This window comes from Enhydra lutris, unplaced genomic scaffold (genome assembly GCF_002288905.1).
Source record: "Enhydra lutris kenyoni isolate GAN:26980312 unplaced genomic scaffold, ASM228890v2 scaffoldscaffold2, whole genome shotgun sequence".
NCBI lineage: Eukaryota > Metazoa > Chordata > Mammalia > Carnivora > Mustelidae > Enhydra > Enhydra lutris.
In genome coordinates this window covers 96,428,899-96,500,987 of record NW_019154086.1, presented here as the reverse complement: position 1 = coordinate 96,500,987, position 72,089 = coordinate 96,428,899, and the positions used below count along the sequence as shown (strand labels likewise).

Sequence of the window (72,089 nt, the reverse complement as noted above, 5' to 3'; positions counted from 1 at the left end):
AACTCCTCGTACTGAGAAGATCGAAGTTAAACACGTTGGGAAAACCGACCCTGGCACAATTTTTGTGATGAATAAAAACATTTCTACTCCTTACAATTGTGCTATGCGTAAGTAGCGAACCAGTATCCAGTTTTGACTGTTTTATGTGAACTCTGCGGAAGAATTGGTTCCGAGGAGGCGAGACTCGGTGGTTGCTCCCTGAACTTGGAGACGTTCTCCGTTATCGAGCATCTTACTCTCTGTTCGCTGTCTTTAGCTCTTGAGAGAACCGTGGGTCTAGAAAGGCCAACCCTGTCACGCACCGGTGGTCCCCGGACGCGCTTGAGTCCGGCGGGGTTTGGGGTGCTGTTAACTGTTTCAGGCGTGAGGAGGCAGAGGTGTTACTAGCGTGCTTGCCCTTTTTAGACAGCACCCTGGGGTGATGGGAGCGGTTACTATGGGGAGCTCATCAAAGAAATTTGGGGTAGAGGGACAGCCCTGGCCTCGGATGACCAGCTTTTTGGGCCGCCTTTTCCTTTCTAGCTCTTTATGGCCGGCTTTCAGTCTTACCTGCTTACCGCTTGCCTCCTTGTGTGTTACGTTTTTGTTCATACTATGTTTCCACAGTCATGTGTCTACGGAGTAAATGTGTCAGTGGAAAATATGCATGGGGTGCATGTGATGAGGGTCAAATTATGTGTTGTGTTCATATTTTAAAGGAGATAACTGTGTCCTCTGTGTGATTCAGTGTGTACAGGAAGGGTACAGGGCCTCTTTATAGATTATTTGTGATCAAAATGCTTTTATTTTACATTTTTAAAGGTTTCACTTATTTATTAGCGGAGAGAGACACAGCAAGAGAGGGAACACGAACAGGGGAGTAGGAGAGGGAGAAGCAGGCTTCCTGCTGAGCAGGGCATCCAGTGCCCAGGGAGCCCGATGTGGGGCTTTATCCTAGGACCCTGGGATCATGACCTGAGCTGGAGGCAGGCACTTAACGACTGAGCCACCCAGGCGCCCCCATCAAAATGCTTTTAAAGTACCTTTGATAGAACTGGTAATATTGAAATTTAGAAAGCTTTCAAAATAGATCTGTACACCAGCATGCTTGTTCATATATACGACTAGCTGCATTGTTTAAACTTTTGGAAAACTCAGTAATGATTTCATTTAAGTAATAAATAATTTTAGTTAAAAGCTTAAGCTAGCATATTACTCTGGATCTTCTTTTGCTTGGGCACTTGAATTAGTACTTATGATCATTGTTCACTTGTTTTGTGAACATTTCCTGGACCGTTGCTGTGTGATAGACATTAGGATTACAGAGGAGGTTAAGACAAAGTACAGGTCCTTAAGGAGCTTTGTACGTTTCACACGTCGAGACGAAGCCTGTGAGCGACTCCTGCACTGATGCTGGCTCGTCGTGCGTACCTTCTCACATCACCCAGTACGCTTTCGAGTCCTTACCATGCTACAGGCATGGCGCTAGGTTCTGCATATACAAATGAGTAAACGAAACCAGACCTGATCCCCTCTGTATGGAACTTAGACCCTGTACCCAGGAGCTTGACCCCTTCTGTGAGTAGCTGTGTACTTGAAAAACATCTAACCAGGGTTGGAGTTGCACTTGCCTTCTGGTCAAAGAACAGGCCAGAGATGATGGGCTTATATGTGAATTCGTACTGATAATTAAAAACTGTTACTGGTATTTAACTTGAACAGGCCATGTTAGGGAAGTAAGAGGTGGTTTGGAAGCAAGACCCCAAACCCATTTAGACCACATTTACTCTGGATATATATTTAGATATTTTCTCTTTTAAGTTATGTGGGTACATATCCAAATATATCCGTGATGCCGCTTTCTTAATATTTAAGTGTAGTTCTTGGAAAATTGTTTCACTACTTAATAATTGACAGATTAATTTGAAATTAGACTTAGCCTTAATGATTTTTGTAAATAGTTTGGACAGTTTTGTTAGTAAGAATATATTGGATGTGTTGAATATTTTTTTATTAGTTACAGACGTAAGTTGTAAGACTTTTTTTCCCCTGAAGGAAGTCATTGCAGAATTTTGCTTTTCTGTTGTTTTATTTCTTAATGGAGCACGTAAACATGTAACTTTTCACTTTGGGTTTTGTTAGATTTAGACCTTCAATCTGTTTTAAATCCCTAGATTTAAGTGAGTGGTACTGCAGGAAGTCCATTCTGGCTCTTGTGGACGGACAGCCTTGGGACATGTATAAACCTTTGACCAAATCCTGTGAAATTGAATTTCTTACTTTCAAAGATCGTGATCCAGGAGAAGTGAATAAGGTATTTCTGCCTCTGTGTTCTTTTTTCCCCCCTAGTTTTCTTCTTCTTCTTCTTCTTTTTTTTTTTTAATTAAAATACTTTTGCTACAGACCATTAAATGTGCAAATGTGGCCAAGGTCAACTGTAATGTACTAGATAACCAGTGTTTTGCTTGTTAGATTAGGCATTTCCACAGTTCAAAAAATCCTTGAACTTGGCATCCTTTCTTTGTATTTTGATGTGAGAAAAACTATTTAACTTGTCTTTACATTCATATCTTTGGTGCACTGACATTTATTGATCACTCTCTATATTACATTCCCAATACTGCTTGAATTCAGCCTTTGATCATTGTTGGATTATTTCAGTAACTTTTTAACTCTGCCTCCTGCCCCCATTTTTAATTCTAAAGTCTTCCTGAGTAGCCATGTAAGAGTTTCACTAAGTGACATGACTAAGGATTGTGTCACTGTTTTCCTACCTGGTAACTTTCAGGAATGACATGAAAGTTATTCCCCTTCCTTTCCAAGCCCTGTGCGTGATCTGATACCAGCCTGGCTTACTTTCATGGCAGCTTTCCACTTCCTCTTTGCTCTGGTCATGCTAAGGGCCTTGGTCGCTAATGGTTTAGCCCCCTGGCTTTTGCTCATGTTCTTTAACTCTGGGTATTTTCTTTCCTCCCTGTTAAAATCCTATTTCTCTTTTATAGTTCAATTAAAATGCTACCTGCTCTTTGGGATGTTGTCAGTTTCTTCTTGTCAGAACGAATCCCTGTTTAGGGCTTCACAGCACTTGGATAAATGTCTCTAGATATAATATTTTAATAACTTGCAATATGAACCGTTGAACGCGTTGGATTCTTGGCTCTGTGAAAACAGGGATTATGTCCCCTGTTGGACCTAGTTCTTGACTTATATACAGTAGGTATTCAATAAGTATATGTTGAAATGAAACACTTAAGAAAATGATAGACATGATAATAGCTCACATCACGTATTAATTATGTTATCAGGCACTATCTTAGTTGATTTATAGGTATTAACTCATTTACTCTTCATAAAAATCCCATAAAAATGGGTACTATTATTCCCGGTTTCCAGATAAGTAAACTGAAGCAAAGAGAGGTTCAGTAGCTTGACCAAGCTTACCAGTTTAGGAGATTGTGGCGCTTGGATTTTAATCTAGGTGTTCTGACTCCGGAGTTCAACAGACATTAAAAACATTTAAGTAGGATAGATGAGGTGCATTTTACTACTTGCCTTCAAAGCCTGGATTTGTCGTTTTTAATGTATGGTATGTGGTTCTGTAGAATAAATCCTGGAGCAGTTTCTGCTGCACACAACCAAGTGAGCCCATTTTTTTAGTCCTCAGGCAAGGAGTGCTTATGAAGGTCAGTTGCCCAATTATAGTGGTGCCAGTATGGGACATAGTATGGGCACGTCTGGTGTGGGACTTGTGTTTCTGTTTATGACTCTGATCAGGTCATTGCATGGATACCCACATTAAGCATGTCCATGGGTCAAGTGTGCTGGTAAAATGAAAGCCCAGTTAATAGGTTGCTTTGCTGTAAATACAAATAACTTGAGTGGATGTGCCGTGTGATGTTAGAGCGTAGGAGTCATAAATTCTTAAAAGTTGAGTTTTTCCTCTCTATTATATATGGTATAAACAGGTTTATATTAATACATTTTTTTTTTTTAACTTTAGCACAAGTTTGTTAACAAGTTACCTTTATCTTGGGTTAAACATAAACTTGCTACCAGATAGTAAAACTATGTATTGTTTGATAACATAGTGCATAGTATCTGGCACAGAAACATTGCTAACAGCACAAGTTGGTGCTTCATTCTTTTGTGCCTGTTGCTTGGGAGAGGTAATGTCATGGCCTGATGTTCCCTATTGCTACATGCTGAGGATGGACAAAGAGCTCCTAAGTCAAAAGTTAACCTAAATTTGAATACTGAAGAAATGTTAGTGAATCTTAGTATGTATTATGTTTGCATGTATTTTATTTTCCTAGGCTTATTGGCGTTCTTGTGCCATGATGATGGGCTGTGTGATAGAGAGGGCATTCAAAGATGAATATGTGGTCAGTTTGGTCAGAGCTCCAGAAGTTCCTGGTAATGTACACACACACATACATATTTTTGTAATCCTTCAGTGGTTTGATACCTATTTTTGATATTTTATAGAGATGCTTTCTTTTTTTTTTTTTTTAGCTTATGTCTAATTTTATATAATATATACTACTATCATACATATATTCCATTTATAATGGGTAACAAAACGTCTTATTAATTAATGGAGTCTGTTATTACATAATGGAATTCGAGGAGCATGTTTCTTTTGAATATGAATTTCATGTAGTTACATTGTCTTGGTGTTTGTTTCCCACCTTTAAGTATGTATTTCTAAATCAAATGTGTGGAGGAAGAGGAAATGAGAATAAATAGAATTTTGGAGTAAGCTATGTTTAGGTGGCACTGTTTCACCAGAAACGTCTATTACTCTGGAGAGGAACCATTTTGGGAAGAATGAAGAGTTCACACTCTTTGTAATTTTGGTGAAACTAGGGTTTTGCATCAGTATGTGCAGTAGGATCACATTTGTAATTTAAAAAAAAATATAGAAGTATATATACCAAGAATATTTAAAAAGCTCAATGAATGATTCTAAGAAGGGCAAAACAACAAAAATAAGGAAGTTTAGAACACAAAAAATTCAACATGTTATGTCCATTTAGTCATTCACCTACATATTAAATATCTTATTCTTTTGGAATTTTTATGTTTAGTAACTATTTGAAATCTCTGTATTGATACTCTTCTGGAAGAAAACATGAATGTTTAAAAACATACTAGTGATTTTGGGTTAACAAAAGGTGAATTAGTTTTTTGGGTGGGGCAAAGTTGGTAGAACTTTGGCAAGAGCTGGGATAATGGTTACAGTTTTATAGTTTGTAGAGTTCAGAGAGAGATTGTTGGCCCTTCATTTTATGGTCTAAATACTCATTTGTTCCCAATAAGTCACTCTACTGTAACAGATTTGACTTTGCCTTTCATTTTGGTTGGATTTACAGTAATCTGTGGAGCCTTCTGCTATGATGTAGTTCTGGATAAGAGACTTGATGAGTGGATGCCAACAAAAGTAAGTATAGTGTTTGGAATATTAATTTTAGGATCTGTGCCTTTTGTTGTTAGAATGAGTCCTAAATTGTTGAATGCTACTGCGTGTTGAGAATATTTAATTTAAAAGACCCTACTTACCTACCTCCCTACCTGTGTTGTTGGCTTTTTCAGTGAATTTAAGATAGAGGCAGATGAATGGGGGTATTCACAATGTGGTCAGTTGTGTGGAAGCTTTGTGTCCTACTTGAAGTACTTTCTTCCTGGTACTGTTCATTCTGTTTCTTAAGATAGTCGTTTTCAAGATGCCCAGAATATAAAATAGAGAAGGTTAACCATCTTGGTTGATGTGGTGGTGGGAGGCTTGGAGCCTTACTTTCTTGAATCACCTGAGCACAATTTGAAAACCACTGCCCTAAACGATTTTAGCCTGTTGCATGCTGTGAGATCTCCCCATACACAAAGGTTACCCTGAAAGGAGGGATAGAGGGTAGAGGATAGAGTGAATTAAGAATCAGGCTTTGACAAAGCTAACTCAGATGGCAGCAAACTAGACAATTGGTGAATGATCTGATTGTGTAATGAGTGTAGTCCTTGTTGGTCTGGCAACTGGGTAGCACATGGCTAACAAGGATGATTTAGATCAGATGCCCTGTAAGGAGAGTATACTGATGACTTTAAATTGTCAAGCCTAGATTCAGTTATCACTGGGGAGAAGAGGCAAATACTTGATTCTTAAGCAAAACTGTATGTCCTACACATGGAAGTCTGGAGATCAGGAAAGGAAAGGTGATGTACCATACCATTTTATCAATGCTACTGTGTACATTTTTTTCACATTTTAACATCTCTGAAAAAAAAAAATATATCTTACAGTAGATAGCATCTTATAATTGGTAGTGTTTTTTCCTTAGTGGTATATTTTAGATTTAGTGAAATATTGTAGTTTCTTATTGCAAAATTTTGGAGTTTTTTATGTCTAGTAATTAGTAATTCTGGCTTTGGAAGTTATTTCTTGTATAATCATGCTCAAATTGGTTAATATCAAGAAGGACAGCAGAGGGAAACAGGAAGGAACAAAGAGAAAAACGGAGAGAGGGGAGAGGGGAGAGATGTAGAAAGAAAGGTGGGGGGCGTGTAGGGGAATACAGGGAAGGGATTGGAACTCTTTGTGATCTCTGAACTTGCGTCAGTATAATTTCTCTTTCAGATATGCCCTCAAATTTAAGAAAGGATTCTCACTTGTTGGGGGGTTAAGTAAAAACTAATGAGATTAAGAGTTCTCATTATGTATGAAACTTGCTGCCTTCTTTTCCTTTTTTTAAATGTAAAACTTTAAATAAAAAAGAAATGTACTATTTACAGGCACCACGGGGTTGGGTGGATCAGTTAGAAAAAGTGGTGGAGACTTACATTCAAGTAACAGTTGTATAAAATCATGAATGTTGATTTGTTATAAATTGTCTCTTTATGAATGGAGAAGAGTCATTTCATGCAAAAAAATCTAATAGGAAGTTTATGGAAAGAATTTTATTACAAAAATTACTTGCGTAACAGTGCTTGGTCTTTTCTGTATTAGTAATGATTTATAATATGAAAACTCAATTACAGCTTTTATTAAAAGTGTCATAAATATTGTTAATGTGTATTAATCAATCATTTTAATTGCATAAAAGTGACTTTTTATTCAACATGAATTTTTATATTAAATGTATGCTATATTTTGGGCAGGGCCAATGATGACATTATATTTCCTGGTAAAATGTTCTGAATGACAAAGAATAATTTCCCTGTTCATTTAAAAAAGCTTAGTTTTACTTAAAATGTAAGCACATTTTTGTATCTTTTCATTAGCATTTTTAATTGCATCATGTTTTAATAAACTGTAAGGGTTGTATAATTTGAATGAAATGCTTATTAAGATTTCTTTGTAGGATTATCTTTAATAATTAATATAGGCTAATATCTCAATTACAAGTAAATTACAAGTTTCATAGTTAAATTTATGGTCTGAATACTTAATTGTTATAAATTAATAACTCCTAACAAACTTGCTTTTGCTTTTTCTTTTAGTTGGATTTATAATATTTAGCATACAGTTTTATCTGCCTTATGGAGAAATGCTTTTAAGTCAATTGTTACAAAAAGTTAATACTTTCATTTTGAAGGAGAACCTACGTTCCTTCACGAAAGATGCTCACGCTTTAATTTATAAAGATCTTCCATTTGAAGTTCTGGAAGTGGAAGCAAAAGTGGCATTAGAAATATTTCAGCACAACAAGTAAGTGTTGGCTCCCTTGGAAGTGAGATTCAATCTCCTGAAGTTCTAAGTAATGAAGAAAATTTAGCTCTTAAGAATCTCTATATCTGATGTGTATGGGACACTTATTTTTAGCTCTCAGATCTCTTTTTCTGTACCTAATTACTTTGATTCATCTCATTACTTATTTCACAGAGAAAAGACCTCCCCACACTTCGATAATTCTGTTTGTCTTACTTCTCTGTTTCTTTGACCAGAGAAGTCCTTCACTTCATAGCAGCATTGCAGTGTGTTTCCCCTTTTTCCTTTCATCATGAAGTGATAGCATACATGGAACTGTATCATTTTGTTCATTTGGCAGCCTTTCCTTCTCACCCTCCTACTCTTTAAATGACAGGGGTGAGATAGAGAATGCCAGTGCTCTGGAGGGAGCTAACACCAAACTAAAATATTCACATAGCCAGGTCTTAGTCTTCTGCACCAGAATTATTCACTGGTGGATTTTCTTTGCCAACATTTTAAATCTTCCCTGGGTCCTCAGTCCCCTTTCTCACTCAGAAAACTTAAACTTTACCTTCTTCTACGAATTGTAACAACATAAACTATATTTTAATATTAATCTAATTGAAATTAGAATTAATTAGGGAAATCTTCATTGCAAAAAAATAACATAGATACTAGATTCTTAAGACAGAATATATCCCTGCAAATCGTTCAAGGTTATGGGTTGGAATTTCTTTAGGTATTTATAAAATGAGATGTAAGTTTGCATAGGGATGGTTTATAATATTTCACATATCTTGGAACCAGTGTACTAAGAAAGCAGTAGGAACATACTAGTTTAACTGAACTAGAATGCAGGTAGTTCTGTAGACCCAAAGCACCATTGATTCTATAAGAAAATTCCTTGTATTATTAGAACATATCAAGACACTTCCTGTGCTACAGTTCTAGGGTCGTTCTGTCCAATAGAGATATAATGTAAGCCATCTATATAACTAAATTTCCTAGTAGCTACATTAAACAAGTCAAAAGGTGAAGTTAATTTTAGTAATACATTTTATTTAAACAATATATCTAAAATGTTAATTCAGCATGTGATCAATATTACAAAATTGATGATGCTTTACAGTTTTATATGCTAGATCTTCAGAATCTCATGTAGTTTACTTTTTTTTTTTTTTTTTTAAAGATTTTGTTTATTTATTTGACAGAGGGATCACAAGTAGGCAGAGAGGCAGGCAGAGAGAGAGGGGGGGAAGCAGGCTCCCCGCTGAGCAGAGAGCCCGATGGAGGGCTCGATCCCAGGACCCCGAGATTGCGACCCAAGCTGAAGGCAGAGGCCTAATCCACTGAGCCACCAGGCGCCCCACTCTACTCTTAAGGCACATTTCAGTTCGGGCTAATTACATTAAGTGCTCCATAGCCACCATAGTGTACTTTAGATGTTCGTTCCATGAGATTTCCCATTCCCTCCGCTCCACTTTACAAGTCTAGGAGGGCTTGTAGGAAAGTTAGTTGAATGTGTGGAAGGAGGTTTAGGGATGGTTTGGAGGCAAGTTTGAGGGGACAGAGAATTTTGGATGGTTAAGGTAGGTCAGTGATTAGGCCTTCTGCTGTAGGGGGAGCCTTACATAGCTTTGACTCCCAGGGGACAGGTGCATCTCTTAGAGGTGGGTCAAGAGGGACAAATATTAAGGGAACTAGCTCCCTTAATAATGTATGGGGGGCTTTGGCAGAAGGGGTATGGCAGTAAGTGGATGTTTTCACATCAACTCATGCTTCCCAACTTTGCCATACACCCACCTAATACTCGTTTAGCTCTGGGGTAAAGAGGGCTCTTAATAGTGGTAAAATTATGATTTGATCCTGGGTTGTGCAGTTCCATCTCTGCTATTAGCTCTAGTAACAGGATTGGGTAGATTTGAGAAATATTTAGGCAGTAGAATTGACATGACTTGGCAATGAATTAGATGGAGGGGGTGTGGCAGGAGAAGCAGGAATCAAGAAAATCTCTGAATTTTTTCACTTAGACGTGTGGGTAGTTGGCCGTGTCATTTACTAAGCTAGGAAACTCAGGAGTAAGAATACATTTGGCAGGAAAAGAAGGAGTAAATTTTTGCTCTGTTTGAGAATTGCAGAGTGTAAGGTACTTGTGAAACAGTCTAATAGATGTTCAGGAGGGTCTTAGATATGTAGTTCAGGGCTCATAAGAGGGATGTGGATTAAAAGCTGAACTGTGGAAGGAGGAAAACAGAAGTGCGATTAAAGCTGTGCATGTTAAGGAGCTAGCCCAAGGAGGATACTTAGTGAAAAGGGGCTGTAGGACAGGTCCACTGGAGAGTGGACAGGGGGAAGATTGGCCAGAGAGTTAAAGTATTAAGCAGTAGGGAGCGTCATGGAAGCCAGAGGAAAAGAGCACTCGGAGAGATGGAGTTTGGTGGAGTTGTGACACTGTGGCCAGACTGAAGGACGTGAGGTGTGAAGGGGAGGCTCCAAGTGTAAACCCCTCTTTCAAAAGCTATGGCTAAAGAGGAAGAGAAAGGGAGGGGTCCCTTAAAAATTTTGTATATTTAGAAGTAAAATTTTTTTTTCTTTGCCACTTTTTAGGTACAAAATGGATTTCATAGAAGAGAAGGCATCTCAGAACCCTGAAAGAATAGTTAAGCTACACAGGTAAGTAAAAATAAATTGGCTGTCATGCTAATTTATAGGAAGATGTAGCTTTATTGTTGTTACCCAATGTGGTGTATGACTGCAAAAGATGCATTTGTACTCAAATTTGTTATTCTCATTATCTTATTTTCTCTTGCTTTGTTCATTGTTTTTGTAGGGTGGTAACTGGATGATTTAAATTATCTTCAGGAGCAGTTCTGGTTTCTGTTCCTCATTCTATTGTTATTTTTATTTCAGCATTTCAAGAGTTGAAAACCATTGTTTAAAAATGTGATTTTCAAAAGTTAATTTTGAAATTGGGCAAAATATTTATTGCTACGAATTGAACATAATTCATGTGTATTCACAAATGTCAATACTGACTAATTACTACTTACATTACATATAAGTAAGTAAAATAGGAATGTGCTTTCTGATACAGGGATGAGGGAGGTAAGACAATGCATAATGCGTATGCAGAAGTGACTTCGTGACCTATACCTTTTTTTCTCAGCCTCATGTTTTCTTGGCTCAGAGTTAATTTTTTTCTACAAAGCTGCTCTTCGGACAATCTGTTGTATACATTGAGTTCCTAACTCTATTACAATGAGTTATTACAAGGTTATAGATGATCAGTTTTAGAAATTGGATTAACTCAATAGCATGATGCGTTCAATGGTCTTAAAAATCTCTGTAAAATTTTATCAGTGCTAATGAAGAACAGGGTTCACTTGACTTTAATTTTCATAGTTTTAGCCTCCTCACTTGAGATTATTGTGTCAGGAGCAGTAGAGACTGAATTGACCCACATGAAATGTTTTTGACTTGGGGACATTGTCCCAAAGAGAATAAATAGATTTTTTCTAAACTACTGTAAATGGTTTCATTTTGAGGTTTAATGTGTTTGTTTTTAAAATCAAATCAGGTTTGGTGACTTCATTGATGTGAGTGAGGGTCCTCTTATCCCAAGAACAAGTATTTGTTTCCAGTATGAAGTGTCGGCAGTTCATAATCTTCAAGCCACCCCATTGAGTCTTGTACGAAGATTCCAGGGTCTGTCTTTACCCGTACACTTAAGAGTAAGTAAAGCTTAAAGTTTCAGATCGTCCAGTTTGAGGGTGGGTGTGATTCTGGTCTTGATTTTATACCAATTTGAAGGACATACATTTTAATTTTCATTAAGTTGTGTGACAATAGTACTTTGTAAATTCAGGTTTATGATAAAAACAATTTTCCCTGGAATGTAAACTGATCATTCACAAAAGAAATACTAGTTGAAAAAGTTGAATCAAACTGGGATAGTAATTTTAATTTTTCGAGTTAGTATAGGGAAAGAGGGTGCTCTGAAGATTACTGGAGTGCATATTGGTAAGGCCTTCTGGAATGTCTTTCGGGTTTAGGTTTGGCAGACTTTTCTCCTTAAATTTCCTATTCTATTTATGACCCAGAGTCTGTTATTTTCCATATTGTTCCCACTCCCTTGTTAATGCTTTTTTTTTTTTAATTCAACTTTGGATTTTGAGATAATTCAAAATCTGTGTAGGTTCACGTGTAGTTATAAGAAATAATACAGAGATTCCAAGTTACCTTTGCCTAGTTTTCTCAATGATAACGTCTTGCAAAACTGTAGTACAGTTTCACAACCAGAGTATGGACATTGACATAATGAGGATATAGTACAATTTCTTTACGAGGCTCTCTCCTGTTGCCCCTTATAGGCATACCCACTCTTCTCTGCCCCACCTCCACCTCCTCACCTCTGGCCACTATTAGTCTGCTCTCTCCTCCTACAAATTTTCGTTTCAGGAATATCGTGAATGGAATAATAACATTATGTAATCTTTGGGGATTGGCTTTTTTCTCTCAGCATAATTCTCTGAGGATTCATTGAGGTTGTTGTGTAGTTGGTTCTTTTTTATAGCTGTATAGTATTCTGTGGTATAGACCTTCTGTGTATTGTTTAACCATTCACCTGTTAAAGGATTTTTTTTTTTATAGTTTTTTGGCTATTATGGCTAAAGCTGCTATGAACATTTGTGTATAGGTTTTTGTGAATATGTGTTTTCGTTTCTCTGGGATAAATGCCCATGAGTGCAATTGCTGGGTCATATGGTAGGCATATACTTAGTTTTTTAAGAAACTATCAAACTGATTTCCAGAGTGACTGTACCATTTTACTATTACGATCAACAATGTGTGAGTAATCAGTTTTTTGATTATTGCCAGCATTTGACATTGTCACTGTTTTTAGCCATTATGATAGGCTCGTAGTGATTGCATACTGTAGCTTTAATTTGCATTTTCCTCTTGGCTAATTGTGTTGAACATCTTTTCATGTGTTTATTTACCATCTGTATATTTTTTTGGGTGAAAAATCTGTTTATATTTTTTGTTTATGTTCTAATTAGTTTTTTTTTTTTTTTTACTGCTGTTGAATTTTAAGAGTTTTTTTCCTAGTATATTCTGGCTATTAGTCTTTCATTGTGTATATATAACAAGTTTGCATATATTTTCTGTCAGTAATTACGTCTTTTCATCCTTATAACAGAAGATTAGAAGTTTGGCAGATCAGAAGTTTTTAGTTTTGATGAAGTTTAGTTTATCAGTTTTTCTGTTTATGGATCATGTTTTTGGTGTTAATTCAAAGAATTCTTTGCCTGGACCTAGAGCCCAATGATTTTCTTCCTTTTTTCCCCCCTAACAGTTTTATAGTTTTATATTTAGTTCTGTGTTCCATTTCGTGTTAAATTTTATATAATGTCTGAGATTTAGGTTGCGATTCATTTTTCTTGCCTGTACATGTCAAATTGCTCCAGCATCATTTGTTAAAAAGGCTCTCCTTCCTCCATTAAATTGCTTTTGCACCTTGTTAAAATCATCTGGGCATATCCCTATGGTCCTATTTCTGGGTTCTCTATTCTGTTCCATTGATTTGTGTGTCTGTCCTTCTACCAGTATCATGGTCTTGATTACTGTAGCAGTAAACAGTTCTTGAATCAGGTAGAATAATTCATCCTGTGTTGTTATTATTTATAAAAATTGCTTAAATTATTTTAGGTTCTTTGCCTTTTCATTTAATTTTAGGATAATCTTTCTGTATTGACAGTCTTATTGGGACTTTGATAGGAATTGTATTTAACCTGTGTATCAATTTGGGGAGAATTGATGTCTTTACTAAATTGTATCTTCTAGTCTATGAACATAGTATATCTTTCATTTAAATCCTTCATCTCATTCATCAACATTTTGTACTTTTTAGCATTTGTCCTTGACACGTTCGATTTTTCTCCACGTACCCGTTTCCTTTGCTAGCTTTCTGCATTTCAGTAAATGACACCATCTACTTAGCTGTGAGGTAATCCTTGATTCTCCATTTCCCTCCCATCTATGCTCTATCCCATTCATCAGCAAGGCCTTTAAATTCTTAACACTGAAACAGGCCCTGAGTCTCACTGTCGCATAGCATCACATTTGCTACCACCACCTTTTCCAACCCGTCTTACTCTTTATGCCTTCCTTGTTTTCACTCTGGCCCCTGAAGCACATTCCTTACTTAGTATCCAGAATGACCTTTTTCATATACAAATCAGATCATGTAATCCCTTTGCCCTATACATTCCAGGGGCTTCTTATAAAAATCCCAACCCTGGGGGCGCCTGGGTGACTCAGATGGTTAAACATCTGCCTTCCACTCAGGTCATGATCTCCAGGTCCTGGGATTGAGCCCTGCATCGGGCTTCCAGCTCAGCAGGGAGCCTGCTTCTCCCTCACCCTCTCCCCCTGCTTGTGTTCTCTCCTTCTCTGTCTGAAATGAATAAAATCTTAAAAAAAAAAAAAATCCTAGCCCTGTATGTTGTCTCACAAAGCCCTACATTATCTGGCCTTTGTCTGCCTATCTGACTTCTCATACCACTTTCTCCATCATCCACTGTCTTCCAGCCACACCGGAGGGTCTGCACCCATTGTCCATTCTGCTGGAGTCAGGTGTGGTTTTCTCTTTAAACATATGATGCTGCTGTTTTCTCCAGAAGGGCTTACATGTACATACAGTAATTTTATCTTTTATCATAGATTTTACCAGGTCATTCAGTGCGACATAGTCACTGGCCCACGCGTATCCCTCAGTATCACCTTTAAATGACTTAATAAAATTGATGCAGTCCTTAATGCATTTTACACAGTTTTCATCTGTGCATTCTGAGAATCCCCAACTATATACAATTTTTAAGGATTAAGTAATTGGTTCTATAACTGTATTGTTTCCATTAGTTTTTACTTGTTCTTTAAGGTAATTTGCTAAATCCTCTAAAACTGCCATTTCAGTGTGAAGGTGTCACCGTCGGTCAACACTGGTCACCATCAGTTCTTGATGAACCTCTCCTTGTGATTGCTAGTGATTTGAAGAATGACCTCTAGTTTGTTGAAAATGGCTATTTAGGGAAAGAACTACAGCCCATGGGAAAATGAGGCAGAGTTTTGCTTCCCATTAGAAGGAACGCTGTCTGTGATGGTGATGATTAGGAAGGATAAAAGAAGACGAGTGGCATTTTCAGTGCTATGTCTGTTTTTCTTACATGCCAGACACAGCAGCTGTCCTGTAAAGTACCTTTTCCCCTCCTTGAATCTACTTTTGTAACTGCTTAGGCTCGTTAGTACCGCCTGACTTCTTATGTATTTGTTTTATTTAAAACCTACTTAAACTTTTTTTTTTTTTTAAAGATTTTATTTATTTATTTGACAGATTGAGATCACAAGTAGGCAGAGAGGCAGGCAGAGAGAGAGGAGGAAGCAGGCTCCCTGCTGAGCAGAGAGCCCGATGTGGAGCTCGATCCCAGGACTCTGGGATCATGACCTGAGCCGAAGGCAGAGGCTTAACCCACTGAGCCACCCAGGCAGCCCCTTAAAACCTACTTAAGACTCATTTCCTTTTATTTTAACTTTATTGCTTTATTTAATTCATAGTGAATCTTTTCTTTTCAAGGCACATTTTACGATATGGAATAAGCTGTTGAAAAGATCTCAGAAAATGGTAAGTGTTTTTGACAGCTAATGAGTACTGTTCCATGAAGAAATTTTTACTGGAATCAAGCAACAACACAACAAATAAAAAAGAGAAGAAAAGAAAACAAAAGAAAAAAGTCATTAGTTGTCTCAATAGCTAAGCAGTGTTATAGTTGGTGACCCCAGTAGTATCTTGGCAAGAGAATAGTTGTAATTCAGCATTTCTCCTGTTTGTGTTTGTTAATATCATGGAGATGATACTGTAGAGCTTGAAGAATAAGAATGCTGCTCTATAGTAGTAATAGTTCTTAGTGGGTCCAGTGGTGTTAATTAGGTCTTTGATAATTTTTTTGTAAACTTAATGAGCATTGGAAGATTAAAGTTTGTCAGATATATTTTGAAACTGCCTTGACATTGGTTGACATATTAAATGTGCAAATGTCCTGAAGAACAGTATTTGAGTACTTGTGTTTTGTAGTTCATTCTGTGTCGGGCCTTTAAACTGACACAGTAGGGATGATTGCGATTTCACCAGTAGGAGTGATTGTATTTCTTGACCTATTCTATCCCTGTTTACTCTTTCATAGGCTAAATGCTTGTCCTTTACGTACATCATTGAATAGCTGGTCCATGTAATCTGGCCTCATGAACCCTTCCTAGTTACCCTAATTTTCCACTCTAGTCAAGCTTGCAAGCATATATCAAACTTTTTCTTTCTTCTTCTTCTTTTTTTTAGTTTGCAGTCTTATATCACTTTATTTTTTTCCCAGCTCTGCTGAGATTTAATTGATATATATATAGCACTGTGTAAGTTTAAGATGTACATTGTAATGATTCGATATATGTATGTATTGCAAAATAATTACCACAATAAGGTTAGCATTGCCATCACCTCACAGAGTTACATATTCTGTGTGTGTGTGGTTAAGAACTTTTAAAATCTACTCTCAGTAACTTACAAATATATGGTATTAACATTGTTAACTCAGACTTATTTTCAAGTTTGTTTGTTCATGGCACTTTTTCTGTGTGAACTCTCTGTCCTTTTCTCCTCCTCTCTGTGAATGAGTACATCCTACTCATTCTTCAGTACCTCATCCAAGTCTTACTGTCTTCATGAACCGTTTGCAAAGTGACCTCCGAACAAATATCCATTCTTACAATTTCCACTTGATTATATATCTCTTCATACGGTTTTTCAGTTGTTTTTGCTAGTGCATTTACACTCAGTCTGTTAACCCATTCAGGGTTTATTATAAATGTGTCATGGCAAATTTTGAGCCCAACCTTTGATGTATGGGTTACCTGGTAAGTATTGATTATTTTTTATGATGATGTACAAACCTAGTCTCTATTAATGAATTTACAGATAGAATTTATTGTTGAGGCACTTAGTCATAATATTCTTGTGTAAAGAGTATATATAATTTCCTCATGAAAAGAAAGTACTTTTGAATGGATAGAAAAATTTTGTTTCTTTGGTAACAATTACCATTTTATTATTTATTTTTAATTTTATATATACATATATATTATTCAAGTGTAATTAACACACAGTGTTATATTAGTTTCAGGTGTACAATGCAATGATTCATCAATTCTTTTTTTTTTTTTTTTAATGATTCATCAATTCTATACATTACTCAGTGCTCATCACGATAAGTGTGCTCTTAATCCCCTTCTCACCATAATCATCATTTTAGGTTAGGAAACTAGAGGAGAAATTAGTTTATAATAAATGTAGAAAAATAGTAGGGGTAGTAACCTAGAATATGTAATAGAAATCAGGGAATAGCTGTTTTTGCAACATTTATTCTGGTTCAGTTTCCTTCTGTCCATTTTGTTTAAAGGGAGTAGGTTAAACATATGGTACATTGATTCAACTAGCATAGACATGGTGAATGTGTGTTATGTGCCAGGAGCTGTAGGTAAAGAAATGAACAAAACCTACTTACTGGCCTCAGGGAGGCTACTTTAATGGAAACAGACTTGCAAACTGACAGTTGGGTGTACAAGTGGAATTCTGGCATACAGCAAAGGACCTGGACTAAGCTGGAGGATTGGTTAAGGAGGGTTCCCAGGGATTGGTGTTGCTTAAGTTGACTTAGAGGATGACTGAAAGTGGGCCTGGCAGATAATTTGCTTGGGGATGGGTTGGTGGTTATCTCAGAGGAGATAATGCCTAGAGAGAGGGAGGAATGGAGAGAATGATGAATATAAGATGGATCTGAATGTCCAGTCTTCTGTAGGGTGGGTGACGAATCCAGCAAAGTCTGTTGGAAATAGCATATGAAGAGGGGCTTGTCTTCCATGGTAAAGAATTTGCATTCCCCTCCCGGAAGTGATTGGGGGTCACTGGAGAATGTGAAAAAGGAAGTAACCTACAAGTCAGCTATTTGTGTTTAAAGCTTACTCTGGGGCGGCATGGAAGAAAGCTGTGGCTTAAACTAGCAGTCCTGCTCGAGGGATAGAAGGTGGTGAGGTCCTGAAGTTCAGGTGTGGCAGTGAGAGTCACTCAGGTAGAATTAGTAGGACTGTTGGTTGAATATGCACGTACGAGAACAGTGGATTCTCGAATGGCAGGTGTGGGCAGCTGGGTAGAGACCTTCACAGGGATAAATAATGCTGGAGGTGGGGTGAGTGTCGGGGTAATGAGGAGTAAGTTTAGCTGTTTGATGTGTTTGAGTGACACAGAATAGAAATGTGGATGTACAGATACCTACTTCTACTAAGCCTGTAATATACCATATTTAAGAATATAATTATACCTCCCAAGAAAATCCGTTGATTTAAAATACTGTGTTACAGCATTGCTGGTATTTTTCTTACGTGAGTGATTTCATTTTGTAATTGAAAAATAAAATGACAGACTGGAGAAGCCTAGCTATATGCTTCAGATTATATTTTTAATGAAATTGTTGTACTTTACATGATAATTTATATTGGGAACCTGGCCTTGTGCATTTTCTTCTTTTTCTGCTTAACTTTCTATAATAATTACTAATGAAGGAGAAAGACCAAGGGTTATTATAGAAAAAGGACTGTGGAATGACTTAAAATGGTGGGGGAAGGGTAAAACTAAAAGTGGTTATTTATTAGAAAAGTAAAGTATTCATGTATTTACAGGTAACTGAAGATCAAACTAAACCTACAGAGGAAAGTGCATTGACCTAATAACTTCTTAAAATTTAAATATGTATAATAAAATAAAAGTTTTATATGAAATATTTGTGTGTGCTTATAAAGATTAACTATTGGGACACCAGGGTGGCTCGGTTGGGTGTCCCACTCTTGGTTTTGGCTCAGGTCATGATCTTGGGGTCATGGGATAGAGCCCTGTCAGGCTCAGTGCTCAGCATATGGGCACCGTGCTCAGGGTGAAGTCTGCTTGGGATTCTTTATCTCACTCTGGCTCTGCCCCTCCTCCTTCTTGAGTACTCCCTCTAAAATAAATAAATAAATCTTAAAAAAAAAAGAAAATTAACTATCTTTTTTCTCCCTAAGACATACTGATGTTTATTTTCCCTTTATTATTATTATTATTATTTACTTTTTACTTTCTTTAAAGGTGAAAACAACTTATGCTGTTCACAGTAAAAATTTTGTGCAGAAACAACCCTGTCCTCTCTGACTCCCCAAATAGAACACTTTGACATGTTTTCTCTGTTCAGTCCTTTTTCTACATGTATAAACATATATGTATAAATACAAATGGGATCTTTTAAAAGCATAAAAGATAATACTAGTTTCCATTTTTGCTATTTTAAACAATGGCACAATAAATATTCTTGTACAAAAGTGCAAGTGTTTTGTGGATAGGTTAACTGAGAATTTACTAATTAACTGAATATTCACTATATACTGGCCATGATGCTAAGCCTTTCACATGGAATCTGTTATTTAATCCTCACAATGTTTGAGAAAGTGTTTCAGTTTTGTAAATGAGGAAACAGACCATAGAACTGGCCAATAGCAAAGCCAGAATTTAGACCCAGGTAACTTCACTCGTCCTCTGCACTGCCTCACATATAAATATTTTGTAGGAGTAGATTTCTGATAGAGTTACTGGCAGATGCTACCAGATCTTAGCCTCCCAAAGGTTTTGCCAAATTACAGTCCCAATAACAGAGTTCCTGCTTTCCTGTGACTGGGGCAAGTCTTGATTGTCAGTCTGTTAAAACTGTTTTGCCAAAAAATTTCTTCCTGGGTGTAGTGCACGGGTTTCTTCTGAATTTCTTTCTTTCCTGGGTGCGATCTACTTCTTCCTAGAGACTGTATCTTCCTTTTGCTTTATTAACTTTTTCATTGTGCTGGAGTCCATAGTAAGTTACATCTTGAGAAAAAGCATCTAAGAGGTTAAGCCCTTGCATGTCTAAAGTACCTTTGTTTTGCAAACTTAAGTTTGATCAGCTGTTTGGCTGGTAGAGAATTGTAGATTGAAAAATAATTTTCTGTCAAGACTTTGAAAGCTACTCAAGTATCTTCTGGCAATGTTGCTAATGAAAATCTGATACTTATCTGATTTTGTTCCTTTTTATATAAGCTTTTCTCTGGAACCCTGCATTCCTCCATACCATTCACCCTGCCATATACCCACATGCATACGCACACTGGATCTTAATGTTCTTGGTGTTATAAAGTGGTAAAATTTATGTCTGTATCTAGATTTTTAAAAAAATTTTATTTATTTATTTCACAGACAGAGATCACAAGTATGTATCTAGATTTTTAATTTTTTTTTTTTTGACATCTCTTGAGCTCTAGGAAGTTTTTATTTCTAAATATTTTTCTTTTGTTTCTCTAATACCTTTTATTAGATTTTGGATCTTCTGTATTGGTCTCCTGTATTTCCCCTCCCCCCTCTTTTTTTTTCCATTTATATCCTAATCTTTTTAATTAAACTTCTTATACCACTGACAGTTATGATAAGGGTTTTCTCAATGCTAGAATGAAGAGCTCTTCAGTCTTGGTCATAGATGTCTTTACTGACTGCTCTCATTCTTCCCAGATAGTGCTCCCACTTATTTCATGAGATCCTTCCATTAGTTTACCTGGGGGGAAATACTGGGGTTCATGCCCTTCTGTATTTGTTGATAGGGGATGTGGGGTCAAGGTCAGCTGGTTTGTATATAAACTTTTAATTCCTTTCTTTTTAGCCCTTCTTCTGTTTTCTGTCTTCTACCACCAGAGCTTCTCTAGGCTCATCTGGGCAGGTTGTCTGTCTCTTCTGACAGGCTCTCCACATTCTAAGTGGTGACATCCTCTGCTGTTCTATTAGTCCCATCTTTTGGAAATTTCTCATCTGCTGCAGCTTTCCTCTCCCATCCCCTTGGTGAATTTATACTTCGATTTTTAAAAAATTATGAACTATTTTGACCATACAGAAAAATAACAAAATAATTTAACCCCTGTTTGAGTAGATATTTATTCTACTTTTTTGGATACGTAGCACTGCTTGAACATCCATTCTGACAACTTCCCACTCTATGGATCTTATCTCCATAGAGTAGAAGAAGTAGTAGAAGGAGAAGAGTAAAACAAATTTCCAAAATTTCCTTGTATCTGGGGGCTCAGGCAGGCATCTGAGGTCCCTAGTTAGATATACTTGTATATATCCCACACCGTGAAGACAGTGTGGCTGATGGGATCCATTTTGTTAGGGGAGCAGTGACTTGTGGCTTTCAAGGCAGCAGGGGTTCAGTGAGCTACGCTCAGTAGTTCTCCCCCTACAGCTGCTCTGCTGTAATGACATGTTTCGGAGTTATATAACCAGATTGCCAAGCCCGAGGCCATTTGTGAGCCATTTGTTTTTTGCTTAAACTGGCAAGAGCAGATCCTGTTTGCAGCCAAGAATGTTGACATATAGTCACTACCCAAATTTAACCATTGTTAACCTTTTCCTTATTTATTTCAGATCCTTCTTTTAAAATAAAAAGCTACCTATCCGTTGAAAATCTCCCTTTTGTCATTTCCTTCCAAGAACTATCATCTTTTTCATGCATATCTTTAACCCTTCATGATTTGCAATGTATAGTATCCTCTGTGTTTTAAACTAAACATAATTCGTTTCATGATATGTATTCTTTTAAAGTTTATCACTCAGCATTTTAGTTTTCACATTTAACATGTAGATATGTGTAGAGCTAGTTTATGTGCAGACCTGGTTGATAACGTTTACTATTCTGTTGTGTGATTAATCCCACAGTTAATTCATTTCTCTTGTTTTTGGCCATTGAGGATGGTCTTGATTTTTTATTTTATTTTATTTATTTTTTTAAGATTTTATTTCCAAGTAATCTCTGTACCCAACATGGGGGCAAACTCACAACCCTGAGATCAAGAGTTGCATGCTCCACAAACTGAGCTAACTAGGTGCCCCTTTTTAGTATTACAAAAAACATTCTTGTTTATGTTTCTTTGTGTACACATTTGACAGTATCTCTAGGGTATATACCTAGAAGTGGAACATCTTCAGCTTTACTAAATGTTATTAATTACCACAATAGTTGTAGCAGTTTACTCCCTATCAACAATGGTGGGTCTGTTTCCCCTCTCCTTCACAAACAGTTACCATTATCAAACATTCAGGTTGGTTAGATATGCCTGATCCTAACATTTAATCAGTTTGTTTAATACTGAACATATAGCGACAATGAGCATCTTTTCATTTGTTTTTTATCCAAGAAGGTTTCCTCTTCTGTGAGTTACCAGTTTATCCCCCCCCACCCTTTTTAAGTGGATCTTTCGTCCTTTCATCAGGAGTTCTTCATATATTCAGAAAGTTAAACTTTTGTTACTGTAAATACCTTCTCTAGTCTGGCTTACCTTTTAACTTTGTGTTGTCTATTTTTAATGTGGTCAAAATTATCCATTTTTTCCTTTATGATTTATATGTGCCTAAGAAATTCAAGAAAGCCTTTTCTAACTTGAAGTAACACTGGGTGTTGAAGTAACACTGGGTGGTGAAATCACGAAATTCTACCCCTGAAACTAGTATTACATTGGATGTTAACTGACTGGAATTTAAATAATTCAGGGGTCTGGTAGGATCAGTCCTTTCTTAGTCTTCTTTTTCAACATTATAGTAGGTATTATGGGATCATCTTGTCAACTTCTGAGCCATTTGTCTTAAAATCTGCTTTTCGGATACTGAAATTTCTCCATGAGGTTTCTTTAGGATATAGTAAATATTTTTTCATTTCTTTCAGCTTTTCATGTCATTATGTTAGGTTTTCTCTAAAAAAGCATAGAGGAATCTTTTTTTCTCCCTTAAATCCATGCTCCTGCAATGATTGTGGCTTTGAAGGTTTCTGCTGTAATTAAATCAGTATTTGCTTGTATTTTAAGACTCTTTTGTTAAAACCATGTATTCTGGTTTGGGTTTTTGTAGCTTGCCAGCACATTTAATCACTAAATAAGGATCCTCTGTATCCCTCATAATGATTTCACCCCCTTTAATCTGGTTTCCTTAATTTATTTTTTCTTTAATCTTGTTCTGTTATTACCTTGGGTTTTTGTTACTATATTCCTGGTATTTGGTTTTCTGTCCTGTTACTTTCAACTTTTTTTTTTTTTTTTTGGTCATTATGTTTCAAGTCTCTTTTGCAAATAGCATGAAATTGTCATTTTCTTTTAAAACCGAGTCTTGGAATTACCATCTTTTTTTTTTTTTTTTTTTAAGATTTTATTTATCTATTTAACAGACAGAGTTCACAAGTAGGCAGGGAGGCAGGCAGAGAGAGAGGAAGGGAAGCAGTTTCCCTGCTGAGCAGAGAGCCTGATGTGGAGCTCCATCCTAGGACCCTGGGATCATGACTGAGCTGAAGGCAGAGGCTTTAACCCACTGAGCCATGCAGGCGCCCGGAATTACCATCTTTTAATAAGTTTTAGTGTGTGTATATTTTACAGTGAGTATCATTTCTTTACATTATTGTTTGTCAAGTATTTGATCTGATTTTTCTTATTTTCTCTTTTTCCTTTCTTAGACTATCTCTTTCTATTTTCTTTCTTCTTCTTCTTCTTCTTTTTTTTTTTTTTTTTTTGAGAGAGTGTGAGCAGGTTGAGGGTAGAGGCAAAGAGAGGAAGAGAGAATCCTAAGCAGGCTCCACACTAAGTGCTGAGCCCGACATTGGGCTGAATCTCACCGCCCTGAGATCATGACTTGAACCCAAACCAGCAGTCAGATTCTTAACTACCTGAGTCACCCAGGCGCCCCCTCCTTTCTATTTTAGAAGTTACACATTTTATTTTTGTTCTTTCAATATACAGTATTCCACCTGCAGGTCTACCATTATCTAATCACTCCATCAATTATCTAATCAATGGTTGATTTTTAAATTTGCTATTAAAGTAATGCTTCAATTGGTAACGTGTGTATGATTGTACACATGTGCTTGTAGATCTATAACTTTTTAATATTTATTTATCTTAAAGATGTATTTATTAATTTCAGAGAGAGAGAGAGGAGCATGAGTGGGAGAGGCAGAGGGAGAGAGAGAATCTCAAGCAGACTCTGTGCTGAGTGCTGAGCTAGATACCAGGCTCGATCTCATGACGACGAGATCATGATTCGAGCCTCAACCAATAGTTGGGTGCTTAACCGACTGCTCCACGAAGGCACCCCTATTTTATTTATTGTTTTTAAAAGTTCTATTTATTTATTTGAGAGAGAGAACAAGCAGGGGGAGGAGCAGAGGGAGAGGGACAAGCAGACCCCTGCTGAGCCTGGAGCCTATTGTAGGGCTCTATCGTACAACCCTGCGATCATGATTTGAGCTGAAATCAAGAGTCTGACATTTAACTGACTGAGCCACTCAGGTGCCCTTATAATATAAATTCTTATAAGTGATCCTGTTGATCAAAGACTGTGTACATTTTAAGTTTTGATAGTATAGATAACATGTACTTAAAGATAAATTTATCCAATGAACAGATTTAAGGCTTCATATATGGTTACATATGTGAAAGAAAGTGAAAGTAGGGAAGTTTCAGGAGAGGTTGCTACTGCAGTGTTATTTCTAAGGAATCTCCAAGTTGGGTGTTATTGTCAAGGCTGCCTGTAGAGAGTGAAAGGACAAATTTTCATATATAGTCTTTCAATAATGGAATTTCTTTTTCTTTCTTTCTTTTTTCTTTTTAAGATTTTATTTGTTTATTTGACAAGTAGAGATCACAAGCAGGCAGAGAGGCAGGCAGAGAGAGAGAGAGGAGGAAGCAGGCTCCCCGCTGAGCAGAGAGCCCGATGCGGGGCTCGATCCCAGGACCCTGAGATCTTGACCCGAGCCGAAGGCAGAGGCTTTAACCCACTGAGCCACCCAGGCGCCCCAATAATGGAATTTCTTAAAATGAATATGGAGATGGCCTTCTTTATCTGCAGAACTTAGGAGAAGCCAAACATGCTTGAGCTGTAACGAGTCCATACAGGTCAACTTAAAAAAAACGGTCCCTATAATCAAGACATATACATATGCCAGGCACAGATAGTCTCAACATCAGAACAGGCTGTATTTCCAAAGGCGGTGAAAACCTGGATACATTTTCCCATTCCACTCAAGCAACTGTGAGCAAGGCTCTAAGCTCAGTGGGATACAGAGAAGTATAAAATGATATTTCTTTCCTACGGGAGCTCATGATCTAGTAGAGAGGGCAACATGTATACAGATAAGTGTGGGGCACAGCATGAAGCACTTTTATTATTTATTTATTTATTTATTTTTTAAAGATTTTTATTTATTTATTTGACAGAAAGAGAGAGATCACAAGTAGGCAGAGAGGCAGGCAGAGAGAGAGGGGGAAGCAGGCTCCCTGCTGAGCAGAGAGCCTGATGTGGGGCTCGATCCCAGGACCCTGAGATCATGACCTGAGCTGAAGGCAGAAGTTTAACCCATTGAGCCACCCAGGCACCCCCACAAAGCACTTTTATAGGAGAGCTACAAACTATACTTTGGGAGAACTGATGAGAAAAGTCACTCTGGGTGCAGCGCTTTCTAGCATTCTTTTCCTATGTGCTAGGCACAAGCTAAAGGATCCAAAATTGTTGAGCTGTCAGCATTTGGGAAAGGGTAGGATTTTCCGAAGTGGAGACTCTTCAGTCTCCTGACTGGTGAAGCTTTGGCAGTACAGAGCGAGTTAAGATGGTGGTGATATTTTGTGATTGTTTTGTTAGTCAAGCCACTCTTGAGGCAGGAACTGGCACCCGATCCCTTCACTGACCTTCCTTAATGACTGCTCTAAGCTGCAGTTGATGGTTTGGGTATGGCTAGTCCAAGGTCGTTAATATTTTTGGTTGGGATGGATACTGGGACCTGCATTTTAATGGCTGCTTATCCCCCAAAATGATCGGGTACCTCATCGCTCCATCCGTGTGGCAGAACCTCTCATTACACAGAATAAACCGTGTGTGAACAGTAAACGGAATTACATCTGTGTGTTGCAGGGTTTCTGCTGGGCGCCGTTCCTGGTTGCCATATCAGCAGTAGCACTGGGTATAAACCACTGTTTCTCAGAGTTGATTTAGGAACCGTTTGCATCTGGATCACTTGGTTAGCCTGGTAAAAAGATCCCTTCCTGAGCTCCATTACAGAATCACAGCGCTGCAGTGGGAGCCTGGGAGCCTGTACCTTGACATGTTTCCAAAGTAAGAATCACTGCCCCAGCTCTTCACCTATATGTAGAACTTTTCAGTCATTTGTTTGCTGTAACAACCTTTTATTTACTAAAAATCACCTCTTTGAGCCTGTGGATATAGAGTAAAATGTTCAGTATATTTAAACTTAAGTTGTTTGGACAGTTGGACTTGGAATAACGGTGTGATTAAGTCAGTAAGTATTTGCATAAGATATAAACTACAAGACAGTGGATTGGACTCCAGGATATGCCTGTTCTAGTGCAGTCATTTATACATTATAACAAATTGTGATGGAGTGTTTTAGAGCCGGTGACCTGGGAAATCCCTGAATACTGCAAAGAAGCGTAGAAGAGTGGTATTTGAGAAATCTATCTAAAACAAATCCGTATTCCAGTGGTTAGGAGTATATGGATTAAGCAGGTGAAGGCTCCTCCTGAACACTTAGATCTGTTGTAATAGTACCAGAAAAACCCAAACCCTCTATGTGTACATTATTTCCTTACCCTTACTGCCATGAAAGAATTTGAAGTCCAGAGTGGAAAGCTGAACAGTTATGTGCAAGTTTTACTCTTGATTTCACTGTTTCCTAGTCATTATTATCTAAAAAACCACCTAGTGGGCCAACTTCTTTTGAGTGCTTCCCATTTACAGACTTCTTATTTTCTTTCTTGTTTTTTTTTTAATTTAATTTTATATTTTCAGTGTACCAAGATTCATTGTTTTTGCACCACACCCAGTGCTCCATGCAATACGTGCCCTCCTTAATACCCACCACCAGGCCCACCCAATCCCCCACCCCTCTCCCCTCCAAAACTCTCAGTTGTTTCTCAGAGTCCATAGTCTCTCATGGTTTGTCTCCCCCCCCAGTTCCCCTCAACCCACTTTTCCTTTCCTTCTCCTAATGTCCTCCATGCTGTTCCTTATCAGACTTCTTACTTTCTTCAAGCTCTTTTTCTTCTTCAGTTTTCCCTTCTTTCTTTGATCAAAGTACTGGTCATCTCTTTATTTTTGGAAAAATTCTCATACTCCATGTTTTCTGTATATTCTTGAATTCCCTGACTTCATTTCTTTCCCCGTCCTTATTCTTTTTTTTTTCTTTTTCTTTCTTTCTTTTTTTTTTAGTTAGTCTTATTGCTAAGAGTGAATAGTCTCTAATTCAGGAAGTTTCTAGGGAAGTGGGTCAGATCCTAGGCAACCGTCTTGATATTCAAGGTTTTTTTTTTTTTTTTAAAGAAACCATGTCCTGCATGATGTCATGCTTCACTCTGTTCAGATTCTGCGTACAAAATCCGGTTCCTTTTACCTTTTCCATCTGCCACGGCACCTGCTTTCACTTCAGCCACCGAGTTTGTCACTTCAAAATACACACACTTCCTTGCTACTTACCCCTTTCTCCAGCGTAAAGACACACCCAGTCTTATGCACGTTCCAAGAATTTTTGGCACAGCTGAGCCTGTCGGTCAAGAGGACCAATAGACGGGGAAATCAGGAAGAGCTGGGCATCAGAGAGAACCCGGTACCCCTGGCAGATCTCACTTCCCTGGGTTGTCACCCGGATTATGGTTAGGTTGGAGCTAGTGTGCCCTCAGGGAGAGCCCACTGGATTTAATAACCAAAATCTAGAAGCGTCAAAGCCAGTGTTCTTTTAACACGTAATGTACAGTAGACACGGTGCTCTTCACATGCCCTCTTTCACTTGAGCTCACCGTCCTCCTGAAATAGACTCATCATGTCACCCGTGAGAAAACTGAGGCTTACGGAGATGAAGGAACTCACCCAAGTTTCATGTACTCAAGCGCTCTTTAAATAATGCCTTTCACAGCATGGTTTTTCTCTTCTTTTTTTAAGATTTTATTTACTTAGTGCGAGCAGGGGGAGGGGCAGAGGGAGAGAGAGAGAATGTCCAGCGGACTCTGTGCTGAGCATGAGCCTGACGTGGGGCTGGATCCCAGGACACTGAGATCATGACCAGAGCCGAAACCAAGAGTCGGATGCTTTACTGACTGAGCCACCCAGGTGCCCCTCATGGCAGAGTTTTTCTTAAGCTGACTTTTTGATATTCATGGCTTTTCCTTATAACAGCAGGAACGTAATACTTGATGAGTCTCTTCCAGGCCTAACATTCTGGCTAGGTAGCAAGCGGGGGTGTGGAGAATTGGGACTCCAAACAAGGACTCCTCTTAGAGATGAGCAGTGCAGATAAATGCATAGTCTGAAGGAACTCCCTTCAATGTGCTGTGCCTACTTTGGGGCTCCTTGGAGCCAAATGTTCATCTCAAGGGTTAAGAGGAGAAATTCAGGGCACCTGCGTGGCTCAGTTGGTTAAGCAACTGCTTTCGGCTCAGGTCATGATCCCAGGATCCTGGGATTGAGTCCCACAGTCAGGCTCCCTGCTCAGTGGAGAGCCTGTTTTCTCCCTATCTCTTTGCCTGCCACTCCCCCTTTTTGTGCTCTCTCTCTCTCCCCCTCTTTCTGTTAAATAAATAAATAAAATCTTAAAAAAAAAAAAAAAGGAGAAATTTATCTTGGCAGCACACACAACTCAAACACAAATGTGGGCCAGGTGGAGGGGATGCCCTGAGATGAGAATACCATGTCCTGGGGATCAGGACTGTTCTCCCTGGTATTCTCATAATTTCTTCCCATTGTCTTTTTTTGGGTTTGTGTTTTGTGTAAATGACTTCTGAAATTACAGTTTATACTTTGCGAAAGAAAAAAGGCCATAACAAATTATTTTAAATCAACTAAGTGACTAAAAGAGGTTTATTTGGTTACAGTGCATAACTGACAAAATGTTGAGAAGAGTTGCTAATACAAGTATCGCTAAATATGCTAACAATTATGATTAACTGTTTATTTGTAAATGATATAGTCAATTATGGGGGAAAAAAAACTGCAGAGAAATCCAAACCTGAACAGTTCTGTAAATCAAATCATTAGCTTTTCTCTAACAAAGTGGGGGGGGGGGCAGTTAACTAGTTCTTGGATGAATTTTGCTAAAACATTAATGTAACACATTCTATTTTACAAACTAGTTCTATTTCACATAAGCCTCACACCGACTTTGTAAAGTGTTAGCCCCATTCTGTGGATGAACACACAGACTTTGAGAGTAAATATGTATTCTCTGACCCCACAACATGATTATGTGGCCAAGCTATTAAACTCAAGAACCTAGATTTGGGACTTCTTTTCAAATATGAATTTTTTTTTATTAAGCCTTTGTACCTTGTAGGGAAAAGAGAGAGATTTATCTCAGACATCATTTACCATGCTAATTGGTAAAATATTTCATTTGTAAAAAAACTCATTGTCATAGCCTTACAGTTCCCCTTAAGATTCAAATAAAAGTGTTAACTGTCTGAATAGGAAATTGTTAAATGAGGGGGGGAAAATGCCAACTTGTGAATCTGTTTAAAAATGTTGCTGGGCCATCCATGATGCAACTGTAGGGTCCTTTTAATTTTCAACTACAGAGATATTCTAGAAATTTGTTTCAGAATGTGTTTAGTTCATATTTCTTTCAGCTGAGTTACGAAGAGTGCTGCTGAACAGTTACAGTAAACACACCATAACTTTGAGTTGAAAACTACGCGGATACATTTTTCACTAAAGATAAAAACAAAGATGTGGGCTTGAAGATTCATGTAAAAGTGTTTGCATTCAAAATGCTGCTGGTGAATCTTTTGAATGATCTTACTCTCTTAAAAACTGAAGGTGGAACTTCTCGGTGACCAGATTATGATTAACAAAAGCAATAAAGCCTGAAGTCTTAAGTTTATCCAGCAGGGTGACTCATGCTTCTTTGTCATCCTCCCACAGCAGCAATTTGTTCCAGTGAACGCTAGTAACAGGCATTATACCCTGTTAATGCTAACATGTAGGAGTCAGTTGGAGGTAAAAACCCCTATCACGATTAGCATTAACAGCATACAGCCTCCAGCAAGCCTCCAGCATTCAGAGGATGAGGCATAAAGAATTTAAAACCACAGATTGCCCCTTCCTGGTCTGCGCCACCTGCAAGAGAGAGAGAAATGGTTGTGTGTGCACACGTAGTCATAAAGTTGGAGTGAGGGAATAGAAATCTGAAAGCAAAAACAGTCTTTATTTTCCTTTTAAGAGAGAGAGTGCGCTCACTGAATCCCAGGAAGTAATTTATTGAAAAGGGTAGAGAAACTGGCGATGAAAAGGCATTTTGACCTTTAAGTGTATTTGAGGACTATTTTCAAATCTATATTTTAAATTCTGAGTTATTTATGCATACGTGTCATGTTCTTTTAAAACAAAACCAAAACAACTCTTCAGAGTCGCCACATGCTAAAATGTAAAGAGGCGATCCGTGAGTTCTGAGAGTACTGTCGTTTTTGATTTAAGTTTTACCTGGGAACTAGAGCATTTAAATAAAAGGCCAAAACATTCAAAATAGTGTTTTATGATTTGTGAAAATTAAGCCTGAATTCACCTGGTTTATAAAGGTCAGATTCGGGCTAGATTTTTATTCTGTAGTAAACAGTTGAGGCTTTAGCTTTATTTTTTTTTTCAAGAGGTGTGGTATACGCAATGGGTCCCTCCTTTAATGAATCCATGATTAAATGGCCCCATTTGCTCTTTAGAGATTCCTGTGGGGAAAGCACCACTCAGTGGCTTTGGTTTTGATCTACGTAAAGGAAGTATGACTTAAAAAGTACTGTTTCTCAAACTTCTTGTCTTCAGCAATGAGTGGAGTAAGAAAAAAGAAAAAGATGAATTTGCTACTTCCTGTTAGAGTCTGATTTTACTCTCTCAGATAAAGTGACATTTCTCCCACAAGCTTCTGGTTTCAGTGTTACTATAGCAGAACCTAGAAGTTAGAGTACCATTCAAGTATGTGGTCTCCTCCATACAAGAGGGGAATCACCTTCTCTTTTATTTAATCATGAAACCACCTAGATGTAAAACTGTGATTAAGTTCAAAAGAAATTCTAAAGCAAAAAAATTCCCCAATGAATGTATTTTGACAGGGCAGAATATCGTGGTTTGGAAATTTCCAAACCAAGGAAATATATAATTCTTACTGATAGTAATTTTTTTCTTACCTTTGCTTTTTTTGAGATGAATTAACTTAAAGATGAAGAGCTTTGAATTAAATGATGTCAGTTGAGGATTTTAATGCCTTTTACAGATTTTTTTAGTCAATAAAGACTGTAAAAATAACCTTCTCCCCCTAGCCATAGTGCCTTAGATATAGTAAATACTCCATAAATATTAATATCCTTATGCTGGTTCCTCTCCGACCAATATAATTCAAACCTTTTTTAAAGAGCTGTATCTAATTCGTATTGAAGGTGAATTGTTTGCATACTTATTCCACCCATACATTTTCTTCCTGTTCTTTCAAGATGACATCTGAACACAGGTATTAAAAAAATGCAATTAGTAAAATAATTGGATTCTTTTTTGTCTTTCATCTTTTTTCACAAATTGATTAGAGTGCTCAGAAAAGTGACAAGTGTTTTTCACAATGTGCTATATACTGTGTTAAACATTGTAACACCTTTCTTTTTATTGGCTCAGACTCTGAAGGTATGCTGAAATGAAAAGCGTCACGGTGTCTTCTGATCTCAGTGCTCAAGCAGAAACTGTGGTACCATGTATCTAGACAGACTTCTCAGGCACGATGGATTCCTAAAACTGCAGAGAATGAGCAGTTTGACTCTACTACAAAATCGTAAATCCCATTAAAAACAATGAGAGATGAAAAACATTAACCCCAATAAACAGAAGAAAGGAGAAAATATCCGAGAACAGCTTTTTAAAAAGTATGTTCAGTAGACTTGTAGACAATCCGATTGGCCAGAAGGCCCATGAGTATTGACGTTGAGCTCACTTTCAGTGTTTTTGACGAGGCTTGTTAACTAAGTTAAGCAATGGCAGAATTGCTCTGTGTCTGAACGAAAACTAGTGAACACAGACAACAAAGGCTGGGCTAATAGCCAAGACACTGGGCAGAAGATGCTGTCACAAGGCAGTAAGGAAAGAATATAGCCACCCCACTGGTAGAGTGGTAGGAGACGAACTGGATGTAATTCTAGACCCAGCAGTCAATAGCCACAGTTACTAAGTGTTTGCTAAGACTGTGACAAGCATAATTTCCAATGTTTGGCAATACATGAGAAATTTGTCTGGATCACACAATAGAAATTAGAGCAGGAGTTTTCACGAGAGTGGTTCTGAAGAACTGCTTCAAAATCCCTCACTCCACAGTACTTGTAGGCCCACATCCATTGTCAAGATAAGCTTTACTATTGCACAAATCTAGTATTTCAAAGTAATTGAGTGTCAAAACCGTCCCTTCTCACCTTGGATAAAAATCTACCAAGGTGAAGCCCTAGGTATATGCTAGATAAATAATAGTACCAGATACCTTTCATCATATGGCAAGCCTACTTTTCCTCTGGTAGTAAGAACTGAAGGGAGCACTCTGGGAAAATTTTCCTCAAATTAAGCTTTCCTAAAGGATGATTTTTTTTTTTTTTTTGAGGAGGGCCACATGATTTCAATGTATCTTTTTAAAAAATTATTTATTTTTTTTTTATTTTATTTATTTATTTGACAGAGAGAGATACAGCGAGAAAGGGAACACAAGCAGAGGGAGAGGGAGTAGGAGAAGCAGGCTTCCCGCTAAGCAAGGAGCCCGATGCAGAGCTCGATCCCAGGACACTGGCATCATGACCTGAGCTGAAGGCAGACGCTTAACCGGCTGAGCCACCCAGGTGCACCCCCCCCCTTTTTTTAAGTAAGCTCTGCACCCAATGTGGGGCTCGAAGTCACAATGCCAAGATCAAGAGTTGAGTTGCGTGCTCTACCAACTGAGCCAGCCAAGTACCCCAATCCTTTAATTCTTACCTTACTGATTTGCCAGGAAAGATGGTATCAGCTATATATTCAGAACAGAGTATGTCCTAAATTTGTCACTAAGGATCTCTTTTCATGATGAATTATAAGTTATAGCCTTCCACAATTGTATACGTCTGTATATTTTCCCATTTTTCTTATTCCTAGCACGAGCTACTTAATATTTGCCTACCAAAAGAACTGCATGCCATAACATTTTCTTTTAAAAAAGAGTCACAGTGGTTGAATTTCATAACTCAGCCATCATGAGTTTATTGATCCTGAAATGTGCAAATACCTGGAAACTATTTATTTGATGTTATGAAGGGAATGTACACCAATTTCTGCTAAAAGGCATGATCCTATATTGATGGAGGATTCTCATCCAAAGCCATTTTAATGGGTGAAAAGTAATTATGCTTTTGAAAATTAAAATGGTTAAATTCAGATAATTTCTTTGAAGTATTTCCCACATTTATTTAATTTTCTTATATACCAGTAAAAAACACAAGCATTAAAATGGAATTCAGTGTTGATCCCTATTTGGATCCAATCACTACAAGTGACTAGTGACTAATTGCCTAAGAAAGCATATCTGGTGTTCCCCAGAAGTTACTCTGATTTCCTATATTCGGAAGTTGCTCTTTTGGCTTAGGTCATGATAATAAGCAGTGAAGATTAATGCAGGTATGTGAAGATCCAGATCCTAAGAAAATCTGGAACTGTCATGGTTAATCTTTGGAATGACAATTTCGTGATTACCATTTTGACCTAAGGTCAAAAGGTGAAGGTGGCTGCAAACATGATCTCCCAAAAACCTGCCCCTCTAAAAATTCTACATCTGTCATAGTGCTTCCCTTCCCTTCCACTTAGTCTGAATTTCTTACCACTAGAACCATCTCCTTGGGGTGGGAGAAGGAAGCTGGCTCGTAAGGTTTCTGGTAAGCTGTTGTTGAAATGGAAAGAAGTTGTCTGGAGAGGAAGGAAAAGGTTGAGTTGAAGCCCCTCCCTTTGGCACTTTGACTTAGTAGGTTAGTTAGATAGTCATCTTTGGAATCAGAGATAAAGGACTGAGGAGAGACGACTCAGGGTGGGAAAGTTTTAATGGGGATAAAGAATGATTTAGAGGAGAGATTAGGATATACTCTAAATATTTCAAGAGCTCATCCTCTTCATGCCCAGCCTAGAACAGTCACAGATTACTTGAAACAGAAGTACCTGTTAGTTCAGCCCTCTGTGTTTGAACTTCCTACATGGTCTAAAATCTCCTAGAAAGTGTATTCTCTCAGTAATTCTTCATAAAGACCTTTAGTATTGTGACAAAAAATATTTAAGTGGCTGGTTTTCTAAACTGTTTATTTGTATGAATTTTTTAAAATCACGTTTTCTGTAGATGTGATTATTTTATGTTACATCTCAGTAACTGATTTTTAAGATTTTATTTATTGAGGTAGAACAAGAGTGAGAGAGAGAGAGAGAGAGAGCACAAGCAGGGGGAGCAGCAGGCAGAGGGAGAAGCAGGCTCCCCACTGAGCAGGGAGCCTGACTCAGTTCTCCATCCCATGGGACTTTGGAACTATGAACCGAGCTGAAGGGAGACACTTAACCGACTGAGCCACCCAGGTGCCCTGTCAGTAACTGATTTTAAAGTTAAGTCAACTTCTGTGCTGTCAGGAAATGGGCAAAGAATATTATGTTTCCTTTTGAATTTACCCAAGTTCCAGCAGTAAAAAGGGATTGATGGTGTGACCTGCTACTGATTGCGATGGTAAGTAGCTGGGATCCTGTCTTCAAAAGCACACAAATGCATCTTCTAAAAGTAAAATGGATTGTTCTGTCAGAGTCACCCATATCCTGACCTCTTGGTGAATGCTAAGATCACTTTTTATATCATTAACTTTTTTCTTACATTTAAGAAAAATTCTCTGTATAAGCCATTGCTGGGGAAAAAATGATCAACTCTTTATGTCATCTGCTTTCACAAAAATCTAACATCCTTTGATAATTCTAATTAGGATTTCTTTAAGGAAAATACTATTTCTAAATTAAGAGCTCCTGCTGAAAAGACTGGTTTGCATGCAAGACAGCTTTAATACAACATACCTTTCTGTATCTTGAAATACAGAAAATGAATGTTTCTAAAGATATATGACAGTAATGATATTAACACATAAAACTAAGTGTGACACACTTTTGAACTGTCTCTGAAGAAAGCCAATGTGGAATTCATAGGATCACTATGGAAACATCACAATGAGTGGCGTTTAACTGTGAATGTACAAATGAGAAAGAATCTGGACCACAGAGGATTATTCTGCTTTTCCCAATTTTGAAGATTTTATTTATTTGTCAGAAAGAGAGAGAGAACACAAGCAGGGGGAGCAGCAGGCAGAGGGAGAAGGAGGCTCCCCACCAAGCAGGGAGCCCGATGTGAGACTCGATCCCAGGAATCTGGGATCGTGGCATGAGCTGGAGGCAGGCACTTAACCAACTGAGCCACGCAGGCATCTCTGTTTCCCCCAATTTTAGAACTAGAAAGTTTTTGCTGAAACCACTTGTGGATCTTATGTCCAAGCTAAGCAGCCTTCCCCAAAGACAGTGTTAATACCTTCACTTTTCAGATAAGAATGTGGGAGAAAACAGGTTAGAAGCATTTGCCCCCAGAACAATTCTGTGGAGTAGCAGGAGGAGGTCCAGAGCCAGCATGAGTCCAGCCCCCCATCCTGAACTAGTGTGTCACAGCGGAGGGCCTTCCTCAATACCCCAACCTCCCACCAGCTCAGCTGCTGGCCCAAACAAACCTGGATTAAAAACAACGGGCAGGAAGGAGAGAGTTCAGGAGGGAGATGCATTCTTTTCTTCTAAATCATGGCCATTAATTCTCCTTTCATAAGTTCTCAAAAACTTTTCCACATGCCTAACCACTTAAACTTTTGAATATATTTCCATAAGAGAACTGTAATTTCTTTTTTTGTTTATAATTTATTTTCAATATCCTTCCCCTCCCCCTATCCCCAACTCCCCAAGGGAAAAAGGAGACATGATGGCAGCTAGCAACTCTGGAGTGCTCTGTCATCCTTCAAAGAGTTACCTTTTCTAGAGACCTCCTCCTCTTCCATTTGAGTTCACAGTGTTTGTTCTCAGGGTGGAATTTCTATAAAACGCTTCCTTTGGGACGCACTATGGGTAGCCTCTTTGTCCGTTACATGTACTAGGGCCTGTGTGTCTGGCATCCTAGGAAAAGTCTTCTTTTCTATTTCTATAAGCCACAGTTTACACTTCTCTATTTCTACACGTGATCATGGCTCCAAACAAGGGGGAATCTGTGTACTGGGAACTATGTCAGAAAAACTGAGCAAGTTCTGGGAACAAAAGGTTTGGTTTTGCCTGTTAAGAGTTTTCTTATGATATATGGGAATACCCTGTTACAAGGCAAACACCATACCCTTTATTACTTACATCCCCACAGTGTTCTACTCAGTGTCTTAACACACCAAAAGAGGGTCATGTTTGGTACTCCTCAAGGTGTCTCTAGATGTGTGTCCTAAGTACACTTAGGCACTGTCTACCTACTTAAATTGCTTCTCAGATATGGGCTTGCTCACCTTGCTTTAAATTTCTTTCTCTCACAGACAGCGAACTCCTGGAGGCGGGGCTCTCTTCAGCTCCTGGTGTGACCCTCTCTCTCTGCCTCCCCCAAGGTGGTTAGTCCTGGCTCTGATTTCCATCACACCATGCTGTGATTTTCTCTTGTCTCTTCCTCGGGTCTGAGGTATCCTTGAGGGCAGAGACGGGGTCCTACCTTAGTGCTTGATACATGGCTAACACTCATTAAAGCTGTGAGTAAATGCTTGAGATACTTCAAAGGCGTTTCTGTTTGCACGACTGGCTTGGCTTTGGCACTGGAGCATTTCAGTGAGACTGAACTAATATGCAGATTTTTGGAGAATTAGTGTCATAGAAGCTTATAAATGTGGAAATACACTAATGAGGTCTGGTGCTACTCCACAGTAGTAATGGACTACTTATGTTTGGGGGATTTCAGGCTTGGATCTCCTTCCACAAAGCACGACCATTATAGGATAAAGCTGGAGGATACTACCAGAAATAATCATCTGAAGTTATGGGTAAAAATTAGGTTCTTGTTTTTTAAAACCACCCTTGGATGTAATAATATGTGTTTTCATTTCATTGCGGAGGAGTGTGCTCTTATTCTTAGGAGATATGTGCCCATGCATTTATTTTATTTATTTATTCATTTATTTTAAAGATTTTATTTTTTACTTGACAGAGAGAGAGACAGAGAGAGGGAACAGAAGCAGGGGGAGTGGTAGAGGGAGAAGCAGGCTTCCTGCTGAGCAGAGAGCCTGATGCGGGGCTCGATTCCAGGACCCTGGCATCATGACTTGAGCAGAAGGCAGATGCTTAATGACTGAGCCACCCAGGTGCCCGTGTCCAAGCATTTAGAGGTGAGATGCCAGCGGTGATACAGACACCAACAGAGAGAGAGAGATGGATAGGGACAGAGAGAAAGAAGGCAGATGTGACAAATGTTGTGAGTCTAAGTGGAAGGTCTTGGAGTGTTCCTGCTCTGTTGTTTTCAGCCTGCCTGGGTTCCTTTCTTGACCCCAGCAGTGTTCCTAGCTGTGTGATATTTGGCAATTTAACTAAACTCTTTACGTCTTAGTTGCTTCTTTAAAAATGGAGATAGTGACAGAACTTACTCAAAAGGTCATTGTGAAGATGGAAGGACACAATGAACATGAAACACTGACGGTGGGTGCTAGTCTCATAGTCAAGGCTCAGTGGATGTTGGTTGCGGTACTAGCGGCATCAGTCGTGGATCCCTGCTGAGGGCCTGCAGGTACCTGTCGGGCTACCACCTGTTGAACTTGTCATTTGAAAAGTACAAGATACATTTACAACTGTCTGACTGAATCACTACGTAAATTAGAGGTTATCAACAAACACAAGTCAAATGAAAATAATTCTTTGGTATCCTAATCTCCAAATCATAAATGTATACCAAAATGTTTCCTTAGGAGTTTTCTGAAGTGTCTTATTAGTTTTTCTTTGGGTTAAGGAGACCAAAAAAAGTGTGTTAGGAAACTCTTAAAAACTCTTTACAACCAAACAAATATTTACCTTGTCAAGAACTAGAGACCATTTGTACCTATACCCTTTACAAATCGAATTTATATCTCACTTTCCAAATTGGTTTCTTGAAATATGCAAGGTCATACATGTATACAAACTCATTGCAAACACTTATATGGGTCTCTGGGCCAGGCACGAGTTGGACTTCTTATTCCTTAGACCTGCCTTGGGAGTGAGTTAGATCATCCTCCCCTCTGATCCCTGGTGGCCCTGAGGCTTGGACAGGGCAGTCATCTGCCCCAGGTTAAAGAGTGGGTGGACAGGGGCACTGCTAGAACACAAACTCAAGCAGTCTGGCTCTGGCGTCCATTCTCTGAACCACTCTGCTGGCCTGAGGGTGGCCAAGCACAGCATTTGGTTAGGACAGCCAGGAGCTTCCTCTGTGTATAGAACATTCTCATTATGGAGACTTACACAGATGTCATCGTCATGTATCATTGTGCCTTACCCAAACACCAGTTCCACAACTTCACTAAATCAGCTGTTTGATACTCTTCACTCCTCTTTCTGCCCTTGCCTTAACCCCCATCTGCCACACGTGGATGCTGTTTTTCAGAACTGGGCACTGTTGGTACCAAAATTGGCACAAATCTGTCTTAAACCATGCTATTTGACTGCTGTGAAGTTTGTTTTCCTTCCTAGTATGTCATCGTGTGTCGGGGTAGGAACTGTGCCTTTTGGTTCTCTGTTCTTGATGTTGCTGAGAGTCTGGTGAGCAGGGATGCTGAATCGCTTAAATGTGCGACGTGTTACTTTGAGGGTAAGTGTACTTTTGGCCCTGAACTGGAAACCCAAAGACAAGACTGACGGGCAGAGCTTCAGTGTTTCATGGTGGGTGAGAATTACACAGCAGTCATCCAATTAAAAGTGCTGTTTTCCTTAAGAGACTGAGATAAAGGGAATACATTTAAGAAAGATGAGAGTCAGTGCAAAGGTGGGATAGAGAGAGGCTTTTTAAAAATTTAAACATTTCTCCTTGAGAAGAAGGGTTTCACAATTTTCTTATTCTATCCAATTTCAGCCAACATGTGGCAGCTTTGAAGCCAGTAAGGTCAGTGAAAGACAACCATACATTCTCCAGTCAACGATCCTGGTACTTACTTACTCTGACTCTCTTTGGACAGAGGATATGAATTCACTGAGTCCAGCTATGCCTTAGAAGATGTATGAAAGTGAAGTGAGGTGGTAGTCATGCTGGGATCATAGAATTTCTTCATCAGATTAAGGGACTTTAGAAATGACTCAAACCCAGCCACCCATTTTAGAGATGAGAAGAATGAGGCACAGAAATTTGCACAGAGGTGGGACGAGAATCCTACCCTGGTTCTCAGGCTGGTGCCCTTCCCATAATACCAGGCTTTTGTGCTGTGGGTTACAGGCATACCACCAGAGCAGTAAAGCTATTAAAATCAGTAGCTTCAGCTATGATTCACAGCCGGTGACTCATAAAAATGTAGAGATGCCAACTAGTCAAGGACAGAGCTGTTCTGTCTAGGTGTGAGGTAGAGGCTCCACACGCCACTCTCCATCATTCAAGCTATTTGCTTCTACTGGCTTCAGAACAGGGATTATGAAAGTCCAGCCCAAGAGGGGTCACAGCTGAGATTCAAGGAAGCCTGGAGCCCACTGACATGAATGCAAAATTGTGTGTGAGGATGCGTGTATATTCTCTTCTTTAAATTTCTGAGCAAAGTACAGACAGCTTCCATTAGATTTCAGGTAGGGAAAAAGGGGCTTAAGAACTAACACTCTAAAAACCTCCTTGAGATTTTATGGCGGATCTTAGTCATGACATAAAATAGCTGATTAAGGGGCGCCTGGGTGGCTCAGTGGGTTAAAGCCTCTGCCTTTGGCTCAGGTCATGATCCTATGGTCCTGGGATCGAGCCCCGCATCGGGGGTCTCTGCTCAGCAGGGAACCTCCTTCTTCCTCTCTCTCTCTGCTTGCCTCTCTGCCCACTTGTGATCTCTGTCTATCAAATAAATAAATAAATAAAAATCTTAAAAAAAAATAGCTGATTAAAAAAAAAAAAACCAAAAACTATTCGAAAGTTGAAACCTAGGAGGGCTTTTCGGGAGTGGATTTTTTGATTCACAGAAGATGGACTTGAGCTATGAAGAAAGATGAAGGTTATTAATTTTCTGTGTTGGCCGTTGGAAAGTAAAGAATGACAAAATTCACAGCACATCCTAACTAGTTTAAGTATTATTTCACTGCAGTTGACATGCCACCTTGCAGAGCAACATACTGTTAGCCCTTTCCACCTCTTGGATTTTTAAGATTCATGAGGGCAGGGCTGTCCTTTTTTCATCCCTGCTGACTCCTCTCCAGCATCCAGCATGGTGTTTGGCACAGACAGAACGTGATGATGGCCTTCCCGTGCAGGGAATGTGACACTTAGAGATTCTGTTTTTTTTTTTTTTTTTTTTTTTAAAGGCCACTAAGTTATACTTTTTACATATGATTAGTCAGGTAAAAAACAGAGTAGAAGTCTGTGCAAATGCCACTGTGCTGCCTTGAAACGGGTCTCGGCCAGCGCTCATGTTTCTCTTTCTTGATATGTGTGGTTAGGAAGCTCTGTTCTGTGGTCAAGGTGAGCGACTGGCCGTGTGGGGAAACCCAGTTATTACAGACCGTTAAGGAGTATCCCGTGCAGCAGAAGTAATTACTGAATGCGCTTGGGTCCTCTGACGAAATCATGGAGGCAACAAAGTCTGATGGAAATGAGCCTGAACTGACAGGGCTTAATGTCCCGAGTCCTCCCCCACCCCCAGCATCCCACATCCCACATCTCACATCTGCGCCTAAAGGCAGGCTTTACACTAAGAACCTAATGACCTTATCAGAGAAAACACAAATTCTGTGAGCCACAAGTCCTTGTGGGCAAAATGAGCAGACCACCACCTACTCTGCCAATTTCCTATCATTATGACTATCAAAAAAGACAGTGCGCAGCAAATTGTCTCCTCAACTTTTTAGCTTGTACTCCTGTTCACACAGATAAATATACATACCCATTTGAAAAGATCAGTCCTAGGATTATTAAAAGTGAGGCTGCCTTAGCTCATTTGGATTATATATTATGTTAAAGCCATATAAAAGAGGCACTACTTCTTCAGGGGGATAAATGGACAAAATCAGTGACTTGGGCTTTGAAATATCTACATAACATGTGAAAAGTCTATCTCCACTTAACCTCATCTATTTGACACAAATTATAAGTTAAATTATGACCATCATTAGATACTGTTGGCCTCTTCAAATCATAGAGGAATCCTAGACTTGCTGTGTGGTATTGGAGCAGTAACTTCACCTCTCTGGGCCTCAAGGTCCCTCATTTTTAAGGGCTGGATTCTCATTTAGATCTTTGTCAGCCGTCAGCTTCAGTAATTCTAGCTTCAGTTTGATTCATAATCATCCTAATAAGCCTGCTTAGGATGATATAAAAATCAAAAGACCTGACCCATCCTCGGGAACTGTAAAATGTGGAGGATAGACACCGACAGGGGTTTTAGGGATAAAAAAAGATAGCCAGTGTGCTCTGCCAAAAACACTGCACCCCTGGCACCACGGGAGCGAATAAATCCCAAAGTTCATTGAAGGTTCTGCTCTGGCCTCAGGTTCCTTAAACAGGCACTGGTATCCGGTAAGTTAGGATTCTAACCCTTAGAAAACTAAGGTATATTATTAGCTGCTTTTCAAAAGAAAAGAAAGAGGACTCGTTTTGAACGCAGTCCCTTTGGCTCTACCCTCGTCCCTCAAGTGCGTTTCGCACACACTCGGCCACCCCACGCGCTGAGCTCGTCCAGAGCCGGGTCTCCCAGCCTCCCTTCCGCGCGCCCCTGCCCTCCGGCCCTCACCCCGAGCGGCCTCTCCTCCCCGGCCCGGGCCCGCGGACAGCGCCCCTCCGACGGGCGCCCGGCGGCCACGTGCGCGCCGCCCCCGCCCCTGGGGCCGGGCGGGGGCCGTGGGGGCCGTGGGGGCCGTGGGGGCCGTGGGGGCCGTGGGACCCGCGGGCCGCCGCGGCCCGGCTCGGTGCGGAAGGGCGGGGGCAGGGTCGGCGTACCTGGCGGCCCGGCGGCCTCCGCTGTCCCCGCGCTCGCGTCTGCTCCGGTCCCGAGGCTGCAGGCGGCCCGACGGGGCCGGCCGCGCACAGGAAGCCCGCGCCAGCGAACGTGCGACCCTTTTATAACCCACTTGTGACTCATAACCGACCGGCCGCCTGTGCTGTAAAACCCCCCGCCTCGGCCCCCTCCTGCCTGTTCTTGGAACCTACAGCTTGAAAAACTTTTTTTCTTTTTAAAGGAAAAGTCGAAAAAGCCCAGCGCCCCGAGGATTGGTGTTTTCCCCTTTCCCTTTCTCGTGGGTCATTCTCTCTGTGTTTTTTCTCTCGACACATGCCGCGTACTTTCCTGCCCCCGCGCTGCCAGGCTCGGACTCCAACCTTTGTTCTTAATGAAGAGGAAACGCATTCAAATGAGCGCTCGGTCGGCTGAGGGGAAGTTGCTACTCTTTGCAACGGGGTGGCAGGGGTGTCTTGACAAAACCCTTCCACAGGAGAAAGAAGAGGGAGCCGCACAGAAGTAAACGGGAGACTTTTTTCTCCCCCACGAAATCCCAGCGGAGGCAAGAGGGTCCCTAACAGAGGAAGAAGTGGCCAAGTGACTCCTCCATCTCCTCCATGCGCCGTCTCCCCTCTTTACCCTTCAAGAGTCAGGAGTTTGGTTTGAGAGGTATAGGCGGGGTTTGAGTACAGGCCTGTTGCCCACATTTGTCTTTGGGGATGCTGGGATACAGGGCTCGAAACTTCTTTCATGTCGACCTCTGCAGCATTCTTTCCTTGCCCCCTTACCACCTTCAGGACATTTTCCTGGAACATATGACTCCAGTGTTTTAAAGTGTTGACCTCGTCGTCTTCATCTTGACCTCTCCCATCCTACCAAAAGGGGGACATTTTCTGGGAGCAGGTCATTTGACACAGTGGACTGAAAGGGATAAAACGGATCTAACACATGGGACATATCTACTGAAAGACTCGTGGAGTAACTCATTCTTGTGCGTTAGTATAATCAACTTTCAGGCCTTGAGGAAGAAGAAAGAAATGTGGAGAGAGAGAAGGTGGTCTGATGTGGATTTAGCCTCATCGCCCTGTGATTGGCGCCTTTTCCTAGATAAGGCAGAATCACTGCTAGATCCCAGAGCAACTCTTTCATAGTTGGGTCTCCATCCCCAGGGCAGATGGCAGCTTAGAAGACTTTGTATTAAGCTGATGACAGAAAATTCATTTCTGGAACCTCGGAAGCATGTTAGAGCACATAGTCCTTAAAGATGGCGGGGGTTGGTTAAGGAACTTGGAAGCATTTAAAAATTCTCTATTCTTGGGGCACCTGGGTGGTTCAATCTGTTAAGAATCTGCCTTGGGCTCAGGTCATGGACCCAGGGTCCTGGGATCAAGCCTGGCATCAGGCTCCTAGCTCTGTGCAGAGTCTGTTCCTGCTTCTCCCTCTGCCTCTGCCCTCATGCTCTCTCTCTTTCTCGTGCTCTCCCTCTCTCTTGAATAAATAAAATCTTAAAAAAAATTCTCCATTCTTAAGACTTATATGGCCATAATGATAATGGGTAACATTTCTAAAGCAGGTGTAAATTTTCTATGTGCCAGGCCATGGCCTGAAACTCTTTCCATGCAGAACCCTGAGGCACAGAGCGATCTAACACTTTGCTTTCGGTCTTAGCAGGTAGCGGAGATGAGATTCAGACCCAGCCCGGCCCTGTGTGTATGGCTCCCATTGTTCAGCCTCCCTGCCTTCTAGATCATTCAGGATCTGGAGCAGAGTAGTGCAGTTGCCAGTGGGGAAAGGAACCATGGTCCTTACCAGGGCGTGTCATACCCCTCTGCTGGTTATAGACAGCTGCAAAGCCTATCCAGATTTCCCTTTTCTCATGTTAGGTCCTAGTTTGGGACACCCAATAATTGTGGTTGGATGGTTTTGGGGAGTAAACCAACCTGCATCTCATTGTATGTAGTTCTAGCTGTGGGACCTGAGGTTAAGTTTCCTATGTGTCAGTTTTCTCATTTCTCTCTCTTTTCTTTCTTTTTTCTTCTTCTTCATTTCTCTCTCTTTTCTAAAATGAGGAGAATAGTATTTTCTATTGGGGATTGCTGTGGAGTGACTTGTGTGTCTTGGCCCCCACCCCCAGCCATTCATTATTATGTTGTAACTCTAACCTATAATGTGACTATATTAGGAAATAGGGCCTATAAAGAGGTGACCAGGGTTCAATGAGGTCAGAAGAGTGAGGTTCTTATCCTTATAAGAAGAGGAAGAGACCCAGAGCCGTCTCCACATTTGCACAAAGAGGTCATGTGAGTACACAGTGGGAGGCATGCTGCCTACAAGCCAGGGAGAGAGTTCTCACCAGAATCCTGCTTGACCTGGATCTTGGCCTTTCCAGCCTCCAGAACTGTGAGAAAATCAGTGTTCATTGTTTAAGTCACCCATCTATGGTGTTTTGTTATGGCAGCTAATAAAAAGGATGGATGCGAAGTGCTTGCTCCAAATAAAAGCCTAAGTAAAGGTCATTTGCTGGCACGATTGTTGTTCCATGGATGTTGTTGTGGGTTGAATTGTGTCCCCCCAGAATTAAATATTAAAGATCTAACCTCCAGTACCTTAGATTGTGACCTTATCTGGGAATAGGGTCGTTGCAGATACAATGAATTAAGAGGCAGTGTGAAGGTGGGTTCCTAATCCAATAGGACTAGTGTCCTTATACCAAAAAAAAAAAAAAAAAAAAAAAGTGCTGTGTGTAGAGAAAGAGACACACGTAGAGGGAAGAGGATATGAAGAGACACAGAGAGAAGATGGCAATCTACAAGCCGAGGGCAGAGGACTGGACCAGAACCTTCCCTCAGAAGACTCAGAAGGAGCCCATCCTGCCAACACCTAGATCTCCACCTTCCCCATGAAAAGATACATTTCTTTGCAATAAGCATCTGTTGTTCAAGACATCCAGTTTGTGTTACTTTGTTAACACATTTGCAGCCCTAGCAAATGGATCCGGATGTTTTTGCTGGTTTGGTTGGTGTCCTTAGCCCTCCTCAGGACTCCTCAGGTCCACGAGGGACTGAACAAGTCAACCCAGTGACCTCCCAGATAAGAGCTGCACTTGTTGATATAACACTGTAGATAACAATGAATAGATTGCGGCAGCTGGCTTAATTACATGCTAATGAAGAAGTGTTGCTAAAAGCACCATAAGTCCTCAGAATTCTGCAGAAAACTCACTAATCACAGGGAATGGTTAGGAACCAGCCTACTGTCTCTCGCCTTAAAAATTAATCACGGAGAAAAAAGTATTTCCTTAGGGGCTGAATACTAAACTTAACTTGAAGAGTATAAGAGAGACATTTCTCAAAGTAGATAATACTTTTTAAAGGGTGGGCGAAGAAATGGACATTTCAGGCTTGGCCAGGTTATTTAATGCAGCACAGGGTTTCAGTTCATTCTTTACTCTTTTGGACAATGAAATGGAGATAATGCATGACTCTGTGAACTTGTGGATGCTCTCTCCCCAGGGATGAGTGGGGTTGAATTGTCTTCCTCTAGACCCCACTAGTGGCGCAACCGTAATTAATGCCCGAGGCTAAAAATGTTGCCTCCAGAAGATGTTCAGACTTAATAAATAGTGTTTGTTTTTATTTTTCAGACACAAAGCCTCAGAAGTATTTTTTTTCTATTATAATTTAATTTTTATTCCTGTCACTGTTTATAACATCTTGGAAGCACAAATCTGAATGAACTCTTCTGTTTTTCTCAGCCACATTTCCTCTGTAAATGGGTTACTGGTTGAGAGTGTTATGGGACACTCTCAAATGCTGTGGTGCCTTTCCCTTCAGAGGATAAAGGAGTGGCCTTAATTTTTTAAAATATATTTTTTTTTTTCTGTCCAAGAGGTGGAGTTTACAAATTACAGAGAATTAACCTTTCAACTTCATCTTTCCCATTCACCCCCTCCCAAAGCACAGGGAGGTTAAGTCAAATCTCTGAATAGGACAGTAGTGTTTATTGCAAGGAGTTTCAGGCTCTGATTAGCTGTGCCCTAATTGTTTAATCATTGGTATGCACCAATTGTCTCATGAGCGTCCTTTGTTTGCATATATGCTGCCTTCTGTACATAACTTCTTCCATAATCTTCAAGTTTAAACTTTTTTAGAGTAACGATCTTTTGCTCTAGGCTCATGTCTTCTTCTGCTCTGGGGAAGCCAGGTTGTCATAGTCTGTTGGAAATATTTTATGTGACGGGGGAAGAGTTAGGGTCTCAGGACTGAAATAGGATTCTGAGAATATTTTGGTTCATGAACAATGTCGGCAGGGACCGTTCTGCTTCCCTGTCCACCAGCATCACATACAGAGAAAATTCCCCTGCCCACCCCCATCGCTCAGCCTCAGCCTCGTTCTTATCTGCCTGGCCTGGCTCCCTGGTTGGTGAATTGATGAGTCACTCTTCGTAAATCACTCTCCACTGCCTTTATCCGCCCCCACCCCCCTGCCCCTCTCTGAAATGTCCAGGGAGACTTCTTCAAGTGCCAGCACTCTCTGTTCTTGTGTTCTGTTTCTTCTGGAAGATCCTGCATAAACAGGCACCTGGAACCAGCTGTAAACTCAGTACTACCCTGATGTTGTTCCCTGCTTTAGTCAGCTCTAGCTGCTCTAACAAAATACCAGAGAGTGGACGGCTTCACGACAGACTTTTACTGCTCACAGTTCTGGAAGCTTGGAAGTGCAGATCAAGGTGTCAGCCAGTGTAATTCCCGGTGAGGTCTCTCTTCCTGGTTTACAGCTGGCCATCTTCTTATCATGCGCTCACATATCCTTTTCTGAGAGCATGCATATGAAGAGATCTCTCTTTCTTTTCTTACAAGGTCTCTAATCTTATTGAATTAGGATTCCACTCTTCTGACCTTATTTAACTTTAATTGCCTCCTAAAAACCTCATCTCCAAATAGAATCACATTGGCGGCCAGTTAGGGCTTCAACATATGAATTTGGGGGGTATGCAGTCTAGTCCATAGCACTCCTTGACTTTGATAATATATTGGGTTTTCTCTTTGTATTTTTTAAAAGATTTTATTTATTTATTCATGAGACACATATTGAGAAAGAGAGAGAGAGAGAGGCAGAGGCAGAGGGAGAAGCAGGCTCCCATCTCCATCCCAGGACCACGGAATCACGACCTTTGCCAAAGGCAGACGCTTAACCAGCTGAGCCACCCAGGCACCCGTCTTTTGTATTTTTATATAAATAAAATAATCCCAGTTGTCTCTTTACAGAGATTTATTTCTAACGTTATAATTATATGTCAAATATTATTTAAATATTCGCAGTGGCTCTTTTGTATACTCTTCGGCATCTCTGTTCCTGCCTTTTTTTTTTTTTTAATATTTATTTATTTTAGAAAGAGTGCGTTGAGGGAGGGTCTGAGGGAGAGAGAATCTCGATCAGACTCCATGATGAGTGTGGAGCCTGATCTGACAATCCTGAGATCAAGACCTGAGTCGAAACCAAAAGTCAGACATTTAACCTACTGTGCCACTCAGGCGCCCCTCCATGCCTGTTTTAAGAAGAATTGAGTATAATTTAATAAGAACTTCAGTGCTGGCCTTAGGAAATGGGAAAAAGTGGATGAAAGGGAGTAGCATTCACAAATTACCCTCGCTGAGAAATGATATAAAAGAATTCGAGAAGTTCTACCCACACTGGGTCAATTTGTAGAAAACAGAAGATCTAATACCATATGGAGAAAAGGTGTGTATAGATTACTAATCTAAACAACTTTGGACTCTTGGGAGGAATAAACAGTGTGCAAACACTAATATTTTTCAGGGAGTTAAGTATCCTGGAACTGTGCACCTACTGAGAAGGTGTCTGAGGATGAACAAGAGAATCCAGACAAGTTGCATATTCTTTTTTTTTTTTTCTTTTTGTTTTAGGACTTCTTCTTTTTTTTTTTTTTTTTAAGAGCAGATTTAGGGTCATAGCAAAATTGAGAGGAAGGTACAGAGATTTCATATATACTCCTTGTCTCTACGCATACAAGGCCTCCTCCATTATCAACATTCCCCACGAGAGTGGTGCATTTGTTACAATTGATACGCTTACATTGATACATCTTGGTCATCCGAAACTTAGAGTTCACCTTAGCGGTCACTCTTGGGTGGACAAATGTATAATGATGTGTATCTGCTATTATAGTATCATTCAGAGAATTTTTATTGCCCTTAAACTCCTCCGTGTTCTACCTATTTATCTCTGCCTCCTGCCTCACCACTGCAACTCCTGACAACCACGGATCTTTGTGTTGTCCCCGTAGTTTTGGCTTTTCCATGTAATCGTCATAGAGTTGGAAGCACAGCCTTTTTATATGGGCTTTGTCCAGATTCCTCAGTGTCTTTTAATGGCTCGGTAGCCCAAGTGGGGAATCATATCTGGATGTACTACAGTTTATCCATTTGCCTACTGAAGGAAATCTTGGTTGCTTCCAAGTTTTTGGCATTTCTGAGACTAAAGCTGCTATGAACATCTGTGTGCAGGTTTTTGTGTGGACATAAATTTTCAGCTCCTTTGGGTCAATATCAAGGAGCATGATTTCAGGATTGTATGGTAAGAGTATGTTTAGTTTTGTAAAAAACTGCCAAACTGTCTTCCAAAGTGCTTGTGCCATTTTGCATTTCCACCAGCAATGAGTGAGAGCATGCATTGCTACACATCCTCACCAGCATTTGGTGTTGTCAGTATTTTGGACTTTGGCCATTCTAATGGGTGTGTAGTGGTATGGCATTGCTGTTTTAATCTGCCTTTACTTTATGACATATGATGTGAAGCTTCTTTTCATATGCTTACTTGTCATCTATATATCTTCTTAGGGTGAGGTGTTTGTTAAGGTCTGTGGCCCATTTTTAAATCAGGTTGTTTATTTTCTTATTGTTGATTTTTAATAGTTCTTTGTATATTTTGAATCCAGAAGTTTTTCATTTTAATGCAGTTCAGGTTATCAGTGATTTTGTGACGTTGGTGTTGTATATAAAGTCGTTTGCTGGGGTGCCTGGGTGACTCAGTGAGGTAAACCTCTGCCTTCAGCTCAGGTCATGATCTCAGGGTCCTGGGATCGAGCCCCACATCAGGCTCACTGCTCGGCAAGGAGCCTGCTTCTCCCTCTCTCTCTGCCTGCCTCTCTGCCTACTTGTGATCTCTCTCTCTCTCTCTCTCTCTGTCAAATAAATAAATAAAATCTTAAGAAAAAAATAAAGTCATTTGCCATACCTGTTATCATCTAGGTTTTTTCCCTTTGTATTTTCTAGGAGTTTTATAGTTTTGCATTTTATATTTAGGTCTATGATCCATTTTGAGTTAATTTGTGTGATATTGCATATTCTAAAATTTAAAAATCTGTTACACAACAGGCAAATTTACTTCTAGAAATAGGTACCTATATGACTAAGTATGAGGTTTCTGGAGGTATAGGAAGCCCAGTACCCTGTGGGTAAGATCATTTTTTGTCTCATCCCGGTGAGAGAAGCTGCAGGTGTCGCTTCTTGCCACAGCTGGTGGCCCATTCAGTTTCACTGCTCCCATCTCCCTAGGCTGTGTGAATATGAGTTCTGGATGTATTGTGGGTTTTTTTGTCCTTGTTCTTCTCTTCTTCATTGCAGCATTACTGTCTTCTATAATAAAAATTTGTTTGTATTTGTTGAGTGTTAAGTGCTTTCATTTGCTCTCATGAAAATTATCTAACAGAACTGGGTCCAACATTGTGGTTGACCACGACTGGTCCCTTAAGCAGTAGGATGTAGTTGGTTTCCATGGATCAAAGAGTTTACTGGTAATAAACCTGCTGGATTAGTGTTCACTGGGGAAAATTCATGTGGACGAGGGCAGGAGCAGATGAGAAAATTCCTCACTCTGAGGCAGGTCACAGAAACCTGATGGGGTGAGATACTAGCTTCTGGGAGAGCTGACCTTGATTCTTGGGTGGGAAGGCTTTAAGCTTGATGATTAAGGAAGCATTTGCCCTTTTGATGTGGTCAGGGCTGGGGTCCCAACCTTATGAAGCTGTGTAATACAACAAGCAGTGACAAAATTCACCAATTTTCCCTTCCTAGTTGGGGAAGCATCAATCTCTTTCCTGGCATGTTCTGAGTGGTTTGGTAGGCAGAATAATGACTCTCTCAAAAATGTCCTTGCTCCAATCCCTGGGACCCGTGAATATGTTATGTTACATGGTGAGTGAGCATTTAAGTTGTTGATGGAATTAAGTTTGCTCATTAGCTGACCTTAAAATAGAGAGAGTATACTGAATTCTTCAGGGGGTCCCAACGTGATCCTAAGTGTCATATACATGTGGAAGGGGGAAGTGGGAAAGTTAGTATCAGAGTAATGCGGTATGAGAAAGACACAAATGGCCATTGTTGGCTTTGAATGAGCCAAAGAATATGAGCAGCTTCTAGAAGCTAGAAAACCAGTTTTCTACTAGAGCCTCCAAAAGGAACACAGCTCTGCTGATCCATTTTAGAATTCCAACTTCCAGAACTGTAAAGTAATAAATCTATGCTGTTTTAAGCCATTAAGTTTGTGGGAATTTGTTACAGCCACAGGGGAAGCTCATACAGGTGCAGGGGAACCTCATACTGATGTTTGAACTTCATGCTTGGCCAGTATCGGTCACCTTAAGAAGCTGGGTGGTAGCCACTTGTCACAGAACTTTGCAGAGGTCAGCTCCTTCCCCTGCTGGTGACCATTCTTGGACAAAGCAACACTTAACCATGAACTCTTGCCTCTCACTAATATTTCTAATTCAAATGTAGAATTAAGTAATTAAGTAACACATAGTGTTACTTTAACTTTGAGTTACACCTGCATCTCTTCTTTCTCATGTGAAATATCCTGGCTCCCAACAGCATCAACATTGTTGCATTTGCTTTATCCTAACATTCCCCCCCACCACAACACACCCCAGAATGTATAAAACCAGTATTATTGATGGTACTATTAGTGTCGAAAACAGCTTCATACTTTATAATTTTTTTCACTTCTCTTTGTCCCACAAAGAATATAGCCCACAGGAGATGAGTAGTCTAACTCTCCCTTGTAATCTAACGCTTAAGTCAAAATAATTTCTCTCTGTTACTAACCTAATACACCATTAAGTTAATTTGTTTAATTTACTTTCAATTTGTAGGTATTGCTTTTTTAGATTGAATTGTTTTCATTTTATCTATTTTCACAACTCATTTGCATGGTTTCAAACTCAAATTTCTAAAACGAGGTGTATTTTGAAAAAGACTACCTTCTTCCTTTTCCTTAAAAATTTTTTTTATAATTTATCCTTCAATTTTTGAATTTACATGACTATGTATCTCATCTTCCTTTTCTTAGACAAATGTCAGTGTGCTGTCTACACGTTTCTTCATCTTGTTTTTCTTAATTTACAGTATGTTTTGGGTATCACACCATACAAGAAGATATAGTCTTTATTACAGATGCATGGTTGTCCTTATTACAGATGCAAAGGACAAAGATTAAAAGCTCAAGTTTCTATAACAAAATACCATAGACTGGGTGAGTAAATAACAGAAATTAATTTCTCTATAGTTCTGGAGGCTGGAAATTCAAGATCTAAGTTGTTGGCAGATTCAATATCTGATGACCGTCTTCTCCTGGTGTCCTCACATGGCAGAGAGAGGAAGCAAGCTCTTTCCTGTCTCTTCCTATAAGAGCTCTAACTTTATCATAAGGGTTCTACCCTCATGACCTACTTAACTCCTAAAAGCCCCATCTCCAAATACTATCACATTGGAGATTACGGTTTCAACATGAATTTTGGAGAGACACAAGCTTTCAGTCCATAGCAGTAGTCTTCCTTTGCAGTCCCCATATAGATGGACATTTGCGTGGTTTTCAATGTTTTGTGGTTATAAATAGTAGTATAATGAATACTCTTGTGTTATGTCATTTGGTACATTCACCAGTTTTACTAGTCGGAATTCTACCAGAGAAACAGAATCAGTAGGATATTTATTTCAAGAAATTGGCTTGACGGATTGTTGAGGCTTGCTACGTAACTGAAATCTGCAGGGCAGGATGGCAGGATGGACAGACTAAAAATATTAGATACAGGCAATTCCATGAGTGGAATTTCTTATTCTTTAAAGAAGTCTCTGCCCCAAGGGCTTCCAGCTGGATGAATTGGACACACTCAAATTATCTAGGATAAACTTCCTTACTTAACTTAAACTGATTATGGTCCAGGAGGCAGGGTCTGGCCGGGGTGCCCCAAAATGCATGCCTGCGATGCCTGCCTACCCCACCACCCAGTTGCTATAAAGGGAAGTTTGCTGTGAGCTCTTCCATCACCATCCCATCTTTTGAAGCCACATTCATGGGACGCTTGGCAGACCCCAGCTGCCAAAATGGCAAAAACAGTTGGAGAACAAGTATGCATTTTAGAAGGTTGAACAGTTGAAGAGTACAGAAGATAAACTTGGAGTAGTTTACTTCTCAGCCATGTGGTGTGGGCCTTGCAAAATGATCTTTTCTTTCATTGCTTCTCTGAGAAGTATTCTAACGTGGTATTCCTTGAGGTCCACATGGATGACAGTCAGGGTGTTGCTACAGAGTGTGAAGTCAAATTCATGGCAACCTTACAGTTTTTTTTGTTTTTTTTTTTTTAAAGGAGAAAAAAGTAGATGAGTTTTCTGGAGCAAATAAGGAAAAACTTGAAGCCACCATGAATGAGTTAATCTAATTATGTTTTCTGATAACATAACCAGACATTGACTGTTTAAAACTTGTAATTTTTTTTTCATTTACAAAAAGAAAGATCAAGTATGAAGACTGTAGACCCACCTGCCATCTGATATAAGTGACAATAAAATATTAATTCTCTCCTTTAAAAAAAAGTGGATTATCAACTCTAATCCCATCTATAAAATACTTTCATAGCAACACCTAGATTTGTGTTTGAGTGAATAAATGGGGACTACAGTCTAGCTAAGTTGACACATAAAACTGACAACCATGCCAGTATGCCTTTTGGGTAGATTTCTAAATGTGGAATTGCTGAGTCAAAGGGTATATGCATATATGATTTTTCTAGAGATTGTCAAATTCCTTTCCAAAAGGATTTTATATTCTAGCTACCAATGTATGAGAACACCTGTTTCCCTACAGCTTCACTAAGAAAATATATTTAGGGTTTTTATCAGTTGGATAGATAAAACATGTTACTTGATTGTAGTCTTATTTTGTGTATCTTTTATTATATATAAAGTTGGGCTTTGTGGTAGGTTGGATTGCTATTCTTAATCTGTCACCACTTGCTTCTGGCATATAACCATGTAGTACACTAGAATAGATGTGGTCTATTTTCCTGCCTACTGGGCTGAATGTTTATGTCCCCCTTAAAATGTGTATGTTGAAGTTGTGATCTCCAATGTGATGATAGTTGGAGATGAGGCTTTTAGAAGGTGATTAGGTCATGAAGGGTGAACCTTTATGAGTGAGATTACCTTTATAAGAAAAAGCAGAAGAGAGATAATCTCTCTCCTCACCATATGATGATATAGCAAGAAGGCAGTCATATATAATCTAGAAAGAGGATACTCTCAAGGCCATGCTGGCACCCTAATCTTGGACTTCTAGCTTTTAGAACTACGAGAAATAACTGTTTGTTGTGGTAGACCTCCCAGTTTGATATTCTGTTATAGAACCTGGAACTGAACCAAGATAGTGCTCCAGTGTTTTCCTGTGGACAATGGAACATTAGTGGATGAATGCATATAAAAGCTTAAAATGTGCCTTAAGTGAATTGGCTTCTCCTGTGGTCTGTGATCTGTCATAGAAGAGCATGCAGTGAATAATCCCTGGTTCCAGGTGAAGACAGCAGACACGCTGAATGGAACTGAACCTAGTATTTATCCTGCAGCCTGGAACTTAGAACTTGAATCCCAGGGTCTGGAGCCCAAGATAGTCCAGCGTATTTGCAGCCAACTTGGAGACCTGTAGTGAGAAACCTGTGGTTTCTATTTTTAAGGCACTGGGGTTATTTGTTACACAGCAGTATGGACATCATGAATGATTAATACAGCATATTTCCATCAGTTTAAGTCTGCTTTTGTATCTTTGAGGAGTATAATGCTTTATAAAATTTGAAGTGTTGTCATATTGTTGGAGGCCACGGCACGGTTGGAGTCAAGGATCAAACCAGGCCCTGACTTGTGTCTCCTTCAAAGTCTGGACACCTTGACAAGGTTAAGGATGGGAAAGTTGAGTAACACTGAGAAAGGGTCTGTGCTATGTGTCGTGCGCTTGCCTACGTGACTTCCACACACTCTCCCTACAGAAGGGAACAATGTGGTCAGGGTCATGAATTCTTAGTTGGTCCTTGTTTTTCCTGTACCTCCCATAACCCACTCCCTGGTTGATTGTCGTGCTAATGGCTTTAGCCGAGACTACCTGGCATCACGAGGTTTGCTTGTAGTTAATGTAAACTTGTTATAGGAACTTGCGGTCATCTGACTAGGTCCTGATGTATTACTCCTTCTATTGTGGTCTGCCTTATAAATGCTTGTAAGATGTGGAATAAAATCTGCACTGTTGGACATCCTCCTCAGTGTCCCTCCTGCCCCCATCTCTTTGTTTCTTAATTTCTTTTCACCATCCTCTTACCCTCACGTTTTCCTGGTCCATTTGTTGTGCCGGCTGCGACATCATATAATATTTAAAAAATTCTCTTCTGGGGACGCCTGGGTGGCTCAGTGGGTTAAAGCCTCTGCCTTTGGCTCAGGTCATGATCCCAGGGTCCTGGGATCGAGCCCCGCATCAGGCTCTCTGCTCAGCGGGCAGCCTGCTTCCCTCTCTCTCTCTGCCTGCCTCTCTGCCTACTTGTGATCTCTCTCTGTCAAATTAAAAAAAAAAAAAAATCTAAAAAAAAAATTCTCTTTTGTGTTTATTTCTATAGCCTTAAATTTTTTTTTAATGTTTTTTTTCCACTTAACAAATATCTACAGAGTACCTATATGTACTAGGCAATTTTCTGGTGCTGAGAATGCAGTGGTCACAAGGCTCACATGGGACTTAATTTCTTGTGGTTTTCTTTCATTAGACTTGCTTGAGGTCTGTGTATTTCATTGGTCTTTTACAAAAAACTAGCTCTTGGATCTACTTTCTAAGATTCACTTCCTCTTCCATACTACATTACCTTCTTTTTTTAGCTTTATGCTTCCTTCTCCTTTATTTTGGTTTATTTTAGTGTTTTTTTTTTTTTCTAACTCCTTAAGTTGAATTTTAACCTTCCTTCCTTCCTTTCTTTCTTTTAAATAAACTTAAAGCTAAAAATCATTTTTTGAGTACCACTTTTCAATTTCACTACTGTTTGTATGTATTGTCGTGGTTTTATTCATTTCTAATGAGCCCATCATTAAAATTTCGATTTATTCAAGTATTTTATAAAAGATTAAAAAAAAACATTTCTAGGTTGTTATCTCTTTTTGTATGGTTTGTTTTATAACAGTCTGTTCTTGTGTTTTCAGACAGAATTTTCTCCTCAAATCTCTTTGGGGGAAGGTATTTCTAGTTATGGAGCCATGAGGGGATTGGGCACTGGAAATCAACCAAAAGCAGATAACAAATTGAGAAGTCTTCATTCTTGAAAAGCTACTGGAGCTTCAGGTAAGAACAGTAGGAGTATGGCCATTTGCACTCAAACTGCATCCATCCTTCCCTTCTCCCCTCAGCCCAACTTGATTAGCAAGAATCATAGTTTTATCAGCATCGGAATAATCATGGAATCTAATAGCTTTGCTGCCAGAAGGGAGGAACTCAGTTTGGGTGCGTGGAGGAGGTGGTGGAAATATTTGACTTTGTTGTTTAGAAGGGATGGACATGGTTGGGGACAAATAAAAATGCAACTTTGCAAGCCTGAATGGGGTGAATGGTGGACCAGCCAGGAATTAAATGGGGGAGATCCTGGAAATGAGAGATCCATAGAAAGGCTGAGATCACCTGCTCAGTGGGAAGCCTGCTTCTCCCACTCCCAATCCCCCTGCTTGTGTTCCCTCTCTCACTGTCTCTCTCTCTGTCAAATAAATAAATAAAATCTTAAAAAAAAGAAAAGAAAAATAAAGCAGAATTAAGAAGGAATGCCCTCTCATTCCATTTAATAAAGAAACATTAGGAAAAGATACAATGCAAGAAAAACACCACCAGCCTTTCATGTCAGGCTAAAGAATCAGTGATTTTTCTCTTTCATTTCCTAATTCCTATATTCTTATCTAAATGGGTAGAAAAAAAGAATTGCTACAGTGCTTATCTAAAAATATTTATTTTTAAATATTTTATTTTATTTTAAAGATTTATTTATTCATTTTCGAGAGAGAAGAGCGAGAGAGCATGGGCAGCAGGGAGGGGCAGAGGGAGAGAGTCTGAAGCTGACTCCATGCTAAGTGCAAAGCCTGATGTGGGACCGAATCTCATGACCCTGAAATCACAACCTGAGTGGAAACCCAGTGTCAGACCCTTCATTGACTGTGCCACCCGGGCACCTGAAGATATTAATTTTAAGTAATCTCTACACCCAGCATGGGGCTCAAACTCCCTGAGATTGAGATTTTCATGCTCTACTGACTGAGCCAGGTAGGTGCCCCCTAAGCTTGTTTATTTTATTTTACTTTTTTTAAAGATTTTATTTGACAGGCAGAGATCACAAGAAGGCAGAGAGGCAGGCGGAGAGAGAGGAGGAAGCAGACTCCCTGCTGAGCAGAGAGCCCGATGCGGGGCTCAATCCCAGGATCCCGGGATCATGACCTGAGCCAAAGGCAGAGGCTTTAACCCCCTGAGCCACCCAGGCGCCCCAAGCTTGTTTATTTTTAAAACAACACTTATTAGGCACACAGGAAAAAGGAAATATAATCTATACTCAATTAAAAAAAAAAGGACAGTCAATAGAAACTGCTCAGGGTGAGCCCAGATGTTGGGTTATAGACAAAGAATTCTAAGCAGTCATTATGAATATGTTCAAAGAATTAGAAGAAATTATTTTCAAATAATCAAAGAAATATTTGATGACAATGACTTAACATACACGGAATATAAATAGAGAATTAGAAGGGTAAGAAAGGACCAAATAGAAATTCTAGAATTGAAAGATGCAATACAGAAGTCCTCCCTTATCCATGGGTGTTACGGTCCAAGAATCCCAGTGGATGCCTAAAACCCTGGATAGTACCCTATATACACCATATTTTTATCTATACAGTCATACCTATGATAACATTTGCCTTATTTTTATTTTTATTTTTTAAAAGATTTTATTTATGTATCTTAGAGAGAGCGAGAGCACATACAGCAGGGAGGGACAGAGGAAGAGGGAAAAGCAGACTCCCCCATGAGCAGGGAGCCTGATGCCAGGACCCTGATCTGAGACAAAGGCAGAAGCTTACCCAACGGAGCCACCCAGGTGCCCCAACATTTACTTTATAAATCAGCACAGGAAGAGATTAATGATAATAACTAATAATAAATATAGCAATTATAACAATATACTATAATACAATTATATAAATATGGTCTCTTTCTCTGTCTCTCAAGATATTTTATTGTACTGTGCTCGCCTTTCTTTTTGTGATGATGCAAGATGATAACACGCCTATGTGATGAGATGAAGTGAGGTCAGTGACATAGGCATGTGACATAGTGTTGGGCTACTACTGATCATGTGACAATACATCAGAAAGAGGATCATCTGCTTCTGGACTGCAGTTGACTGTGGTTAACTGAAACCACGGCAAGGAAGCTGTGGGTGAGGGGTGCTACATAACTGAAATAAAAATTGACTCGATAGGTCCAATAGCAGATTTGAGATGGCGGAGTAAAAGACGAGACTTAAAGAAAGATCAATAGAAGTAATTCAATCAGAAAAATGAAGAGAAAAAAGATGGAAGTCAAAGAAAACAGTAGGACATCATAAAGTATATCACATACATGCAATGGGAGTCCCAGAAAGAGAGGAAAGAGAGGAGGGTGTAGACAAAAAAAAAATATTTGAAGAAGTTATATATATATACATATATATATATTTATATACACCCAAATTTGATGAAAAACTTTTATCTACATATGTAAGAATCTCAGTGAATCCCAACAATTATAAACATAAAGAGAACCACAATGAGACATATCATAGTCCAACTACCCAAAGCCAAAAAATAAAGGGAAATCTTGAAATCAGCAAGAGAAAAACAACTCTGCACACACAGAGCTTTAACAATACAGTCGTTAAACAGCTGTCTTCTCATCAGAAACAACGCAGACCCAAAGACAGAGAAGCACCAATGAACGTGCTGAAGAAAAGCAAACCTGCCAACAGCCAACAAAAACGTTCTTCAGAAATGAAGGTGGAATGAAGACATTCCCAGATCAACAGAAGCTAAGAGGATTCATTGCTAGCAGACTTTCATTGCAAGACAAGCTCAAGGAAGTCCACCAGAAGAGGAAGAACAGACACGAGATCGTGACTCAGATCCACAGGAAAGATGAAGACCATAGGAAATATTAAATATATAGGTATGTATAAAAGACTGCATATATATGTTTTCCTCTGTTCTTTTCTCAATTTCCAAAAAAAAAACAAACCCACGTAGAGAAGTTTAAATCAATAAACACAGTATGTTAAATACATACAAATTATGTATATAAATATAAAAAAATGATAGCCACATATTATGAAGTGCATATTGTATATATAAAAGATATACATTTGAAAAATATATATCTGCCAATATAACATATTTGATAGTAATAGTACAGAAAGGGGTAATGAGGCAATATTACTTATCCCAGAGGCAACTGCAGGAGCCAGCTCCCAAGAGGGTGGCACGGGTGAACCTATTCTGTAGGCAGTTCATTTCATATATTTCATTTAATTTCATATCATTTCATTTTATTTCTTTTCAATATGGAGGTTATTAACAACTTTACTACTTATTTAAAAGAAACATTTACCAGGTGCCTGGTGGCTCAGTGGGTTAAGCATCTGCCTTTGGCTCAGGTCATGATCCCAGGGTCCTGGGATTGAGCCTCACATCAGCGGGGAGCCTGCTTCTCCCCCTCCCAATCCCGCTGCTTGTGCACGCTCTCTCTCTCTCTCCCTCAAGTAAATAAAATCTTTAAAAAAATAAAGTAAAAGCAATCAAATGCAGAGTCTTAAATTTAAAAACAACAGTTCTGCCCCACCCCTCCCACTCCTGCTTCCCAGGGAGCCATTTTAAACACCTGTAACTGTTTTTCCAGGTGATTTCAACTGTATTTCTTTTTTTTTCTTTTTTAAAAGTATTTATCAGAGAGAGAGTGAGAGAGAGCATAAGCATAAGCAGGCAGTGGCAGGCAGAGGCACAGAGAGAAGCAGGCTCCCTGCCAAGCAGGGAGCCTGATGCAGGAATCAATCCCCAGACCTTGGGATCATGACCTGAGCCGAAGGCAGTCACTTAACCGACTGAGCCACCCAGGCGGCCCTCAACCTAAGTGACATGTTTATATCAGTGTCCTTTAGTTTCTCAGATTTGGACATTTTAGTTCATCTAACACCAGATACTCCCTCTTTTCTGTCTTTGCAAGTGATGCCATCGTCACCTTTGCTTTCTGATTTGCTTGCCTTACACCCCTCTATTACTTGTTCCATCAGAGCCAGGTGTCGCTTTGTTGGGTGAAGACAGGACAACGGGAGAGAGCTTGCCTTTGTCTCTTCTCCCCCTGACCTTTCAACATCTTTGAACCATATTTTTACTTTTACAGTGTCGTGACTGATGACATTTACTTTCTGTTCTGCAAGCATGATTAAATCTTTCATGTTTGCTCGCAGATTAAGGCTACAAGCTGAAGTGCAACACTCGGGTATTACATTATTACTGTACATTTTTAGAGATAATAGAGTTCTTTCCTTGAACAGGTTTGCCTTCCCCGTAGCCTCATTTCCCTCCACCCCAATCTCCATAGCACATTGTCTGTTCTGTCGAGTTCTCTTTCAAGAAGATGGTTCCTCTTCTTTCCCCGTCTAGCAGGGACCAGGGGCCCCTGACTCGTGGGACAGGTGTCATCCCGACACCTTTCTCACTGCTCTGCTGTGTGAGAGCCATTATTTCCTGGATCACGTCCCTTCCTCTCCTGCATTCTGTCCCCAGTCTGTGTATTCCATTCTCTAATACCTTCTGACATGCACGATAGACTGATCTCTTAACTCTTCCTTGTGTGTAAATATGTCTTACTCTCAGGCTTTCATTATGATTTGAGAGGTTGCAGGAATCTAGGTGGTGAGAATCATTTTCCTTTGGAGCAAGGGTCAGCAAATGTCTGAAAAGGGCCAGCTCATCAATGTTTTAGGCTTTGTGGGCCACAAAGCTCAGCTCTGCTGCAACAGCTCAGCTCTGCCTTCGTAGCCTAAAAGAGGGGAATGAATGAGCCTGGCCGCGTTCCGTTAAGACTTCATTTTCAAAGGAAGAGGCAGGCTGGGTTTGGCCCAGGCGATGGAGTCTGTCAACCCTTGATCCAGAGATTTGAAGACATATATTCATTGTACCTCTAATGATGCTTAATGGATCCTTGTTCCTTTGTATGTGTCGTCCTTTATTCTTTCTCCCTTTTTTTCCCCCCTAACTTGGAACATTCAAGATGTTTAATTCTTGCACTCTAAAATTTCACAATAATATGCACAGGTGAGGGTCTTACTCATTACATTTTGGCCGTTGTCTCTGTTCTTTTTTTTCTGGAACTTTTGCTGGTCTGATGATGGGCCACCTGGATTCATCCTCTTTTGTGTCTCATCTTTTGTGTCTTTTTTTGAGATATATTCAACTATATATCACTTAGAATTTCTATTGATATTTGTTTATCGGCAGTAACTTTTGAAAATACTACTTCTTGTTCTCTAACCTTTCCCATTTCTCTTTTTTTGTGTGTGTGTGCCAGAGTAGATTTGCTATGAAGCTGATGATCCCATGCTCGACTACCACTGGAAGTTTCTGGGAGTGCTAGCATGTTCTCAGTGGGAAGGCCCAGCTAGGTTACAATCGGGAGGGATTTCTGTGAAAGTATTTCTGTCTAAATAGATCTCAAAAGAAAGGGATTGGAACCTCTCAGTTTCCATAATTTAAATTGTGACATATATTTCATATATAATTATTTATTTTTTGTACCTAATTTTACATTCTAATTTTGTATTTTTAAAAAGGCCCTAAGTATTGATTAGGATTTAGGGTTACATAAAATTTAGATTTTTTTATCTTTTAATTTTTCTGAGGGTACTAATTAGCATTTTCCAAGGTTCTTATTGTGTTTTGTTTTGTTTTATTTGAGTTTTATGTTTCCTTAAGGAAATTTTGTGGTTAGAATACTGTGATTCTACCCCCTGCCCCCCATGCTCCCCTCAGATGTCTGGTGATCCTTGGTTTTCCATTCTTATTTAAAAGTGAATTGAGGCATCTGGGTGGCTCATTTGGTTAAGTGTCTGATTCCATTTGAGCTCAGGTCATGACCTCAGGGTTGTGAGATCAAGTCTCAAGTTGGGCTCCATGCTGGGAGTGGAGACTGCTTAGGATTCTCTCTCTCCCCTCTTAATCTCAGGAAACAAACTGAGGGCTGCTGGAGGGGAGGGGGGTGGGAGGGATGAGGTGGCTGAGTGATGGACATTGGGGAGGGTATGTGCTATGAGGAGTGCTGTGAATTGCGTAAGACTGATGATTCACAGACCTGTACCCCTGAAACAAATTATACATTATATGTTAATTTAAAAAGAAAAAGATTCTGTCTCTCCTTCTCCCTCTGCCCCTCCCCACTCCCTCTCTAGAAAAAAAATAGAAGTAAGAAAAATAGAAAAGCTGACTATGTGGTCTGTGAACATGGGTGGGATTTGTCAGGTGGCAAGTTTTACTTTAGGGAAGCTAGAGGGGGATCTTGGAGGTGCTGATCCTCCCCTGCCTTTGTTCTCCCAAAGAAGTTATTCAATTTTTAAAGAGAAGAATTACCCATTTTTTCTTCCTTTGGAAAAAACACCTGGCTGTCAGAAAAGGACTATTTCCTCTGTAGCCTCTTGCTTTTTGGCCCCATACTTTACTTCTGCCAGAGACCAGGTAGTCTCCTTCATTGGTACAGCCTCTGTCTGTGTGTTTTAGGCTGCAACTTCCTCTGTTCTACATCATCAATAACTATTCCTCCACATGCTTTGTGTCTTCCAGGAATTTACTGAAATTCCTTATTAGGTGAGAGTCAACTCCTATTCTCTTAGCTGTGGGTTTTCTATGTAGCACTATGGCCTTGGCAGATAGAGATTAACGTGCACCCCACTGCAACCTTGAATTTAGAGTCTTGTGGGGTTTTAATCTCACCAATCAGTTCATAGCCCTACTAGATGGCTCAGGTTTTGCTGCCTGTACTTTTAGGGGCTTTTTAAGAATTTCTTCTAAAAACAAACTCACATTTTGAATGAAACCCTCACTTTGTTATCTTCTCTTGGAAGACATTTGGCTTTCAAGTTTCAGCATCTATTTAAACTCCTTTATATCTTCAAGAAATTCCTCACTGGTTAGAATGGTCAAAATTATCAAGACAGGAAAACAACCTGTGTTGGAGAGGATGTGGAGAAAGGGGAACCCTCTTACACTGTTGGTAGGAATGCAAGTTGGTGCAGCCACTTTGGAGAACTGTGTGGAGATTCCTCAAGAAATTAAAAATAGAGCTTCCCTATGACCCTGCAATTGCACTACTGGGTATTTACCCCAAAGATACAGATGTAGTGAAAAGAAGGGCCATCTGTACCCCAATGTTTATAGCAGCAATGGCCACGGTCGCCAAACTGTGGAAAGAACCAAGATGCCCTTCAACGGACGAATGGATAAGGAAGATGTGGTCCATATACACTATGGAGTATTATGCCTCCATCAGAAAGGATGAATACCCACCTTTTGTAGAAACATGGAAGGGACTGGAAGAGATTATGCTGAGTGAAATAAGTCAAGCAGAGAGAGTCAATTATCATATGGTTTCACTTATTTGTGGAGCATAACAAATAACATGGAGGACATAGGGAGATGGAGAGGAGAAGGGAGTTGAGGGAAATTGGAAGGGGAGGTGAACCATGAGAGACTATGGACTCTGAAAAACAATCTGAGGGTCTTGAAGGGGCGGGGGGTGGGAGGTTGGGGGAACAAAGTGGTGGGTATTAGGGAGGGCATGTATTGCATGGAGCACTGGGTGTGGTGCAAAAACAATGAATACTGTGACGCTGAAAAGAAATTAAAAAAAAAATTTCTCACTGTTTCTATCCAAGCCTTCCTAGCTTTCTTGCATCACTATATTGATATTTTTATATTCTGTCATTTCAAAGGGATTTGTGGTGGTGAGAAAAGTATATGTGTGTATATGTGTGTGCTTAGTTAACAGTCTTCATCTGGAAGTTGCAACTTTCAAATTTTTAAATGATATAATTAAATGGCCTTTTCTTAATAAAATCCTCATAGTCTATACATCAGAAAGTTTTCATAAAAAGTGCTATAAAAATATAATTATGTACCTACACTTACAGAAGGTTTTAATTAACTTCTTTGTAAACATATTTGATACTGGAGACATAATCTTAAACTTCTTATCAGTTACATTCCATTTTTGACTTATTTTCTTCTCAGAAGATATTCTTATCTGTCCCTTCCTCTTTTGGTTGGATATTTAACTCCTTGATACTTAATCTCCTTGTCTTTCTTAGAAATTGTACTGTGCTTTTAATTCCTTTCTTATATAACTCTTCTGCAAAATATCATTGATATTTTAGGTGAACCAGAATCCACTGAAAGTTATAAGAAATATTATGTATGATGTTACTTAAAATGAAAGGAAAATATAGTGTTTTTCTGAGTATTCTCAGATCTACATACACCCAAGAATTAATCCAACAAGAGATTTTTTGAATGCATACAATGTGGCAGACATATTTTAGCCTCTAAAAGTGACCAAGTGACCCTTCAATCAAAAGACATAGGATATAACAATGGATTTTTAAAAAGACCTATCTATATGCTGCTAATAAGAGACTCATTTTAGACCCAAAGACACCACCAGATTGAAAGTGGCGAGATGGTGAACAATCTGTCGTGCTAATGGACATCCCAACAAAGCTGGAGTAGCCATAGTTATATCAGACAGACTAGATTTTAAGCCAAAGTCTGTAATAAGAGATGAAGAAGGGCACTATATCATAATAAAGGTGCCTATCCAATTTTAGTATATGTATTGCTGAAGCGAGCATTAAAGGTGCTTTTCCAATAAGAAGATTTTACAATTGTAAATATTTATGTCCCCAACTTGGGAATAACCAAATTTATAAATCAATTAATAACAAACTTAAAGAAACTCGTTGATAATAATACAATAATAGTAGGGGACTTTAACACCCCACTTACAGCCACGGAAAGATCGTCTAAGCAGATCAACAAGGAAACAATGGCTTTGAATGACACACCGGACCAGACGGACTTAAGAGATGTATTGAGACCATTTGATCCTAAAGCACCAGAATACACATTCTTTTCAAGTGCACATGGAATATTCTCCAGAATAGATCATATACTGGGTCACAAATCAGTCCTCAACCAGTACAAAAAGACTGATATCTTCAAGTGGATCATATTTTCAGACCATAGCACTATGAAACTTGAAGTCAACTACAAGAAAAAAAATTGGAAAGACCACAAATACATGGAAGTTATAAGAACATCCTACTAGAGAATGAGTGGGTTAGCCAGGAAATTAAAGAAATAAAGAACACATGGAACCAAATGAAAATGAGAACATGACAGCCCAAAACCTTTGGGATTTAGCAAAGGTGGTCCTAAGCAGGAAGTATAGCAATATAGGCCTTCCCCCCAAAATAAGAAAAGTCTCAAATAAACAACCTAGCTTTACACCTAAAAGAGCTGGAAAAAGAACAGCAAATAAAGCCTAAAACCATTAGAAGAAGGGAAATAATAAAGATTAGAGAAGAAATAAGTGATATACTGATATGAGAAATTTGAGAAACAAGACAGAGGATCACAGGGGAAGAAGGGAAAAATGAAACAAGATGAAACCAGAGAGGAAGAGAAAACACAAGAGACTCTTAATCTCAGGAAACAAACTGAAGGTTTCTGGAGGGGAGGGGGCTGGGAAGGATAGGGTGGCCAGGTGATGGACATTGGGGAGGGTATGTGCTATGGGGAGTGCTGTGAATTGTGTAAGACTGATGAATCACAGACCTGTACCCCTGAAACAAATTATACATTATACATTAAAAAAAATAAGTGATACAGGAAATAAAAAAGAACAAATCAATGAAACTGAGAGCTTTGAGTTCTTTGAAAGAACTGAGTTCTTTGAAATAATTAACAAAATTGATAAACCCGTAGCTAGACTTATCAAAGAGAAAAGAGAAAGAACATTCCCCCCAAATAAAATCATGAATGAAAAAGGAAAATCACAACCAACACCACAGAAATAAAACAATTACAAGAAAACATTATGAGCAATGATATGCTAACAAATTGGGCAATCTGGAAGAAAGGGATAAATTCCTAGAAACATATAAACTAGCAAAACTGAAACAGGAAGAAATAGAAAATTTGAATAGACCCATAGCCAGCAAAGAAATTGAATCAGTAATAAAAAATATCCCAACAAACAAGAGTCCAGGGCCAGATGACTTCCCAGGGGAATTCTACCAAACATTTAAAGAAGAAGTAATAGAATTCTTCTGAAACTGTGCAAAAAAAAAAAAAAAAAAAAAATAGAAATGGAAGGAAAACTTCCAAACTCATATTATGAGGCCAGCATTATCTTGATTCCAAAACCAGAGACCCCACTAAAATGGAGAACTACAGACTAATATCCTTGATGGAATAGATGCAAAAATTCTCAACAAGACACTAGCCAATTAAATCCAACCATAAATTGAAAGAATTGTTCATCAAAAGCAAGTGGGATTTATTCCTGGTTTGCAGGGGTGGTTCAATATACACAAATCAATCAATGTGATACACCACATTAATACAAGAAAGGGTAAGAACCATATGACCCTCTTAATAGATGCAGGAAAAACATTTGACAAAATAAAAACCTTCAAGAAAATAGCGATAGATTCGAATTTCCCTGATGGGTAATGATGATGAACATTTTTTCATATGTCTGTTAGCCATTTGTATGTCTTCTTTGGAGAAGTGTCTGTTCATGTCTTCTGCCCATGTTTTGACATATTATCTGTTTTTTGGGTGTTGAGTTTGAAAAGTTCTTTATAGATCTTGGATTTCAGCCCTTTGTCTATACTGTAATTTGCAAATATCTTCTCCCATTTTGTGGGTTGCCTCTTTGTTTTGTTGACTGTTTCCTTTGCTGTGCAGAAGCTTTTTATCTTGATGAAGCCACAAAAGTTCGTTTTCACTTTTGTTTCTTTTGCCTTTGGAGACATGTTTTGAAAGAAGTTGCTATGTCCGATTTCAAAGAGGTTACTGCCTATGTTCTCCTCTAGGATTTTGATAGATTCCTGCCTCACGTTGAGGTCTTTCATCCACTTCAAGTTTATCTTTGGGTATGGTGTAAGAGAATGGTTGAGTTTCATTCTTCTATACATAGCTGTCCAATTTTCCTAGTACCATCTATTGAAGAGACTGTCTTTTTTCCACTGGATATTTTTCCTGCTTTGTCAAAGATTAGTTGACCATAGAGTTGAGGGTCCTTATCTGGACTTTCTACTCTGTTCCATTGTTCTATGTATTTGTTTTTGTGCCAGTACCATGCTGTCTTGGTGATCACAGCTTTGTACTAAAGCTTGAAATCAACAACATGATGCCTTCAGCTTTGTTTTTCTTTTTCAACATTTTGTTAGCTATTCAGGGTCTTTTCTGGTTCCATACAAATTTTACTGTTGTTTGTTCCAGCACTTTGAAAAATGCCAGTAGAATTCTGATTGGGATGGCATTGAAAGAATATATTGCTCTGGGCATTATAGACATTTTAATAATGTTTATTCCCAAAGATACAGATGTAGTGAAAAGAAGGTCCATATGTACCCCAATGTTCATAGCAGCAATGACCACAGTTGCCAAACTGTGGAAAGAGCCAATATGCCCTTCAACAGATGAATGGATAAAGAAGATATGGTCCATATATACAATGGAATATTACACCTCCATCAGAAAGGATGAATACCCAACTTTTGTATCAACATGGATGGACTGAAGGAGATTATGCTAAGTGAAATAAGTCAAGCAGAGAAAGTCAATTATATGGTTTCTCTTATTTGTGGAGCATAAGGAATAACACAGAGGACATTAGGAGAAGGAAAGTAAAAGTTAATTGGGGTAAATCAGAGGGGGAGATGAACCATGAGAGGCTATGGACTCTGAGAAACAAACTAAGGGTTTTGGAAGGGATGTATGAGCCTGGTGGTGGGTATTAAGGAGGGCACGTATTGCATGGAGCACTGGGTGTGGTACGTAAACAATGAATCTTGGAACACTGAAAAAATAAAAAAAAAAAAAATTTATTTATTTAAAAAAATAAATAAAAATAAAATTTAGAAAATAAGCAAGTAAATAAATAAATAAAATTTAAAAAATTTTAAAAAGAAAAAATTGCAATAAATCATCCCCTAAATTTCTGAAAAAAAGAAAGAAAGCAGGGATAGAAGAAACATACTTCAACATCCTAAAGGCCATATATGAAAGACCTAAGCTAATATCATTGTCAGCTTTTCTGACCTTAGGGGAAGCTGAGAGCTTTTTCCCTAAGGTCAGAAACACAACAGGGATGTCCACTCTCACCATCACTTTTTAACATAGTATTAGAAGGCTTGGTCTCAGCAATTAGACAACAAAAAGAAATAAAAGGCATCCAAGTTGGCAAGGAAGAAGTCAAATATTCACTATTTGCAGGTGACATGATATTCTATATAGAAAACCTGAAAGACTCCACCAAAAATTGCAAGAACTGGTACAGGAATTCAGCAAAGTCAGAGGATATAAACTCAATGTGCAGAAATCTGTTGCCTTTCCAATCACCTATAATGAAACATCAGATAGAGAAATTAAGAAACTGATTTCATTTACAGTTGTAACAAAAACCATAAGATACCCAGGGATAAACCTAACCAAAGAGGTAAAAGATCTGTACTCTGAAAACTATAGAAGGTTTATGAAAGAAATTGAAGAAGACACACACAATAAAGGAAAAATATTTCATGCTCATGGATTGGAAGAACAAATATTGTTAAAATTACTGCCCAAAGTAATCCATACATTCAATACAATCCCTATCAAATAACACCAGCATTTTTCAAGGAGCTGGAACAAACAATTCTAAAACTTATATGGAACCAGAAACCTGAACAGCCAAAGTATGTTGAAAAAGAAAAGCAAAATGGGAGGCATCACAATTCCAGACTTCCAGCTGTATTACAAAACTGTAATCATCAAGACAGTATGGTATTGGCACAAAAACAGACATATAGAACAATGGAACAGAATAGAGAACCCAGAAATGGACCCGCAACTATATGATCAACTAATCTTCAACATAGCAGGAAAGAATATCCAATGGAACAAAGACAGTGTCTTCAACAAATGATGTTGGAAAACTGGAGGGCACTGGTTGTGATGAATGCTAGGGTATATACAAGTGACAAATCACTAAATTCTACTTCTGAAATGAATACTACACTATATGTTAATAAGTTGAATTTAAATAAAAACTTGGAAGAAAAATAATAAAACTATAATATTGAAAATTTAAAAAAAGTGAGAGATGAAACTGGCCATGAGGCTTAGAACATATTCTACTCATGCAGTTGTAACTTAAGTTTGAGGAACTGACTATGGCACCTTGGAGATGCATAATGGAAGACTACAACCCAAATCTGAATGTGGAAGTAGCCTTGGGATTATCTCTGTTCTAAGCATTCAAGTCAATAATGGGCTGTGACATGTAGTGTCTTTTGAAGGGAATGGAAACTACACTAGATTGGTTCTAGACCAAGTCCACACTGCATCAGGCACAGCCCCAGGGAATCCACTGCAGGCCCAAATTGCCTCCTCCTTCAAACTCCTTCTGACAGTGGCTCGATGCAGAAGCCCAAGTTTGACAGTAAAGGAGTGGATCCTGATCTCTCTCTACAAGAACCTCTTATGGAAAAGTCTTCTCATCTGTACAGTGCCCAGTTCTTACTGAAAACCACCATTAGCAGTCTTTCTTACTGACAATCTGTTATTAATAAAATAAAAGAAAATGTTGATCTCATCCAGAAACACCCTCAGCGACACTTTCAGAATAATTTTGACCAAATCTCTGGACACCCCATAGTCCTGTCAAGTTAATACATAAATTAGCCATCACAATAGGGTATGTTAGATAGACTGTGTCTGTTATGTTAAGAAACAGCAAGGAAGGGGCTCCTGGGTGGCTCAGTTGTTAAGTGTCTGCCTTCGGCTCAGGTCATGATCCCAGGGTCCCAGAATAGAGCCCTGCATCAGACTCTCTGTTCACCAGAGAGCCTGCTTCTCCCTCTCCCACACCCCCTGCTTATGTTCCCGCTCTCACTTGTCTCTCTCTGTCAATAAGTGAATAAAATCTAAAAAAAAAAAAAAAAAAAAAAGAAACAAGAAGGAGGATGATTTGTCTGGAGTGGATATGGGGAAGAGAGAGAAGAAATGAAGCCAGAGAGGTAATGTGGGGGGCAGATATAGGCCACTTGTAGGCAGATATAGGCCGCCAAGTTTATAGGCCACTTGTCTGTTAGTTGGAGTGAGAGCCAATAAGATAGATTTGAACAAAGAAGTTTTTTGTTTGTTTGTTTTTAAGTAAATTCTATGCCTATTGTGGGTTCGCACTTGACCTTGAGATTAAGAGTCACACCTGAACAGAGAAGTCTTTTTTTTTTTTTGAGATTTTATTTATTTATTTGACAGATAGCGATCATGAGTAGACAGAGAGGCAAGCAGAGAGAGAGGAGGAAGCAGGCTCCCTGCCGAGCAGAGAGCCCAATGTGGGGCTCGATCCCAGGACCCTGGGATCATGACCCCAGCCGAAGGCAGAGGCTTTAACCCACTGAGCCACCCAGGCGCCCCTGAATAGAGAAGTCTTGATCTGATTTAGATATCGAGTCCTGCTGGCTGCAGTATTGGATACTGACTGAAGAACACCAACAGCAAAATCAGAGAGGTCATTTAGGAGGTCTGTAGTGGGTTGAATGTGTTCCTCCTGCACCAATATATCCATCCTAATCCATCCTAATCCCCAGAATCCATGAGTGTTACCTTATTTGGAAAAAGGCTCTTTGTAGACATAAATAAGCAAAGTACCTGAGAAGAGGAGATCATCCTGGATCATCCATGTGGCCCTGAAAGTGAATGATGAGTGTTCTTACAAAAGGAAGACAGATGGGGATTTGAGATGAACAGAAGAAGAGGAAAAAGAGGAGACAGAGGGGGAATGACATGGCCACAAATGAAGGGATATTGACAGCCTCCAGAAGTAGGAAGAGGCAAGGAAGGACTCTCCCCTAGAGCCTCCAGGGGGAGGGTGGCCCTACCCTTCACCCTCATTTTGAACTCCTGGTGTTCAGAACTACGAGAGAATACATTACTATTGTTTTAAGCCATCCACAACATGTAATATGTAGTTCATTGCAGCAGCTACAGAAATGAATACAAGGCCCTTGTGATAATCCCAGTGCAAGAGATCTCTCTCTCAGCTCTTTTCCATAAACTCTGGATCCTGATTGCCTAATGGTGGTCATCAGGATTAGCTAACAAGCCATTCAGTCTCAATTTCGAATAGAAAAACTTATGCCCCCTTTCCTCAGATTCTGCCCCATGTCCTGAATTCCCTATTTCAGGTTGATGGTATGTCATTCTTTTTAGAGTTTGACTCTGACTAGTTTTATATACTACTCATTCCCAAGAAGAATTAAGCACTTTCTTTTTTTTTTTAATTTAATTTAATTTTTTTCGGTGTTCCAAAATTCATTGTTTATGTACCACACCCAGTGCTCCATGCAATATGTGCCCTCCTTAATACCCACCACCAGGCTCACCCAACTCCCCCACCTCCCTCCCCTCTGAAACCCTTAGTTTGTTTCTCAGAGTCCACAGTCTCTCATGGTTCATCTCCCCATCTGATTTCCCCCCACTCACTTACCCCCTCCATCTCCCAATGTCTTCCATGTTATTCCTTATGCTCTCCAAGTAAGTGAAACCATATGATAATTGACTCTCTCAAGCAATGTCTTTCTCCTCCCCCCATAGGACCTTGCATATAGGTCTCTAATAACATTTATTATGTTTTATTACATTTTTGTCTCTTTCACTACACACTTTGGAGAGCAGGAGCTATGTTTTGCTTATTTATCTTATGGTTTTAGCACCTGGCATATTGCCTATTTAGAGTATAGTTTTAATATGATTTGATGATTTGTCTTAGAGATGCTCTTGGTTCTAAATGCCTCATTAACCCCTATATAACTGATCATTTAGTTCAATTCACTTTACTTTCCAAATATCTTTTGTATCAGTTTTCCATCCTCCATCCTCACTGTCATCAACTTGGTTTTCATAATTTTTCACTTGTACCATTTCAAAGTCTCTTGTTTCCTCCAATTCTATCCTTCTATGGTCTATTTACCATAAGGCCACAAGGATGAGGTTTCAGATATGTACATGGTCTATTTACCATAAGGCCACAAGGATGAGGTTTCAGATATGTACATTTGATCATATCATTTCCTTTTAAGTGACTTTGATGACTTTCAAAGACCTTATCTGACATACAAGGTTTTTCAAGATCAGGTCATTTTCCTGTATGTTCTTATAATACATCTGTGCTGAGCTACTTGTCTTCATTCATTTAAATCTATAGATCTGTATCTTGATCACAGACCACTGGTGATAGGCTCTCAGGGCAGGGAGATTTAAAAGACATGATTCCTATCCTCATTGAGTTCCTAGTTGCGTACCAGAGATGGTAATTTCAAATATAACTCTTCCAATAAAATTGATTAAGC

At 39.3% G+C, this 72,089-nt stretch overlaps 1 protein-coding gene and 1 pseudogene across 3 annotated transcripts in view; both read left to right on the top strand.

Moving 5' to 3' along the window:
- The window catches only part of LOC111149419 (mitochondrial ribosomal protein L39), a 19,569-nt gene extending 1,046 nt beyond the window's left edge, over nt 1–18,523 (top strand). For 2 of the 3 annotated variants that reach the window (XM_022506463.1, XM_022506471.1), the window contains exons 2-10: nt 1–107; nt 2,154–2,293; nt 4,293–4,392; nt 5,352–5,419; nt 7,566–7,678; nt 10,268–10,333; nt 11,238–11,391; nt 15,294–15,341; nt 18,440–18,523. The exon at nt 1–107 is cut by the window's left edge and continues 100 nt beyond it. In XM_022506463.1, the coding sequence (XP_022362171.1) occupies nt 1–107; nt 2,154–2,293; nt 4,293–4,392; nt 5,352–5,419; nt 7,566–7,678; nt 10,268–10,333; nt 11,238–11,391; nt 15,294–15,341; nt 18,440–18,487 (844 nt within the window). In that variant the 3' untranslated portion in view covers nt 18,488–18,523. Of the gene's footprint in view, nt 108–2,153; nt 2,294–4,292; nt 4,393–5,351; nt 5,420–7,565; nt 7,679–10,267; nt 10,334–11,237; nt 11,392–15,293; nt 15,775–18,439 lie in introns of those variants that run through there. The other variant, XM_022506481.1, reaches the window with a different exon arrangement.
- A 23,844-nt stretch (nt 18,524–42,367) lies between these two features.
- LOC111146889 lies at nt 42,368–52,772 on the top strand (annotated as a pseudogene).
- The last annotated feature ends 19,317 nt before the right edge of the window (nt 52,773–72,089 follow it).